At 37.3% G+C, this 70,401-nt stretch overlaps 7 protein-coding genes across 10 annotated transcripts; 5 read left to right on the forward strand and 2 right to left on the reverse strand.

The window, feature by feature from the left end:
* Positions 1 to 9,648: 9,648 nt before the first annotated feature.
* Positions 9,649 to 18,813, forward strand: LOC113346685 (kinesin-like protein KIN-4A). Of its 3 annotated transcripts, XR_003358603.1 has the most exons (25): positions 9,651 to 10,205; positions 11,212 to 11,358; positions 11,459 to 11,605; positions 12,061 to 12,314; positions 12,543 to 12,730; positions 12,817 to 12,941; positions 13,132 to 13,168; positions 13,360 to 13,451; positions 13,698 to 13,808; positions 13,947 to 14,060; positions 14,251 to 14,344; positions 14,573 to 14,688; positions 14,884 to 14,982; positions 15,077 to 15,190; positions 15,280 to 15,396; positions 15,468 to 15,548; positions 15,743 to 15,814; positions 16,040 to 16,133; positions 16,202 to 16,322; positions 16,405 to 16,503; positions 16,651 to 16,872; positions 17,018 to 17,180; positions 17,534 to 17,689; positions 17,821 to 18,140; positions 18,259 to 18,813. XR_003358603.1 is itself a non-coding variant. In XM_026590168.1 (24 exons), the coding sequence occupies exons 1-24, from the start codon at positions 10,083 to 10,085 to the stop codon at positions 18,028 to 18,030; spliced, it is 3,096 nt and encodes a 1,031-aa protein (XP_026445953.1). In that variant the 5' UTR covers positions 9,649 to 10,082; the 3' UTR covers positions 18,031 to 18,126. The 3 variants fall into 3 exon arrangements, 2 of the variants coding, with proteins under 2 accessions (XP_026445953.1, XP_026445954.1); XM_026590168.1 differs by lacking the exon at positions 18,259 to 18,813 and having other exon boundaries at positions 9,649 to 10,205; positions 17,821 to 18,126; XM_026590169.1 differs by lacking the exons at positions 9,651 to 10,205; positions 11,212 to 11,358; positions 18,259 to 18,813 and having other exon boundaries at positions 12,045 to 12,314; positions 17,821 to 18,126.
* A 4,182-nt stretch (positions 18,814 to 22,995) lies between these two features.
* On the reverse strand, positions 22,996 to 24,392 carry LOC113346686. 2 transcript variants are annotated; one of them, XM_026590170.1, is made up of 3 exons: positions 24,256 to 24,392; positions 23,487 to 23,604; positions 22,996 to 23,318 (listed from the first exon to the last, which is right to left on the reverse strand). In XM_026590170.1, the coding sequence occupies exons 2-3, from the start codon at positions 23,559 to 23,561 to the stop codon at positions 23,091 to 23,093; spliced, it is 303 nt and encodes a 100-aa protein (XP_026445955.1). In that variant the 5' UTR covers positions 23,562 to 23,604; positions 24,256 to 24,392; the 3' UTR covers positions 22,996 to 23,090. The 2 variants fall into 2 exon arrangements, with proteins under 2 accessions (XP_026445955.1, XP_026445956.1); XM_026590171.1 differs by having other exon boundaries at positions 23,487 to 23,585; positions 24,256 to 24,381.
* Positions 24,393 to 24,522: 130 nt separating this feature from the next.
* LOC113350602 lies at positions 24,523 to 26,123 on the reverse strand. Its single transcript, XM_026594741.1, has 3 exons — positions 25,992 to 26,123; positions 25,484 to 25,748; positions 24,523 to 25,399 (listed from the first exon to the last, which is right to left on the reverse strand). The coding sequence occupies exons 1-3, from the start codon at positions 26,121 to 26,123 to the stop codon at positions 24,696 to 24,698; spliced, it is 1,101 nt and encodes a 366-aa protein (XP_026450526.1). The 3' UTR covers positions 24,523 to 24,695.
* A 5,589-nt stretch (positions 26,124 to 31,712) lies between these two features.
* Positions 31,713 to 33,672, forward strand: LOC113350603 (high-affinity nitrate transporter 2.1-like). The gene is made up of 4 exons (XM_026594742.1): positions 31,713 to 32,352; positions 32,473 to 32,567; positions 32,659 to 32,821; positions 33,341 to 33,672. Exons 1-4 carry the CDS (start codon positions 31,713 to 31,715, stop codon positions 33,670 to 33,672), a joined length of 1,230 nt encoding a protein of 409 aa, XP_026450527.1.
* Positions 33,673 to 41,324: 7,652 nt separating this feature from the next.
* LOC113346687 (pectinesterase-like) lies at positions 41,325 to 43,656 on the forward strand. Its single transcript, XM_026590172.1, has 2 exons — positions 41,325 to 42,443; positions 42,715 to 43,656. Exons 1-2 carry the CDS (start codon positions 41,384 to 41,386, stop codon positions 43,407 to 43,409), a joined length of 1,755 nt encoding a protein of 584 aa, XP_026445957.1. The 5' UTR covers positions 41,325 to 41,383; the 3' UTR covers positions 43,410 to 43,656.
* A 257-nt stretch (positions 43,657 to 43,913) lies between these two features.
* Positions 43,914 to 45,274, forward strand: LOC113346688. Its single transcript, XM_026590173.1, has 4 exons — positions 43,914 to 44,076; positions 44,160 to 44,241; positions 44,403 to 44,700; positions 44,810 to 45,274. Exons 3-4 carry the CDS (start codon positions 44,438 to 44,440, stop codon positions 45,177 to 45,179), a joined length of 633 nt encoding a protein of 210 aa, XP_026445958.1. The 5' UTR covers positions 43,914 to 44,076; positions 44,160 to 44,241; positions 44,403 to 44,437; the 3' UTR covers positions 45,180 to 45,274.
* An 18,968-nt stretch (positions 45,275 to 64,242) lies between these two features.
* On the forward strand, positions 64,243 to 64,973 carry LOC113350604. The gene is made up of 2 exons (XM_026594743.1): positions 64,243 to 64,412; positions 64,601 to 64,973. The coding sequence occupies exons 1-2, from the start codon at positions 64,243 to 64,245 to the stop codon at positions 64,971 to 64,973; spliced, it is 543 nt and encodes a 180-aa protein (XP_026450528.1).
* The last annotated feature ends 5,428 nt before the right edge of the window (positions 64,974 to 70,401 follow it).

Raw genomic sequence — 70,401 nt, forward strand, 5'->3', positions numbered from 1 at the left:
AAACATAAAAAACCATTCAAACTTGGTTTAGGGCCGAAGCCTTTAATCCCAAACAGTAGAACCCAAAGATCAATCCCTGATGTACATATCGTGGGACACCGCTTTAGCCTTCAACCTTGTCATTATCTAGACTTTAGATAAATGTATTAGAATTAAGAGACCTAATTCACACATAAAACTTGACATTCTTGTTGGAGACTAAAACAGGAACACCACCGACTTCCAAAGAGTACGTAACTCGCACTTTATTTGGGCCACAGATCGTCCAGCCATGTGGTCTTGACCTCCCTTGATCAGGGTCAATCGCCCACGGTCAAGTCGTCCTCATTTTTTCAATGTTTTACGTTCTATATTTAATATTCACCTCCGAAAACGGACACCAGTCCTCGATGAGAAAGAGAGAAGGGGAAGACTCCTGGATACTACAACTGCTTTACATGCAATTAACGGCTCGGGACTAAAGAGATGGATCCAAGGAAGGAACAGTGAGTTGGTTAGAAAAAACCAAACTAAAAGGTTTAGAGATTAATTTTTTTTTTTCTTTTGTTTTTCTTTCTTTTCTGTAAAGTAGAGAGTTTCAAGACGATCAAAAAGAGACGCGAAGAAGCAAGAAAGATAAAGTACTTGTGCAGCATATGCATCCTACTTACTGTGGCCTGTGGGGGTTGCTTACCTTGCAATCTTGCATTCTTCGTCCCTGCCCACATCAGAGACTTAAAAACGTTGAAACATTGCAGCATGTAGGACCTCATTTAGAATTATTAATACCACTTTACCTTTTATAGCGGTTTTTGTGTGTTTACATTCTAGCTAGCTAGCGCTAGCCCCACCTCATTCTGTAAAAATCAAAATGGATCCATCAAAAACCATTTGGGATTTGACATATCTTGGGTAGAGTGAGAACTCGATGATCACCAAATGATGTACGTATATTGGTTTTCCCTCGTTCCCTATTCAAATATTATAATTTCTCACCAACATTCACTGTCTTTGATTGAGTTAATTATAAAGTTGACATATTACCTCACAACCTAGTTTTTCACCATATCCGGAAACCTTGTATCTTCCCTGTTCGTGGTCCGACTCCCTACCTTAATGGTGCATCAACAGGTAACATAAACAGTCTCTAGCAACAAGAAGCGGTGTGGCATCGCATTCTAGATCTTGAATCTCTTGGTCTTGAATGGATGAGCTAAACATACCAATCTATGTGCATCACTGAATCAGGTGACCACAGTTCTGTGTGATCACTGATGATGCGTAAAAGGTATAAATGATATCATACCTATGAAATAATTAAAAGCATTTCGTACAATTTGGTGTTGCGTCACATCTGCTCGGCCGCCGGAGCTATAGGAGCATATTTGCAACTGGCCTGCACATGAGAACTTCTCATCCCATAGAAAAAATTGGTGTAATACTTATCAAAAACAAAAACAAGTAGACGCATATGATTTCGTGGTTTATGGTGCAACGTCTTTGTTCATCACTAACAACAACAAAAAAAAAAAAGCATTTTTATTGTATATGTAAGTCTATGTCCGTTTCATACGGGAGATATCATTTTGCCATTACATGTGTCTTTTAGTGATATGACTTCGTTGGTATCTCTCAGCAATCAGATGCACCTATTAACGATATGACACTTTTTATACATACATGTTTTTTTCCTTATCTATTTTCCAATTGCCAGAAATATCTTTCAACCAAATTAAAATCTTTAATATTGGTTTAAGGCTTGTTTTCCAAGGAGAAAATAAAAATAAACAGTTCAGTTCAGGGTTCTTAAATTTGAGTTATTATTTCGTGGTATCTAAGAGGATTAAACTTCTTATTGTACTTGAATTTCTACTTTTTTAGTTTTTTAGCTTTTCTTTGTGCTCGTGTTTTTTCGAGGCTTTGTCGCTTTAGTTTTTCTTCGTGCTCTTATTTTTTCAGGGCCTTATCACTATTTTCAAGTTGTATTTGCCTGCGCACGATTTGTATGCATTTTAATCTATTTCTTATCGACTGATAAAAAAAACCTACAATGTGAGTATGATGACATGTGAATGACGTAATGATTGATAATATTTCATAAGTCAGAATGACTGTGGTGCAACTACATGAGCATCAAGGATTCCCCTTTGTATAAAGAGTATTGATATACACGAGAAATCTTTGTTGACATGGTTATGCTCACATTATCGAGCGATTTCAAAACCATTTGTTTTTTTTTATATAAAATCGAATGATAATTTGAAGTTTTTTTTGTTTGTTTGTTTATATGTTCCTTTTACAATGATATATACTGCCATAAAAAAAACTAGTGCAATCCGAGATACCAAACCTTAACCATTTTGTAATTTTAACAGTTAATTTTCAACGCTTGATTTTCAAAATGACATACTATTGTGTTATGTAGTGATCAACACTACAATAGAGTTTGGTTTATAAAGGAGAAGATATCGGAGATAAAAGAGGCCTTTTTAATTGATAATTCTTAACTAGCAAATTGCAACTCGAGAAGCTAATAAGGACATAAAATACATCGCATTTAACATGTGCGACTCATATAAATTACTATTCATTATTGCTACTAAAAAAATCTAACTTACTAACGGCTAATTTGGTCGCCCCTACCAGTTGAGTCCGCCCGTAATTAGGAAAAATACCTTCTACTCCACCGGATCCTTGTCATCAAGAATAATCTCTGGAAACTAACTTTTCATGAAATGCATGCCCTCTCATATTGTAGCTTAGCTTGAAACCTTATTATTGCACTAATAAATGTACAATATCTTGTTGAATCTTCCGAAGTTTCTTGGTTACTAGTACGTTTAAGAGGAGAAATCTTTATGTTTCCTTTTGAATCTATATTAGGCAAGGTTATTTGAGGAATCAAACCATCACCTAACTTAGGCTTTAATTGAGATACATGAGATATAAAGTGGATCATAGAACCTGCAGGTAAATAAATTTATATGCAATTGCTCCTACCTGAGTAATCTCCTCGTATGATCATTTGGCAACTAGCTTCAAATTTCATCTCAGTTGTACTGAAATATGTTTATATGGTTGAAGCCTTAAATACATTAAATTCCCTACTTTAAAATACCTTACAAATCTCTTCTTGTTCGGATGTTGCTTGTTCGTGTTCTAAGCTAACTCTAATGCTCCCCTTAAGCATTTGATTTATTACTTGTCTTTAATGCAAATTATTTTGACATGTAGGATTCATTTCAGCTTGGGAAGCCATAATTCCAAATTGTAGTGGTGGATATCCATACGAAGCCTCAAATGAAGTAAGCTTGAGACTGATTTATAAGATGTATTGAACCACTACTTAACTAGTGACAACCAAGTAACCTATTTAGTAGGTAGGCCTGTCAATGGATGCCAACGTAACGGAAATAGGCTCTGCCGCTGCCGCTGCCGTTTCCGTTAAAATTTAGCGGATATCCGTTACCGTTCATTTCCGACGGAAATAAGAAATTCAAAAACGTTACCGTTACGTTGGACTTACCGGATAACGGATATTTTTCCCCTGCCATCCGGTAAGTCACAGGATAGCCACAAAACAGGCTAAAAACACAGAACAAGTACACATAACAGCTTTAAAATCCAACAAAACAGGTTCTAAATCCATGCCACACCAAAAAAAGACATACAGATGTTCATGCCATTGCCACACAAGAAAACAAGTTCATAATCTTCATGTTTTTTTTGCAAAAAAAAGACATCTCCATCTCCATTTGAGTCAACAACTGCAAATGCATTCCTCCTCCATCTCCAGATTCTCCTCTGCCAAGTCCCAAGTGCCAACTGCATCTGCAAATGCATCTAGTTTCTAATCAGTAATCACACAGAGAAGATGATGATTTCTAAGGCAGAGAAGACGATGCTTGATTCAGCATCCGTAGTTTCTCTCTTTTTCTCTCTGAGAACTTCTCTGTTGTGTCGAAGTGAAGAACAGAAGAATGACTGAATGAGATGAGATAAACCAAACAATACATAACGTATAAAAAGGGGAACTTAGGCGCAGGCCCAAAAAAAATGTGCATAACTAGTTATGCAGTACAAAGAAAATGTGCATAACCAGTTATGCAGATGCATAACTTGTTATGTGGCACAAAAAAAAGTGCATAACCAGTTATGCAGATGCATAAGACATTATGCAGTACAGAACAATGTGCATAACTAGTTATGCAGATGCATCAAAGGTTATGCTTATCATAAATCACTGCAGATGCAAAGAAAATGTGCATAACTAGTTATGCAGTACAAAGAAAATGTGCATAACCAGTTATGCAGTACGCACGTTAGCGGATAACGGAACTAAACCTAACGGAAATACACGGTTCCACTATCGTTACGTTAAGAAGGGATTATCCGTTAGCTTATCGGTATCGGATATCCGTTTACCGCTATGTCGGATGGTAGAAGTAACGGTTAACGTATTATCGGTATCGGCTAACAGAAAATCGGTATCCATTGACAGGCCTATTAGTAGGTCTGAAGCTAGTCATACACCTCAAATAAGACTCTAAATATACACATTAACCCTCTATGTTTATCCATCAGTTTGTGTGTGACAGGTTGTACTCATATGTAAGTAGGTTCCTACTTTCGTGAAACACATTTTCCAAAAATTGTTTAGAAAAACATTATCTCTATCAAACACAATAGACTTGATAACCATGCAAATTGAAGGTTATCTGCTAATAAAACTGTGTAAGGATGAATGATAGCTAAGAAGTGAATATGCGTGCTTTTTAAATAAACCCACAACCACTAAAGTAACTTATTTTTTTCTCAGATTTATGTAACCCCATGATGATCTATATACTAAGCTTGCTATATAATAGGTAGTGGCTATAACAGACCAGTTGGTAATGAGTTGAATACCTTATACTGCTAGCATATCTCACATTCCTAAATTTCCTTAATATTTGTTGTTTCCTTCCGACCCAACGAAAGTACAATTTGTCTTTTTAATGTTAGCTTATGAACTAGAGTGATTGCAAGTGGCAGAAGAATAAATTGCAACCGAAAAGGAGAGGTTTTAGCAGCATGTATAGATAAAATCTAATACAATCACAAGAAGGTAAATAGTAAAATACCTTTGTGTAAGATTGTATATAAAGTTTTTCTCATTCTCTTCCACAATTAATATGTGTAGACCGAAGGTCCGTGAACCTGACTGTGTAGAAGTACTCCTGCATGATTTCAAAAATCAATATCCAAAATAAATCTTGTATATATCCGAATTCTGCAAGATCCGAATTCTAACAAGCACGATACTTGTAATCTATATTTCAAGATATGAATTCAACAAGAGCGAGTATTGTAGGATCTCAATCAATTAAGGATCGAAGACTATCTAGATTGATTACATAATACTTGTGGTATTCATATTATAAAGATAAACAAGTATAATGTGTAAAAGGAAATAATATAAGACACCGGAATTTTGTTAACGAGGAAAACCACAAATGCAGAAAAACCCCGAGACCTAGTCCATTTTGAACACCATATTGTGTTAAACCTCTACATTTACTAGCCTATAATCATACTTAGGACTGGAATGTAGAACCCAACTTCAGTCGTGCTCCTTACATCTTTGAGACCAACGTAGTTCTACGCACTTGAATTCCTTAATTGAGGTCTGTTACAACCAAGAGTTTCTTCATCCTAAGTGGAGACTTTTGATACTTATCTGTCCCTAACAGAACACCTATACGTTTCCATTTCGATATGTTTCAATCAAGGTTTTAAAATAAAGTTTGCAGTAGAAAAGTTCTAGCAAACCTCATGGATCTCGAACACTTACACTGTTATCAACGAGAATCCTATATCACTACCACCTCACAAGAATAATCCAAAAAATTCAATAAAGAGTTTAGATATCTATCTTTTGGAATCACAAAGTTTGTGATTTTTATCTATCTTGTTCCTGATTAGTAGTTCGTGAACTACAATAATTAGTAAAACAAGATCCAGATACAAAAACTATCAGGTAAAAGATAGTTTGACTGGGCTTCACGGATCCCAAAGTGAGGTCTTCAAAGTTATAACATAATACAGTCTCGTAAAGAAACCTAAGTTATAGATGATGACTCTAGCTTTGTAACTAGGACACAAGAGTGCCAGTGATTAAGAAATCCAGCTGCAAGAGTCTCTCTAGATTTTCAAGGTTGAAGTATCTTTGAATTCAAGCTAAGGTTGCTTAGAATCCAAGCTAAGACTTTCCCGGTTTAGATAAAATTCAAAGTTAGAAATTCATTTGAGTATGCAAAAATGTTGCCTTGAAATTATACAGAAGAATATTCACTATGGTGCGAATAGTAATGGAGATGTGCAAAATGATAGTTCACAAAGGCCAAGTAAGGCCGTGAACGCCCAAGCAATAATGGTGTTCAAGAACACTCAAGATTAAACAATAATCCGCATGCCTAATGCGAAATTGTGAATAAAGTTTTCTTAGAAGTGTTTATTAGAGATAGAACAAAGTGCAAGGATGTCTTAATAAATATTGTACAAAAGTAAAAGGGCTCCTTTGAAAGTAATATCCTTTTTGTTTCTCAAACAGTGTATAGGAACATGTCCAAATGACATGGTATGCAAACCGAGTATGCATATCCTTGGACAGTTGGTGAACTTTAACCTTTATTAAAAGACAGGGTATGCATACCAGTTATGCTTACTCTTTGACAGTTTGTGTATTTTTGCATTTAAACTAAAAAGTCCGAGAACGATGCCAAAATTGACATGGTATGCATACCCCAAGCAATTTGTGTACTTTAGTCTCTCATGTTTAAGTTTAGAAACCTTCACAATAGCCAAGGTATGCACACCCTAAATAGTTTGTGTACTGTTTGCTTGGGCAATTTTCAAAGACCAATTTAAACAAAAATAATTTGTAAACAGTAAATTGTTCTAGACTAAGATTACTACATATCTATAAACTTCCATTGCTCGAATCATACTTCGAGAGTTTACACAAGACAAGCTTGAACTCGAAATTTCTTCTTTGCAATATTAAATCTACTAAAACCATAAGACATGGTCTCGTAATATAGAATAGTAGATGCAATGAGTAATAAGATAAATCGGTTTTCACATACACTCTTGTTGATGAAGTTCTCGCGAATATCTCTGTTTTTTCTTCAGTCTTCAATCTTCGATGGTATTCGGTGATATCTGATACTCAATTACTATGCTCTAATCCTACTACGAGACCTGATTTTAGTAGACTAGAAATCAAGATATAGTTTTGCACATATAATATTGACGACATGCTTGAGATAGAAAAATTTGTGAGTTCGACCGAGCGGTGCTCTACCGTCAACAATCACCTTTCGCATAAAATCTTCAACTTCTGCATATAAACCCTTTGTTTGTATCTCAGAACACCTTGTTGATAAGTATGTCTAGGAAAGGTGTAGCATAACTTAGGAATCAAGTCTTGAGCTAGAGGATCCTCTTGTAGATTTCTTGCACCCGAGTTGGCCAAGCAGGTCGAATGCATTGGAAATTGAAGTTTGCGTTATCTCCAATCTAGAAAGAGAATCTCCAATATTATTATCAGAGTTCAGTGTTTCCTTGATAAAGTTAGTAGGGACCTAAGGTTGGGTTAAGCTAAGATGTTTACTCCTTCCATATTTAAGATTAATCGGGGGTTTAAGGCTAAGGTAAGCTTTGGTCAGGCCACTACATAAACATTGTCGTCTAATCTAGAAAAAATATCAATTGTCCTTTATCCTCGATACATACCACTCGTCCTTATAATATATATACATACAATAAACAACAATATACCATCCATGAGCTAATTACGTACGAGACTTGCGTCACTAACAAAATAATCTTTACCTCGTGAAGATGTTCAATTGAAAAGAAGTTGAGACTATATTTCATGTAATTCTGACTTCTCAGTAAGACAACATAATCAAAAGCAACTAAAGAGCGAATGTCGGGCTCACCTTCATCAACCGAGAAAGTAATTTTTCCACAGCGAATTTCTCCAGTCCAGATAAAGTTTTGAGCCAATAATTCTAAAATCTTGATCAACTTTTAACTTTTTTTTAAAAGAAACTTTTTCAGCCATTCGTATGTGTTAAAATTATACTCCCTCCATTTCTAAATAATAGGCTGGTTTGTGTGTAAATTTGCACACAAACCAGCCTATTTTATTGAAACGGAGGTAGTTTAACGTTATATGTTGAATGACACACCTCAGTGTTCAAGTTTTCCCATTATTAGTAGTGAGCTAATTTTCCACAAGGAAAACTTGAAGTTCACGCAGTCGACATGTGGTCAAAGAACCCATCTTATAGTCCTGCCATAGAAAATAGATACTTCTAAACAAGCGATCGGAGTAGAGCCAAATAAAATTCCCAAAAAATATGAGAATTCTCTTATGTCGTCTGAGACGACCATAACCAAGGACAAAGCTAGGCCAAGACAAGAGTGTAGTGACTCGATCCAGATGGTTTCCAACCTAATTTTATCCTTTATAGGCCCATTTTGCACTGGTATCCGGATGTGACATGGGTACACAAGATTTTGCTCATCCATCCCTACAAACCTATCTCCGCACCTCGCCGTAACATTGATCATTGTCAATGGATTAACTATCCCATAGAATTGGAATATTTACATTGCATTACAAGTGCAACGGGCGTGCACGGTAGCAGTGGATCGGATGCAACTTCCTAGATTTTTTTTGGTGATGGAAGGAGCTGATATTAGTAGTTGCTGCAGCACATGAGGCACTAGCGTTATAATGAAAGTTTGGAGAGACCACGTGAGGATGAACCCACTATATTTATCTTCGATTGTCATCGTGGGTTATATTGGTAGGGTCCATCAATTTTAGGTCCTCTCACTTTACTTCTTCTATTCTAAATCTCCCCGATCACCATCTCCATAGTTGGATTATGGTACCATTTCCTTCCCCACATTCTCCTGTAATCCCCCCAGCATTCCCAGCATATTTACCAAAACACACCACTGTTCTTCTCTCGGTATCTCCCGTTTCCTTCCATACGAACCACCATAATCCCATACCACGTGATCATCTGTATCCTCCTACTCCCAAAAGAAAGAAGAACGAACAGAAAACCTTTCAGGCTTTGAGCCAAAGCTGCATTTCTTCTGATTACCCAAATAAATTAACTTTTATTATAGGAAACACTTCGAGCGCAAAAAATCACAATTGACACACCAGTTAGGACCAGCACTCCTACTAAAGGAAAAGTTCTTTTCTTATAAACTTTGGTAAAAAAAATTTTGCTAAGTAATGCTGGAACACCATTAATCTGGGAGCATCACAATCAATCAAAATCCCATTTAATCAATCTAGCTCATTTGGAAGAATTTTTCATTTAACTAACATTCTTTCTGCATATACCGACCTATTTAGATTACACTTAAATCGTATAAACACATGAAAAGGTGGGCCCCATCCGATGAAAATCTCGTTTCCGGGTTTGGTGAAGTCCAAGTTAAAAGATTCCCAAAGTATTGTATCTCATTTAATCAATCTAGATAAAAAGAAAAAAGATGCTTGAACAGAAGACACGAGCAGGCATAAATGATATAGTATAACGCAATGGAAAATGCATAATATGCGTATAGAGTTACAGGGGGAGACTGGGCAGTAGATAACTAGATATCCGAAAGAGTACATAGTTGTTCTGTTGAAAGGAATGTCACTTTTCAAGTGTAAGAGTAAGATTTAAGTTACATATAAGGGCTATAATTGGAAAGAGTGTTAGAAAAGTTTTTGTAAGTGTATTTTTCCACCATTTTTTTTTCTGTTACTTGCTACTACTTCTACTACTGACTATACTATCACTAGTTTTTGCAGTGAATTTTAAGGAAACATGATTTAGTAGAAGTGGTTGTTGTTTTCATTTCAGTTATCTTCTCTTCTCATACATTTTTATTAAGTTTCTTCCCCCCTCCCCCAACAAACTTCTTGAATTAAACTCCTTTCTGGAATTGAATCAGTTTAAGGAACCCTAAATTTCTTCATGAATATGATTAGATTGTCTCTCTACAAAAAGTAATTCATATTTTCTTGTTTGCATTAACTGATGACAATGGAGACTAGTGAAGACTGTTGTGTAAAAGTTGCAGTTCATGTTAGACCATTAATTGGTGATGAAAGATTACAAGGTTGTATAGATTGTGTTAATGTTGTTCCTGGCAAACCACAGGTAAATTCCTTTTCCGTTTCTCTTAGGAAATTCTGGATTTATGGAGTTCAATTATGCTAGAAAGATTAACAGAAGAATGCAATTACCATTGAATTCATCATTCTGGAGTTTCATACAAGTGTGAATTTTGATTTGGAGATCTGGATCTGAGTCTGTTGTTATGGAATTTAGTTCCCCTTTTTAATTAAAAAAAAGTGTCTCTTTAAAAAGAAAATGATAATTTTGCTTTTTTGGAAATCATAATAGGATCCGTAACGATTTTCATAGTCTATTGACTTATTTTTGTTCCCGGTTAAGATTTAAACATTGTTTGGAGCATAATTCAGCTGCTATTCTCATCAATTTGGCTTTTTTCTAGAGCTTTTCTGGTATTTTCGTAGTTGTTGTAATGCCAAGAAATATGATTGGATTACAGTGATTTCTTCTTTGAATTCATTTTTCTAATCAATACCAGTAATGTCAGTTAAGTAACTACATGGATAGCCTGATAGCCATATTTAGCCTCCTAAAGTTATTTGTCTTATCTTCTCTAGTTTTGGCTCTGAGTAATTGTGACGACAAATACCTTTTCCTGTCATCTCGTGCTTAGCAAACCACTTTTCCGATGCTGTAATTTGTCTATGTTGCAACAACAAAAATTCCTTAGATGTTGTGAAGTTGCTTTGGAAGAATATCTAGTTTGAGTTCTTCTTGGTGTGGTCATCTTCAATTATCTTAGTTGTGAAAATTTTGGATCAGCACAGCTTTGGGCATCATCACACAGTGAAAACAAAATTTTTACATGAGTTGTGTTGTGTGATATACCCGCTAAAGTCATCAATAAAAGTCAATAGTAATGATCCTGTTAACATATTTTGTAAGATTTACAAGATGTTTTGAAGACGGCGACACCTAAGCTCTAAATCGACTCCATAAACTCATGACCGCGTTGTTGAATGAAGTTTATTTTCTTGCGCCTTAAATCTATTGTTTTCAGTTCACAATAGTTTGGTATTGATTGTGACAGATACAAATCGGGACACATTCTTTCACTTTTGATCATGTCTATGGAAGCAGTGGCTCTCCATCATCTTCCATGTTTGAAGAGTGTGTTGCTCCACTTGTAGACGGTTTATTCCAAGGATACAATGCCACTGTTCTTGCTTATGGTCAGGTAATACTCATTCTCATTTAAGTGCTAGCCATCACTGAGATATTTGTATGATGTCTTTCCTTGCAGTAAATTTTGATATATGTCTTTGTAATTGCTCCAGACTGGTTCAGGGAAAACATACACCATGGGGACAGGTTCCAATGATTCTCAATCAGGTCTCATCCCTCAAGTAATGAATGCTCTGTTCAGGAAAATGGAAACTTTGAAGCATGAATCAGAATTCCAATTAAATGTTTCCTTCATTGAGGTGCACTGAACTCTTTATACCTTGATCTTATCATTTATGCAAACTTCCCTTCAGTTACACAGTGTATTCTTTAACAACGCATAAAAACTGTATAATGCATTTGTAAATTCGTAAGTCTGGAAGTTTATTTCAGCACAGAAGAGTCATCGACTCACTGTATTATGTAGAAACTGCCTGTATCATGATTACTGGACTTACCTATTTCCTGCTAACTCTGTTGTCATACTTGTTTAGTTTACCATCATTGTTAGAAACCTTATCTGAATACCTTTCATCATCCAGATATCCAGAATGACAACCCTCTTTGTCTAAATATTAGCATTTATTCTACATGTTAGGTGTCTCTCAGATTGGTGGGAAAATTTGTTGGTATCATTAGGTTATGTGTTTTATATTTTTTCTTAGCATGATATCGTGCTTACATCAATTATTTAATTAGACATCTGATTTTGAAGATTTTAAAAGAAGAGGTGCACGACTTGCTAGATTCCACATCTTTAAACAAATCAGAAACTACCAATGGACATGCTGTGAAAATTGCGAGCCCTGGTAAACCACCAATTCAAATTCGTGAGTCATCAAATGGTGTTATAACATTAGCTGGATCAACTGAAGTTGGTGTTAGTGCACTAAAAGAAATGGCCGCATGCCTTGAACAAGGATCATTAAGTAGGGCAACAGGAAGCACAAACATGAACAACCAGTCCAGGTAACACCACACCTCTGCTCTTATGTTCTTCCTTATTGCCTGGACTTGGTGGGATAGGTTTATGCTCCATTAGTGTAACCTGGCTGAGAGAAAGAAGAGCTTCTGCCAGCACACCATGCATATTCGATGCTGTGTAGCTCTTCTTAAAGTTGGAACCGATTGTATATCATTTGCTATTCTCTCCTTAACTTAGCAGCTAATACTCTTTCGATCTTGTTTTTTTGGTAGTCGTTCGCATGCTATATTCACAATTACTCTAGAGCAGATTCGTAAACCCAAACCAGCTTCTCCTGGGGATACCAACCAATATGAGGATATGAGTGAAGAATATCTATGTGCAAAGCTCCATTTGGTGGATCTTGCTGGATCAGAGAGAGCTAAACGAACGGGCTCTGATGGTCTTCGTTTTAAGGAAGGTGGGTGCATCTAGTTTCACAAAACGCTTCCAAAGAGCCATAAGACTATTGTAATCTAATATGAATATCTTTTTTGTGAAAAACAGGAGTTCATATCAACAAGGGACTTCTTGCACTTGGTAACGTGATAAGTGCACTTGGTGACGAGAAGAAGAGGAAAGAAGGCGCTCACGTGCCTTATAGGGACAGTAAACTTACTCGTCTCTTGCAGGTTAGATGTTCTTTTACGTAAAGTTAGTTGATATAATGCATTGCCGACCAACTCTTATTTTTCATGTAATGTTTAAAAGCTCAGTGAGTGAAAATCTTTGTTACCTAAAATTGCTAATTTGTTTTTGATGAGGTGTATTCCACCTGATTTTGTCTTTTTAAAACTATTTGCCCTTTTATCCTTTTTCCAGGATTCACTTGGTGGAAACAGCAGAACTGTTATGATAGGTAATTTGTCATATCTCTGTGTGAGTGGTGATTATTGTCTGTTATAGATAGCATGAAGGAACTGAATCGAACTACCGAATTAGGAATGTGTATAATGCTTGATAAGATATATATTTCTTCGAGTCATTTGAGTTAGAAGTTCCCACCTTTTTCTATTTATTTATGTTGTCCGAACTTTTGCACTGTTCCAGCTTGCATCAGCCCAGCTGATATTAATGTTGAGGAGACTCTTAATACTCTCAAGTATGCTAATCGAGCTCGAAATATTCAGAATAAGCCCATTGTAAGTTTCCCAGTTAGATACATGATTACGTAAATTTAATTTTCTTTCTAGTTGCTGGGCTTCATTTTGTTTCATAAAGTGTAATTATGGTATCTCACTTTTCCGTCAACAGCCCTTGTTTGTTTAACTGAGGTGGAGCTTGGGAGTCTAACATTTTATACCATAATTGCACTTTATGTTGAGAGTATTTTTTCTGGACTTCCATTTTTGCTGATGACTTATAGGTATCGTTATTCTGTTTTAAAGGTTAATAGGGATCCTAGATCCAATGAGATGCAAAAAATGCGTCAGCAACTTGAATGTTTGCAAGCAGAACTACTTACTCGTAGTGCAAGAGTTTCATCTGAAGAAGTTCAGGTACTGTAATTGACCTTTATACACCTATTCCCTGTGCCAAGATTATACGTTCGCTGTCACCAGATTTTTCCTTGAGAGAACTTTGGATTTTCCCAGCACCATCAGTATTATGAATCACCAATATTTCTGACTGCATAGGTTCTCAAAGAAAGGATTGCTTGGCTTGAGGCCTCTAATGCAGATCTCTGTAGGGAACTTCATGAGTACCGTCGCAGAAGCAATTCAGTAGAGCATTGTGCAACCAATTCTCCAGTAAGTTTGTTTTTATTGAGAACAATTGTGCTAACCTTTCAAAAAACTTACTAGTATTATGTTCCACTATGCTTGTTAGTTGTTACCAATATGTGATAATTTTGTTCCCTGCATTCCGTTCTGTCTTTTTTGTGCATGGGCTGATTATATTGTCACTGTAGCTGCTAACATTTTTCTCTTAATATCTCAGCAAGGTGCAGACAGTGTTCCAAAAAGCGATGGGCTAAAGAGGGGCTTGCAGAATCTTGGCTCATCAGATTTGATAATGGCTGAAACCATCACATGTAGGCTACTTTCTTAGTTCCCAACATTCAAAATAACCATCCTTTTCTTTTCAAACAGCTGACTTAACAGCATATGTGATGCTAAGGGAAATCGAAACATGGATTACTTATTTTGATCCTTAGCCATTTCCTACTTTCGAATCGAGATATTTTTACTATAAACCATTTATTTTAAAATTGCAAGCTTAGTCGTTTACATTAAGAGAATGTAGTTTCCGACTTCATCAGGTGACAATTCCAAAGAAATTGATGAAGAAGTAGCAAAAGAGTGGGAGCATACACTTCTGCAAAATACCATGGACAAAGAATTAAATGAGTTAAATAAGCGTCTGGAACAAAAAGAGGTATTTTATATGGTTCTTGAAATGTATTTGTAATTTGTTTCTCTATTTAGCGAAAAACTCTGGTCAATATCTAAGCTCTAGTGAGCTAGTAAATCTTTTCACGTCTAAGAATGTCACCCTAATTATATGAAACCTGTGCAAGGAGTTTCATGAAATGTTTAATATATTTCTAATTTCGCTTTTATGTATCTGCAGTCAGAGATGAAACTGTTTGGAGGTTTTGATACTATGGCACTGAAGCAGCACTTTGGGAAGAAAATCATGGAACTTGAGGACGAGAAAAGAACTGTGCAGGTTAAATAGAACATTATTGCTGCTTATATTCGTTTGGTGTTCGTTTCCCTCAATAATCTAATACCGTGTTGTGTACGTAATTATACAATTACAGCAAGACAGGGATCGTCTGTTGGCTGAAGTTGAAAGTCTCGCTGCTAATTCTGATGGTCAAACTCAGAAAATGCAAGATGTTCACACACATAAACTTAAGGCACTTGAAGCACAGGTGGAACTTCATATTCTTGTTTAGGATTTTCTTTATGTTACTGTGCCCTTTCTCAAAAGTTAATCTCTCCCATGATTTGCGTACTGTAGATTTTGGATCTCAAGAAGAAGCAGGATGGTCAAGTTCAGATTGTAAAGCAAAAACAAAGAACTGATGAAGCAACTAAGCGGCTACAGGATGAAATACAATATATCAAGTCACAGAAGGTTGGTCATCTTTACACTTCCCCTAAGCACTAAGAAATAATATGTAATGCTAATGGTTTAAAAATTTACAGGTCCAACTTCAACATAGGATTAAGCAAGAGGCAGAGCAGTTTCGCCAGTGGAAGGCCTCTCGAGAAAAGGAACTTTTACAGGTAAGTCTATACAGCTAGCTATTCTGCTGGGGCTTAATTAATGGCCCATATATCACACGTCACACTTTCAAACGCATAATCTTTCCTTGATATCGCTTTGGGGGTTAGTTTTTTGCATTTCAAAAGGATGAATGTTCGACTTGTATACCATCTTAGTGTTTAGTTGCATTGGTAATTGATCATTTTCTTAACAGCTGCGGAAAGAGGGTAGGAAAAATGAGTATGAACGGCATAAACTACAGGCTCTAAATCAGCGTCAGAAAATGGTAAGTAGTGTTGCATCTATATTAATTATATTATGTTATTTTGCACAAAGAGAAACAATGATGAATTTATAGAAACAAGCAAACACCAATTTACAGCTGAATGAGACAGTGATGGAGGGATTCCCTCTTTAAATGCTAATTTCCGTCCTCTAAATTTCTCTTTTATTGGTTTATCAAATAGTACTTTATTATTATGACTTAAGTGAGAATTTTTTTTGCATTCAGGTTCTTCAAAGAAAAACTGAAGAGGCTGCCATGGCAACCAAAAGGCTAAAAGAGTTGCTTGAAGGTCGCAAGTCTTCATCGCGTGATAGCTCAGGTACATACTTCTGTTAAGTATATTCTCCTTATTTAGTTTTCATGGCTAACATTCTAAATATTTTGTAGGGACTACTAACGGTAATCACCAAAATAATGAGAAATCCTTACAAAAAATGCTTGATCATGAGCTAGAAGTTCTGGTGAATGTGCATGAAGTTCGCCTCGAGTATGAAAAGCAAAGCCAAGTGTATGTTAACCTGTACTTTCTATCTTGAATAATTAACTTAATATGATCGTAGTTTCTTGATATTAAGCAATTCCTTGTGCAGACGAGCTGCTCTGGCAGAAGAGTTGGCCATATTGAAACAAGAGGATGGTTTTGCTTCCAAGGGGTTTAATTCCCCTAGCAAAAAGAATGGGCACTCAAGGTAAATAACCATATTTGCTGTCTAAAATTTAAAGCATTTGCTCTCTGAGACCAAGTATTGCTTCTGCAGTTGGGGATATATGGAGATGTTTATTTTGCATATTGTCATCAAGAAATCTTATGTCCATCAAAATATATTCTTCTGCAGAGTATCCTCCATGACGCCAAATACAAGAATGTCAAGAATTGCATCTCTTGAGAGCATGATGAGCATTTCTTCGAATGCACTTGTAGCAATGGCATCTCAACTTTCAGAAGCAGGAGAGAGGGAGCGTGCCTTCACTGGCCGTGGACATTGGAATCAGTTGCGTACAATGGTAGATGCAAAGAACTTGCTTCAACAAATGTTTAATGCTGCTGCAGATGCAAGGTATTTCTGTGTCTCTATGATGCTGACCTAGCAATAGAATAATGAGCATGTTCCATTATCTAAACATCTGAAGATAAGGTGTTTATTGGGTGAGATTTTTGTGCCTATTTTTGTTTGCTAAGTTTTAGTGTGTGTTGATAATAAGATGTCGGTTATGGGAAAAGGAAGTTGAAGTTAAGGAAATGAAAGAACAATTGAAGGAGCTCGTTGGTCTACTGCGACAAAGTGAGGCACGGCGAAAAGAGATTGAGAAGCAGCAAAAGTTGAGAGAGCAATCCGTGGCAGTTGCCTTGGCTACATCAACTAAGGTGAGATAAGTTCAGTACTATAAATGCTATTTGTGTCAGTTCAATACAGGGCAGGTAACATCGACACAATAATAGCAACTGAAAATGATGTTGGGAACATTAACTACTTAAAAAGTCCAAATATATGACATGCTTTTGGATGCTAGGCTTGCAAGTTTCGCCCCCAACATTCCTACAGAAAAAGGGAATATCTAATATATATACATATATAGCACCTGAGATCAGTTTCTTATTGTTAAACTAATTCCTCATTGTTATCTCCATAGGTTATACACTTTTATAACTAATTAACAACAGCATTGTATTCACTTTCAATAGTTACTTAATCTCAATTGCAAATTTTCAATCAACAGGGCAACGGAAACGTTTCACCAAAATATTTCGCTGATGACATGTGTGGATCTATGAATCCAATGGCAGTGCTGGCGCAAAAGCAACTTAAATTCACACCAGGCATAGCTAATGGTTCAATCAGAGAATCAGCAGCCTTTTTGGACCAAACGCGAAAGGTTGATCACATTCTTAAGCTTTCAATTTAGACTTGTATCTTTTTGATGAAATAGTAAAGATTTTTTTTTGCTTTGTTTTATGAACCCACAAGAATTTATGAATGAGAAACTGGGTATTGTTCTGACTGCAGATGGTACCGATTGGGCAGTTATCGATGGGAAAGAAACTGGCAGTTGCAGGTCAAGCTGGGAAGCTCTGGAAGTGGAAGAGAAGTCACCACCAATGGTTGGTACAATACAAATGGAAGTGGCAAAAGCCATGGAGACTCTCTGAATATATCAGACATAGTGATGAAACGATCGTCCGAACAAAGCCCAGGCAGCAGATTCGTGCAGCGTGATTTATTATATATGAGACAATTTCCAATTCTTACATGCTCTATTTTCAGCTTTGAATGATAGAGATGATCCCCAACAAAATGCACGGAGTAGAAACAAGGATATTGTGCATGTTAGACTCCTGACTTCGTCTCGCCTTTAACTTCTTCTCTTCAGCGCCTTTGTTACCAGAAAAATGTTCAGTTTTATGGACGGGTTTACTAACCTAAGCCTCCTCTTCCCCATTGCAGATGTTGTGCTGTAAATTAGTGGTGGGAGATCGCGGCTTTGTCTGAGATAAGCAGATGTATAATTGTGGTAAATTTGCTCAGATAGTAGTATCTCAGTTTGCCAATGTCAGATAAAGAAGTTATATCTCAGTTGGGATACACACAATGAGCGGCATCATGTAAAGTGTTTTCGATGTTGTTCTAGGTGGGTAACCTACAGTTGTTGTAGTAGCAGTGATACTAGTGGTGATTGAAGGCTAGAAAAGTTGAATGGTATAAGTAGGCGTTGGTTTTCATGGATATGTAAGGGTAGTAGTAAGTAACTAGTCTATTGTTTGTTCATTTTTCACTCTCATTTTTCTTCTAATTTTTTTCAATCACAGAGAAAAAAGAGAGTGAGATCTTCTAGTGTGCCATGGCCTTGGATGGGACACGCTCATTGTAATAATTAATTGTTATGATTATTGTTTTCATAGTGTGGAAAAAGTAAAAAAGAGATCAATTGAAGTTTTTTTTTGTTTTGTGTATAGACGAAAAAACTGAAGTGGTGTGTTGTTTAAATAAAGTGGTAATTATATAATTGTCCCTCCTTTTTCATGGCCTCCTTTTTTTATGGGCTTTATAAGTATCCTTATGACACAACAAATATACCCTTTCAGTCCAAAACCCATCAGGATCCATTAAGAATTCTGCAATATTAAAAATATGCCCTTCATATATATTTATTAATCTGAATCAAAATTCAGTTATTAACGGAAAGAAAAACAGAAAGAGAGAGAACCCGATCTTCATTAGCTAAAAATCCGAAGAAAAAAATTCTAAATTTTTTTTTGTGAAATCTAGAGTTTGAATCACCGGAAAATCTTCTTATTCTTTTTCTACTGAATCTGTATTCATCAATTCAATCATTCGAATCTTTAAATCTGAGATCTAAGAGCAGTTTCTTCATCAACAACATAATCTGAAAGCAGTTTCTTCGATCTGTTTTTCTGAAACAAATTGGTAATGGTGATTCGTGATTGAAGATGAGTAGAAATGTATATGATATTTGCATGTTCGATTTGTAGTTTCTAAATCTTCATCTTTTTTTTTCAGTTTATTCGAATTTTCTGTTGCAGAGATCGTGATTTTGGAAGCTTGATTTTGTGTGTTTGATTCTACTGGATTGATTGGTTCATTTACATACTATTTGAATTCGAGTTCCTTATTCATCTCTAAACAAGTATTATTCAATTTTTCAATCTCCGGTTTTTTATTTTGAATTTCTGTTGTTTTACTTATATCGTCTCATGATTCAATGTTAGGTTTATAATTCATGATTTTAGCTTCAATATACTTTTTATGAACCAGTTCTCGTTATGAATTATTCAGGAGAATACTGAGTGTTGATGAATTATTTGCAGAATGCTGAGTGTTTATGAAAAATTTCTTTGATGAATTATTTGGAGAATACTGAGTGTTGATGAATCAGTTTTTTTGGCATCAATTACAAGTTAGAAGTTTGTGTAATCAATTAGAAGTTAGAAGTTAGTGTTAATAAACTCAGTTTACATATCTGTTAGAAGTAGTGTAATCATGCTTTTGTTGATAAACTCAGTTTACATATCTAACATTCAGCGTTGAATATAACTTTCACGAGGGGGCGCATCCCCCGAGTGATGTGCGACATAATTGAATTTGTAGCTTAGGTTAGGTTTAGGTTGTTTTCTTATGGTTTGCAGTGAAATTTTTAACATGGAGCATGTATATTCATGCAGTATGTCATGTAGCAGGTTAACATTTGCACCGATTGTATGCTAATCTGATGCGAAGTAACATATATGATACTGTTTATGCTGTTTTTTTTGTAGCAAAATCTTGGTTGTTGACATAGTTTTGTCATTGTTGACATTGAAAATTTGTACAATATTTCAGATTATTGTATCAACATTGGTTGTTGATGCAGGTTTATTGGATCAACTTTCATTTTTGATACAAATAACCTGGATAGTTTTCTGATTATGGTGTCAACAATGGTTGTTGACATATGTTTTATTTGGATCAACATTGGTTGTTGACAGATTATGGTGTCAACATTGGTTTGTTGATCCCAAATTATGAGTTGTTAATCTGTTATGGTTGTTGCAGAGTTCAAGTTTTGCAATCAGATCGTGTCGCATCCTATTTCGGAATCAACTACTGTCATCGAGATGATAAGTGTGGTGAAACAAAATACTTTATCAGGAATCGAAAGAAAGAAATTACTTTAGGTGCACCTTTTTACTTGTCAACAATAGTCTTGTTTGTCAGTTTGTTGTATAATTGGATTTGCTACGAGCTAAGATATATATAGAATTTAACATTTCGCAATATTTTTATAGTTATTGTGCCACTACCAATTAAGAGGTGCGTGCAATATCAAATGTGTCGTGCGCTTCTAGCCTCCTCAAGGCTCAAGCTCGCTTTGAGATCGAGGCCGAAAAAGCACGTGGATACCATGATTCGGCTGCGCGCCAAACTTGAATAAGAAGTATTTGCTCTAGAGTGCAAAAGTGTGGCTCCAAAATAACACGATTGATACTAAGGGACCATTCTCAATATGTACGATGGTATCACATGTTTCTTCTATCCAGTAGTTGGTGATAATCCATAAGAGGTAGTCTCTTATATGATACTCCTTTGTTTTATAAAGTTGAGCTATTTCACATCTGTCTATGGTGAATAAGACGCAGCTGGCATCAGAACCATTATGCATGAACCATAATGCGCATTGGAGGTGACGCAATGCTATTCTAGCTCAGATGGAGAGAAATACAACTGGTGGATGCAAGAGAAATAGAAAAAAAAAATCAGGAATTTCCTAAATTCTCAAATTTGTTGGATTTGCCAATGGCCGGTGGAAAATTCACTTGGATAAATTCACAAAATCCAAAATTATTACAAAAAAGGTTGGATATATTTATTATCTCAATTGGGAAGAAAAATGCCCTGCTCTAGTTCAAACAAGAATGCACAAACCAATCTTTGATCATGTTGTTGTTCTTCTGTCCTTTAGACAAGAGAGTGGACTTACAGAAGCCATTTAATTACATTAATTGGGGTTGCTTGAATTATACAATGTTAAGATTTGGCTTTGGTCTTTTTAGAGGAAATGGATACATTGGTGCATTTTAAATGGACCAATGCGTTTTAAAAGAGTCAACCATCTTTTTTTGGAAGGAGATAACTTAAATATAGTTAATACTATATAACTTAAATATAGTTAATACAATAGGGTTTTCATTTGAAAACTGGGCTGGAGAATTTTGAAAAATCAGGGTAGTTTACTTACTAGATTACTCAAGGATAAAAACTTCCCTAACCAGAATCTTCTAGAGATTGATAAGGCTGTTGATTCCGCTTCGTGGATGTGGAAAGACATTATTAAGGGGTTGAGTTTTATCAAGGCTAACTCAGTGGTTAAAATGAATAATGGGGTGCTTACTCCCATTTGGAATGCTTCATGGATTCCAGGGATTGTTCTTCCTCCCTCTCCCATGAATACTGTGTCTAATGAATTTCTTTATGTGTCTGAGCTTATTGACTATAATCATAACTGTTGGAATGTACCTCTTCTGAACCTCTTATTCTCCCCAGATGAGGTTATTAGAATTAAGTCTATTATATTGAATTTGTCGCAGTCGGACTCGATTATGTGGCTCATACTAGGAATGGTAAGTTCACCATCAAATCTGCTTATAGAATTTATATGAATGATATTCCTTCTCCTGAAGACTCCACTTTCTGGAGGAAAATCTGGGATATTGATTGTCTGCCGAAAGTTAAGTTTTTTATGTGGAAAATGTTTGCTCATATGCTCCCAGTTAATGCCATTATGCAGCTTTACAATCCTCATGTGAATGTTCTCTGCTCTTTCTGTAATGTTCATGATGAAACTGTGATGCATGTTTTTGTTAACTTCCCTGTAGTGTTGCGTATTTGGTTCAGTCTTTCCCCTCAGCATTTGATATCTACTGATTTGGATTGGGTTGATGATATTTTCTTATATTGGCATGAATCAAGCCTGTGTGCTTCTCCTTTTAAAGTTGGTTGGCCTAGTGTAGGTGCTATTGTTATGTGGTCTATACGGAAGCTGCGGTGTGATGTAGTTTTCAAGAGAGCTTCTCTGGATATGAACAGGATCATTGTTGATATCAAGAGAATGTTAAATTCTTACATTGCTCCAAGGATTACTGTTATGAATCTTGTACACAATGTCAAAATTCCTCAGTCTGAAGTGGAGAACTTTATGTTTGTAGATGGCTCTTTCAAGGATTTTAATTTTGGAATTGGTGTTATTTGGTGTGATGTTGCAGGGAATGTAAGAAAGGTGCGCTCGGACTTTGGATTGATTCAAGATGCAGTGGGAGCTGAAGCTGCTGCTCTTAGTTTTGCCATCTCTTGGGCAGAAGAGATGAATCTTCCCAAAGTGGTGTTTGTTAGTGATTGTCTCCAACTGGTGCATTTTGTGAATGGCTGCAACATCTCTGTGGGCTGGAGAAGCCAAGACCTCTTGGAGCAATGTCAGAGTTCTATTTCTAGTTCTTTTTCCTTTAATGTTATGTATATAAAGCGGTTAAATAACCCCTTAGCGTAACGTCTTGCGCGACGGGTTAGGAAAAACAATCTTAAGGGTTTATGGTTTTCTCTTCCAAATTTTCTTGATGGTGTGTTCAGGAAGATAAACCTTAGTGTAATTTGTAATTCTCTTGTTTCTTAATGAAGGGTGGTGTTTCTTAACAAAAAAAAAAAGAAGATAAGGATCAATCTCTAGGCGACACATGTGAACATCCTAGTGATCCAAAGGAAAATACTAACTACCATAGACTTATTGATCAGGGCCACCAGGTGACTAGCAGACTAAGGGCACCCCTATGTAGTAAGGTACATGACACAACCAACATATGAGGTGCCTCAAGAACAACAAGGGACATCACTCTCTTACTGAAGATTTGATGCTGTACAATTCCATAAAACGAATTGTCAGTCTTCTGCAAGTACTTATCTCTTTCTCTGGTGCTTTTGTTCTGTGACGGAAACCCTGATGTATCCCCCAAACCATCCTGCAAACAAAACAGAGTTCATTAGTCTTCACTTCAGCGTAAAAGACTATCATTTTCTATCCTAGTAAGATCTTTTGTGTTTAACATATTAGAAGCCAAAAAGATGCTATCTTAAGAATATTGTACAATGGGAGAAAATAGTAATATAAAAGGAAAGCTTATGAATACCTGTAGAAGGGTTCCGGTACAAATTGCAGATTTCATCCGTGCATCTTCACCTTCACCAGCTTCAGGAACTCCCATTTATGTTTCTTCTACGCTTAATCCCTGATAACAGGATCACTTGCTGTCATAAAGAAGACAAGATTATGGAATTCAATTTTCCAGCAAAAACTGTAACGCAACCTGTTTGAAGATTTATTAAATATCATACAACCGAACACTAACATCACACCACCAGAAAGCGCAAAAACCTCAAACTGCATGAATAAGAACAGAATATAGATCACCATATCAATGTCCATTCACGGTGGCCACCCATATTCTATCACTTTCCAATTAGAGAAGCGAACACCTATGGTGACAAGAAATATCCCAGTGCGGTACAACTGATAAGGTTTAAGAGAAAATCGCAGCAAAAGCAAACTTTTCTCTGTATTATTTTGCTAGTTGCTATAAAACTCATCTTTGAAAAAGAGAGCTTCAGGATGTATACCACACTGAAATGCATAATGGAATGTGCATTATTTTGTTATTTAGAAAATAAAGGTAAAAGGGAAGTCCAGAATCTCCTCTACAAAAATAAACAATTATATCACTGTCTAATGATATGTAGACACCAATGCAGATCTTCAGACAAATCACAGCATCTTATGCATAGTTTAGGCCAAGACTTCCCATATCTTACCAAATAAATGAACTCATGTCTTTTTATAACTTTGTACCAAATAAAAAACTTAGCTACCCAGAAACCGAGTTGAAGTAGATTATGTTTCACCTGTGTTCTCCATTTCCAGATTGTGGAAGCATATGATGCTGACACCATGATGCAGATGAGTAAGTGCGGCTAGGAGCCTAGGACTACGATAACAACATTCTGGTTTATCCCTGCATAAGTACAATTCTTCCAGGCGATACAACATCACTGCGACACGGTTCTTTTCTGACAAGGAATCTCAAACTCTTTGGTACATTGATACACAGCATAATATAATCAAAAACATGATTAGGAGAACCATGAAAATGAAGAAGCAAAAATGAAATGTTTAAAGAAAAATAAATCTATGTTCAGTCTAAAAAATTGGAAAACACATCATGTCTGAATGAAGACGTCAATGCAGTAATATAAGAGAGAAAACGAAAACCTACCTATATCGAAAGTTGCAAAACTAAAAACATAGCAGTAAAATTCTCTTGATTAGTACCCAAAAAAGTGGATTAAAAGTATGCCAAGCTGTTCACATGCAAGAAAACCCTCATTTCACTTGCCTCAAACATAGTCTCTAACTGTTTTGATTGCACATCATAGCAGTGGAAATTCCAATACATGTCGGCATGGTCTTCATCACCCATCCAAGCCGGCGCGTATATCATTTTAAGTCTAGGATATGTAACAATTGCAATACCACGATCCCACCAGAAACGACCCAGGATTCCTGGTACATGAAAACTGCACTTCTCTGTCCATTCATATTGTTGCTGTTGAGTATCCTTCTTCAAAACCCATAAACACAATTCATTGTCTGAGATATGATCAATGTAGCAGAGTGATCCTTCCATCTCATGTATAGTATTACATTTTTCTGAAGCTCCCTTTGGGAATTGTATCGTGTGGAATCTTTCACTACTAACATCAAAACTAACTATTTCCCTTTGATCCCATGCATCCTCATCAACCTCACTCTCATCCAAATGTGGTTTACCCGGAACATTAGCCAACCAATGCAAAGAACCATATGCAAACACCGTTTTCCAACTAGCAACATCTGGCAAATGACACTCTTTCGGAAAAACGACAGCTCTCCATGAATCACCACCTTCAACGCCAAGAGTAATAACCCTACATGAGTACTCCTTTATCCTGTTTCCACCATCACAACAGCAGAGAACCACCTTATACTTTTCCATGACTGAATCATAAGCTAGATTAACGACAAAACCATTATTATTATAAGGACAATCGCTATAAACAATGTCTTCAGGTACTGGAAGATTAATTGACTCACCTGTAACTGGATTGTAAACATGGAGACTAGGTATTTCCTCTCCGTGCAATGATAGTAGTACCAAACCATTTAAAGAGTGTTGAATCTTAAGACATTTATCAACTAATCCAGTTTCTTTTCCGAAACGAAAAAACTTCTTTTCTTTCTTATCAAGATCAAAGAATACGATACCATTGTCATCGATTTTTTCGTCAGGACGATCCAAATAATCAATTGATTCCTCCTCCTGCTCCTGCTCCTGCTGCTCCTCCTCCTCCTCCTCCTCCTCCTCCTCATCATCATCAGCCTCATCCTCATCCTCATCCTCATCGTCTTCTTCTTCTTTTTTGTCAGCCTCAAGACGAGCAATTTCTTTTTCAATATCAACTACTTCGGGAGGTTCAGTCAAAAACACAATTTCTTTAAAATTCGAAGGAAAACAGATGAAACCAAGGTTCTTAGGGCTTCGTAAATGTAAATTGATAAAAACAGGATCATGAATAATTGAATTAGACCATGATTTGCATACACATCTAAATTTCATTAAACTATCAATTGGTATTCTAGTGAGTATATCATATAGAATAGTATCATGAGGGAGGGAAAGAGAAGAAGAATTACTCATCATTACTTGTTTGGAATCACCACCACTGTCGCCCATTTCGTTCTTCAACTTCTTCTCCACACTCACAATCAAATTTCTGGTGATGATGAAGAATTGAAAAGAGAGATAGGGGTTTTTGATGAAAATTCACTTACTCGAATACCTAAATGCTGAGTGATTGAGCAATTCATCCATTTCATTTACGATGAAAAAGTGTTACTGTTGTTTGAAAGATTTTAGAGAGGGAGGGAGGAGGGACTCAAGGGAAGGCTCATTGCTTCTTGCCTTTGGTATGGGTATGCCATAGGTTTGTAAGCGGGGGCAGGCTCCATATGACTCATGCCTGGCTTATGACTCATTTCTGCCTTATGTGGCTTAGAGCTAGCACTATGGTACCCTCCATCCCTTTTCTATCCCTCAAAAACTTAAAAAACTAAGTATTATGGTCTTCCATATCCCTCCCTTTCCCTATTAGGAGGATCACATCTGACCCGCCTTGTAAGGAAGTGAAATCACACGGCTACTGAGTAGTCGTTTCGGAAAAAAAAAATTGTTTGACCTTTTTTCGTTTACACCTCTCTCACACCCGATCCTAACCATCCATCATTAATAACGACTCTATCTTCTCCACCGTCGGATCCCGACGGTCATTTTTTCAAAATCTTTTATAAATACCATTCTAATTCTCTACTCAAATCACACCAAATCAATTTCTTCTTCTTACATCAATTGATTTCTTATTTCTCTTCTTCTTACTATACCTCTTTGATTTTTATATTTATCTTCTACTACTCAAGTTTTTATATTTTAGTTTCATTCAAAATAGTTAATAATTTTGTTTAACGGGAAGAGATTGATCTTACTGCTTCCTTTATTTATATGAGTATGGACGAAATTGTGGGTTCGGGACAAAAAACCGCCATGTTTTGGATACGTATTCGCCTAATTTTTGTCGAACGCAACGGCAATCCAAATGGAAGAGATTGGGGAGCCTTAAAAACCAAGATGAAAAATATAAAAAAAAAAATGTCAAAGAATTTGTGTCCATTCCTAACGCTATATATCGGCAAACCAAAAGTGGTGTGAACCACGAAGATTTGGTAAGTTTTATTAATTTGTTAAGTTTTTCCATATAGTGGTGATAATAGTAATAAACATAATTTTTCTTACATAATTTTTTAGACAAAAGAGGGTCGGGAGCAATTTCAGGAACAAACAGGACAACCATTCAAGTATGATACATGTTATGAAATGTTTAGAGAAAATGTCCCTGGATATAATTATGAACTCATTGTGAGCCAAAACACTGATTTGTTTAATAATCATTGTAACTTTGTATAACTCGAAGATGGTACTGAAGTTCTTCCTAATGGAGAGACTCATTGGAATTACAAGTATAATGCACGTCCTATAGGAACATAAAAAGCCAAAATGCTAGCCAGATAAAAGAAGGATCGTGAGCAAGGTATATTTAGAGAAGGTGATGAAGGAACATCTTCGGTTAAGATGGAAGAAGATGGGATCTATCAACAAAGTGCTAGTATTTTGGAGTATCTTAAGGAAACACGATCAAGGAAGGAAAAAATTAGAGTGTAACAAGAATCCCAATACCAAACAATTTGGGAGTATACTCAACAACCGAGTTAACAAATGGAAGAACAACTCAATTTGCAAAAGCTTCAACAACAGACTAATCAAATGCATCAACAACAAATGCATTTAGATCAAGACAATGCAATAATGTCTATGGACCTTAGTCGGTTAGCTCCCAACGAAAAAAAATATTATCGACGAAAGCAAAAGGAGATCTCAAAAGGGATGAATATAATCAACGTTGAAGATTCAGAAGATGATGATGTAATCCATCTCTAGTGATTTTATCTTTTATTGAGTTTAGTTTTTTAATTTCTAGTCTAGGTTTAAATTAAAATTGTTGTCCTAAATTTCTAGTTAGTATTGTTGTTAACATAATTTTAAAAATGTTGTCTAAATTAACTTAAATTGTTGTTTGAATTAATAAAAGGTTTGAATGTGTTGTAACGAAATGATTTTCATATTCAAATTAATAACTTCGTTATCACTTCATTAAACTAATGTTCATTAATAACTTTAAAAGAAATTACAACAGATCATTCGATTAAAAACGTGTATCGCTCTGCCCTCGTTTCTTAACATGGTGCACGATAGGTCTGAATACATACATGTTATTATTTTTCTTGGTGTGAGATTCAATGATCAATGCCGCTTCGATATGATAAAACTGTTCTCCTCTCCAGGCTTTATATGCATCTTGTGCAGCGGTCAAGTCAACGAGTTGACTGATACGGCTACTCAGTAGCTGTTTGACACTATTCATACGGCTACTTAGTCGTTTCGTGTAGGGAAGGGATAAGAGGGCACCATAGTGAGGTTTCCTTCCTAAGGATATCCCTTCCCTACATTTGAAGGATAGAGAAGGGATGGAGGGTACCATAGTGCTAGCTCTTATGACTCATTTCTTCCTTAGTCCAACCTCACTTGTATTTGATAGGAATTTTTTATTTTATTTTTGGTAGGAAAGAAAAGTTTTTCATTGACTAATGAGAAGTTACAGCATCATGGAGAAAATAAGGGAAGTTATTCTCATCCCATTCTCATGTTATATTCCCGATTCTATTGTGTTTAGCAGCTAGATCTTTTACATCATTTAGCTCTCTCTTAAGATGTTGGAATCTAAGAGGAGTAAAGTCTTTTAAAAGAAATAAACAATCATCTAAAACGGAGTAAGAGGTCCAACTAGTTTGTCCTTTGCAAATATTAAGGTAATCCATCACATTTTTGGCATCACTAAGTAAAAATTTTGAAAATTCTTCTCTTTGATTCATTTTGCGGCTTATAGAATTTCCACACTTTCAACTCCTTCAGAACAAACATCCCTCCCTGAGACTAGTTTGCAGCCTTTGAATTCACATGTAGGTTTCATTGCCACAATTCCCACACCAGATTTGTTAGTATCTTTATTAAAAACCGCATCACAAAATATAAGGAGACTGTCTTGAATAATATCAAGAAAATTAGACTCATTAGCAGTGTCTGCCAAGTTGTTGTTGGGAACAGGTGCAAAAGCTAAAGTATTGATAGTTTCCTCTGTAATTCTTAGTGCATTTCTGGCTGTAATCTGTGGGTTTAAGGATTTATTATCAAAGACTTTGGAGCATCTGTCTTTCCATATGCACCAGGCAGTAGTCAGGACAACAACACATTTTTGTTGAAGATGCTTTGAAGTGAGCCATTTGGAAATCCAGTCCTTAATGCTAATATTGGTGTTTAAATCTTGTGAAACAAGTTGACTGACATCAGGTATATTGGACCAAACATTGTTAGCAAAGGAGCACTGGAGCAACATATGTTCAGCAGTTTCACTAGCACCCGAATTACATGATTTACACCTATCGTCATGATTATTGTTGTATCTAGCTAATTTACTGCCAGTAGGGAGAATATTTTCAACACACTTCCATAGAAACATTTGAGTTCTAGGCAACAATGAAGACTTCCAAAGATCCTCATGAGTGTTCAAGTCAGGATTATGGATAGAATTATGAGGAAGTTCACATGCCAGAAATTTATAAACAGATTTAACAGTTAAAATGCCATTCATATTATAAGGCCATACCAAAGTGTCACACCCTGAAATTGGGATTCTCATGCTGCATATTTTTTGACTATTTTCTCTAGAAAAGAAATCGTCTACCAAAATAACATTCCAAGTCTTAGTATCTTGGTTTATGAACTCAGAAACCTTATAGCACACAATGGTTGAGTTGGTTTGGATTCAGTTATCAGAAAAGGCATTAACAACATTACCATCTCTAATATCCCAATAAGCATGCTGTTTTAAAATATCTAAACCATGACAAATACTAGACCAAACCCAAGACATGCACCCATGGCTTTTTGTAATGGAGAGGATGACAGTTCTTAAAGTACTTACACTTTAGAATTTTGACTCAACCCCCCCCCCCCCCCCCCCCCCCCCCCATGACTTATGAGTACAAACCTTTTCCCATTTTTTAAAAAATAGTAACTTTTATGGCCATTTCCCACACCAGAAGTCCCTTTGAGACTGTTCCATTTTGTCAATTATGGTGTCTCGAAGGAGGAAAGAATTCATATGGTAGTTAGAGGAAGATTTTAAAGTATGTTGAATAAGAATAGATCTTCCAGATTGAGCTAGTTGTTTACCTTTCCATTTAGACACTTTAGAGTCATGGTGAGTGTTTAAATGGGACATACACTCAGTTCTATTTCTAGTGATAAAGAGTTGTATGCCAAGGTATTTTTCATTTAGCTCAATTTTCCTAACATTCATTGATTTAATAAGGGACACACAATGTTCAGGGAAAACATTTTTGCTGAAAAAACATGCAGAAATGTTGCTAAAATCCTTGATCAGAGACATGAGGTTACTAGACTCAGCAGGCAATCATCTGCAAAAAGCAGATGAGAAATACTAGGGGCAAGGGATTTCCTTGAAAAAGACTCCATACACAGTATAAACATGTATGGAGACAAGGGATTTCCTTGTCTCAAACCTCTTGTGGGAGTAAAGGAAGAGCAAGGAGAACCATTCAAGAGTATAGAGATATTAGTGGTGCTAATAGACATATCAAGTTTAAGGCCCATGATACCACATCTATCCTTTTTTTTCTTCATAGTATGAACCATCTCATGGGAAATCACCACATTGTTTTAAATGTTTCTACCAGGTACATAAGCAACCTGATATGGTGATATAAGTTTACCTAGCAATGGTTTCATTCTATTGACTAGAATCTTAGAGATAATTTTATAATTAGAATTGCAAAGAGCGATAGGCCTAAAATCAGCATGGCAGCTGGGATTGTTCACCTTAGGAATTAAAGAAATGAATGTGTGGTTCATTTCTTTTAATAGATGTTCAGAGTCAAAGAAACTTTTAACAGTTTCTCAAACATTTTTCAAGCAAATTCAGGTTTTGTTTGTAGAAACCTGGTGGAAACCATCCGGACTTGGAGCAGTCCATGGGACCATTTGATGGAATTTGATTCCTAATAAAATGAGGCCTCTCATATGACAGATTCATTTTGCTCACGCCTGAGTTCGAAACTTGTCATCACCAAATTTTTTATAGATAAAAAAAAGCACTGTGTGTCAATCTTTTTATGCTTTTTTGTTTTGCTTGCGTGCTACTTGAGCATTTTTATCTGCTCGAACAGTATAGTATAGTGTTTTGAGCATTTTGAAATACAAGTGTCCAGTAAAAAAACAAAAGGGATACATTAAAGCTCTGATTAATTTTCCTTCGGTGGGTTGCACAATTTTCCTTTCAGTTGTTTTGTTATTCAAGGGAGAGTAGAGCCATGAACATGGCACATATTTTTGCGAGTTTATGTCACGTTAACTCGAAATATAAATTACTATTATCAAGGAATGTTGCCGAATCTTAAAGCACTCTTTCTGTCCTGCACAATCCCGAGCGAGTTCACAATCCCGAGCGTGTTAGAATTCCCATGATCTCTTCTTCTCAATGCCACTCAAAAAGCACTAAGCAGTACATATTAAAAAAAAAAAAAAAAAAAAAAAACCACCAAAATTAATCTCAACTCATCTTTGATTTTATTGTTAATGGCGGATGACCATAAAGCAGGGAGTTCCACATCAGAAATAACCATGGAGATTGGACTGATCAATAATGGCAATGCCATCAGTTGGCAGCAGTCCTTTGGCTTTACAGTCTCACCTCAACCTCACCGGGCGGCGTCATCTATGCATAGAAGGGTGAAATTCGATTTACCGGTGAACTCTGAACATATCGCCAAAGTCGTGAAACTATTCTCCTTTGCAAATCCACATATGAGAACCTTTCATCTTTCTTGGATATCTTTATTCACTTGTTTCGTGTCAACATTTGCTGCTGCTCCTCTTGTTCCGATTATACGCGATAATCTAGACTTGAACAAAACCGATATAAGTAATGCAAGTATCGCTTCTGTCTCTGGTAGTGTATTTTCTAAGCTTATCATGGGAGCTGTTTGTGACTTGTTAGGACCAAGATATGGTTGTGCATTTTTTATGATGCTTTCTGCACCGGCTGTGTTTTGCATGGCTTTGGTTTCGTCTCCTGGTGGATATGTTGCTTGCCGATTCATGATAGGGTTTTCGCTGGCTACATTCGTTTCAAGTCATTACTGGATGAGTACTATGTTCAATGTTAATGTCGTTGGCTTAGTGAATGGTATGTCAGCCGGATGGGGAAATGTGGAAGGTGGTGCAACTCAACTCTTAATGCCTTTGCTATACGTGTTGATTAAGAAATTTGGTTCAACTTCCTTCACGGCTTGGCGTCTTACATTTTTCATCCCTGGCTGGATGCATATCATTGCAGGGCTTTCAATTTTGATACTTGGCCAAGATCTGCCTGATGGGAACTTGAGTTGCTTACAAAACAAGGGTGATGTCGGGAAGGACAACCTCTCCAAGGTCAGTTTACTAGATTCAGTAGTTGATCTTTGTACAATCTATGATTAAATTTGTGTTAGTTGTCTTAATCAGTTTTTGATTGGTTCATTAGGTTCTGTGGTATGCTGTTAAGAACTATAGGACATGGATCTTTGTCCTTCTTTATGGATTTTCCCTGGGTGTAGAACTAACCACCGATAATATTATCGCCGAATACTTCTACGATAAGTTTGATCTTAATCTCCATGTAGCTGGTATGATAGCAGCATTAGGCATCTCACAATTCGAGATCATTTCATCCCATCGGTGCAGCTCATGGTTTTTGACGTCTCGCAAGTGCATCTGATTCATTTCCTCGATGATCGGCAATAACCCCGCTACCGTGGTTAAAAGGGTTGGAAGAAATCCACATTTCTGTGGTGGCAATGTGACCATACTTCTTCCAGATCTTGGTGTACAGAGATACATGACATTTGGGAACCACGAATCCGCCGACCATTTCATTGTCTGGGAAGGTATTAATAGAACAAAAGCATGTAAACTGGTACAACTTAAAACTTGTGTAAAACAATGTACACATGTAAACTCACCAACAGGTAAACCATACAACCATTAACTTTAAGTGGTTTCTCAACATTTTTCCTTATGCTATCCATTAAGTATTTATGTATATGCACTGGCCAGTTGGTTTTTTCATTATCTGTACCAGTGTACTGGTTTGTACACCAGCATTTTTGTATCAATATCATGTGCTATGCTTCACTTTTCTTATTCCCATTTGTCTATTTTCGTAGATACAAACAAACCTTATAGATCAGGTTTTAATGCAATCAACGAGTTTGTGAACAAGAACTTTGAAAAGGATGGAGAAGTGCGTAAAAAGAGACGTGATAAAGTATGGTTCACAGAATTTCAGTTAGAGAAACAAAAGGAGAGCCCTTTTTGGCCTGTAGTAGATGTCTTTGTTAACAAGAAAGCTGAAAAGAAGGAGGAGGAAAACTCAGAAAAGAAACAAGAGAAGAAGAGAGATCTGTGGTTCAAGAGTCCTCAATCAATCTTGAAGATTGTGAACCAGTTCCGCCATGATCATTCAGGAAAAAATGTCTTTGTTTTCAATACTGCTTAGGAGAAAAAGTTTGTGGAAGTAGAGAGTATGCCAGAAGATTTGTTCTTCATTTTTGAATTACAAATGGTGGGATCAGAACCTTTTGAAGGAGAATGTACCAAAACTAGAGCTGAGCAGAGATTCGGTTCACTAATGAACCGATTGAAACTGAAGGAAAAATCTAAGTTGGGGAAACTAGATGTCGAGAATGAAATCTTGCGTATAATGAAGTTAAAACCAAAGTTGGATTTCGAGATTGAGAGGAATGATGAGGACTTGGTAGTGTTGTTTGCGATGTATCTGTGCATCACTGTTTTTTTTACGTGTGCTATATTAAAAGCGTGCGAAGGGTAGCAGCGTCTTTATACAATTCTTGTATTAAATTGTACCTAGTCAACTAGGTCTGGACTAAAATGTACTATTATGGGCGGTTTTGGACTGAAGGTTTTTTTCCCAACAACTTTCCTATGCAAACCATGTGCCAAAGGTCACTAATTTATACCATTTTCACAAACAAAAGTGAAAAGGGAATTCCGCACTAAAGTAAAAATTGGAATAAGCCCTCACTTTGGGATATCATGGTACATTGAGATGTGATGTTTTGCTACCACTTGCATTGTATCACGGAACAATGTGATAAAAAGGTAAGCATGCACTGACTTTGGATGTGGTAACTGCCATTCTTCTTGAATTAAATCAGGTCTGGATAAAATGTTATCATGAATGTACTTGAGAAAAATGTGGATGCAAACTTCTGAATGACAACACTAGTAGAGATGCATGAAGTGTACCGGCACCTAGAAAATTAATATTGTGTACTCTGTGGGATAGACAAGAATCTTGAAAGTAGTTTTACGTGTTAAAACTATTTCATGAATTAAGAGCAGTTCCTATGGAATAAACAAACTTGGAGTTTGTTCATTTTGCTCGCTTTATGAACTCAACAAACATGAAAAACGAATGTACAAACCAGCAAATTTGTTGGTTTGTTCATTGAATTGGATGATCAAGCGCGCGCGTGATGATAGGCCGGGCGAGCGTGGGAAGACCGGGCGTTGGAAGGAAAATCGCGGGCTTGGAAGAAAAAACGCTGGCGTGTACTCCTCCCTCGCCCAAAATTTCAGATTTCCAACAGTTATTTTACTACTTTTTGATTCCCTTTATCCTTTTTTATCTCACTTTATCCTATTTTATCTCACCAAATATATTATTTTATATTTTATCTTTATCCTACAAAATATTTTATATTAAAAAGAAATATTAGTGGGACCCTGGAAAACCAAATCTGTTCATTTTGCTCTAGTTTTCCATAGTGGAAAACACAGTTTGTTCATCCACGTGGCTCAACAAAAAAAGATTTTTGTTCATTGCAATAGGAATTGTCCTAACCTTTTGTTTCTTTTAAGAGCAGTTCCTATGGTAATGTTCAAACTCAAAATTTTGTTGAGCCACGTGGATGGTCAAACGTGTTTCTCTACTATGGTAAAGCAGGGAAAAATGGACAGATTTGGTTTTCTAGGGCCCCACTAGTATTTCTTTTTAATATAAAATGTTTTGTAGGATAAAGATGAAAATAAAAGAGAAATTTATTCTTATGACCCTGGAAAATTATGGGTCTTACTCTTTTGGCCCGGGGTTATTTAATAAAATTTGCAAATTATTCCGGTGGCCCTGGAATATTATAACCGGTGTGCATATTGTCTGCACATAAAATCAGTGTGCATATTACCTGCACAAATATGAAGAAAATTTAAAAAATTATGTACAAAAGTCAGTGTGTATATTTCCTGCACATAAAATTAGTGTACATATTGTCTGCACACTACAAAATATGAAGAAAATTTAAAAAATTATTTAGAGAATAAAATTTTTTATGAAATGAAAATTTGATAGTTATATTTACGCTCGTTGTGTAGCTCTTTCAAAAAGCTTTCCAAATATATAAAATTTGTCGAATTCTTACGTATGATTTGTGAGACATGTTATGTTTAAGTTGGTATGACGGTTATACCCTTAAAGGATATAATTTATCATTTGATAACATCATCAAACATCTTTATCCAAATGGCCCTCCTTCTTTTTTAAGGGTCATTTCAATAAAATGGGTTAGTTTTTTTAAAATTGAGTATTAAGCCAAAGGCCATTTGAGTAAGAGAGAGTGAGGGGAGGGTCAAACACTTAATTCCCACAAAATAAAATATAATATTTAAGTGAGATAAAATAGGATGAAGTGAGATACAATAAGGTTAAAAAGTAGTAAAATAATCAGGGATTATACTTGGCGTCAATCCAAGAGTCGCGGGCGTCAATCCAAGAGTCGCGAGCGTTTTTGCATGAACGCACGTCATTTCTTCTGACGCCAGCGTTAGTAGGGATGGCGCGCGTCCTTACAATAGACGCGCACCTAATGTTCCGACTCGATGTTCAAATGAACAAATCTGTTCATTTGAACATCCATTTTCTGTGTTTGTTCATTCCATAGTGGGAGCAAAATGAACAAACTCCAAGTTTGTTCATTCCATAGGAATTGCCCTAACTAGCTAGAGGGAAACAATGGGACTTGTGATGAACAACTCAGTTTCACACCATGTCTAGTGATTTTTGTCTCTGGTTCACATGGGCTGCTATGAGCTTGGTCCAAATATAACGGAATTGAGAGTGACCTCATTTCAAGTCGTTGGTTTTGAAACCTGTTTTGAGGCATACTCATTTTTTTTTGAGGCATACTCATTTTTTTTGAGGCATACTCATTCATTATACCATCTAGGGTGGGTTTATAAGGGGTGTCTAAAGATAGTGCAATTACCTATATATCCCTAAACATCTAGGACTCCAATTCAATCAAGAAATTAATCAAACAAAGGAAACACAAATCGAAGTGAGCGATGTTGGAGTGCGAAATCCAAATCTCAATTGCTCTTAGATGTATTTTAGAATGTATGTGTAACAAGCCCATCTTGTTTTTGATTGATTTTATTTTGTTTGATCGGTAGAATATGATTTCAAAGATGAAATTAGGGTTTTCAGAAGATCAGTTCGGCTGATCTTGGAGTATCAATTTTGAGCCGAACTTAGTTTATGATTTAGAGAAACATTATGTTCGGCTAATGTGACTTTGCTAGATTTTGTTCGAATCAGCTGAACCTAAATTCGTCAGTTACAGAGTGAAGTTCGGCTGAAAAGTTATCAGCCGAACTGTTCATCTGGTCAGTAGATCTAGGTTTTAAAAATTCAATTTTTGATAAATTCAACTTATAAAAAGGAAATTAAACCTCGTATAGAAGTTTACCTCTGATTCGAGTCACACATTTTGGTCACTTCTTATCACTAAAATCTCAAAAGTCAAAACCCAAGTTTTTTTTCACTTCTTCTTCTTCTTCTTCTTCTTCTTCTTCTTCCTCTCAAAAATCCCAACTCCCTCACATAAATTTGTTTTTTCTACTAATTCACCACTAATAATTTAATTTTTAATCAATCCTTAAAATTCCTAACTAATCAAATGTAATCATAATCATTACTAATTATGTAAGGGTAGTTATGCCATTATCAAAAAAGGTGGATAAGGGGTAGTGTTATTTTTTATTTAGTGACCCTATTTTGGCATTATTTAGTATGCCTCAAAAAAATTCGGTAAGCCTCAAAACAGGTTTCTTGGTTTTACAGTTTTTCTGCTTTCTTCCAAAATGATCAAACTAAATGAAATGCATAACTCTACTGATTTCCCATCAACTCTAATCAGGAGAAAGTTAAGGATTCGATCTCCATCTTAAAGGTTTGTATCATTGTAGCCGTATATTTGGGTTTGGAGGGTTGTGTCTTCTTTGGCATATTAAAATAAGAAAAAAAAAGAAGATTGACAATAATCCCCAAATTAGTAGGCAGTCTAAATCACGTTATATACTTTCTTTTTTTCTAATTTTTTTTAATAATATTATAATACTAATATATTTTGATAAAGAGTATTATCACAAGAAACTAGTTCAACAGGTTGCCGTGCTAGCTTATCAGCGAGCCTCGTTAGGAACCAATCCAGGGGAGTCGAAGCGGATATGGGGGCAAGCTAAATCTACCAAAGACCCAAGACCAAAGACCAAAAACCTTTTCCAGTAGCAAGTACCGGGTCGGGTAGGAGATTTAACTCCCGAAAGTTAGATATAGTTTTTACGCCGGCCTGCCCACACCTTGTAAGCTAACTCTACCTTCCATGTCAAATTATGTAATATTGTGCCATCCGGGACTCAAATTTCGGACCTCCTGGAACGCATGAAACCTCTGTGGAATTGGGATGACTAGACGAGCTAGATGGCCTGTTTACGAGGAACTCTTCATAAATGTATCATGTATCCCTATCTCTTTGAGTCTTTAATTTTGAGTATAACTGACGGTCAATGAGATCTTAACCTATAACTTTACTACATAACTATATGCAGAAGAAATAGACTTCAGTAACTCAAAGGTATTTATTGGCATCTAGACATTGATAATTATCTAGACTTTGACATGTTTTAAGGGTTTAACCGAGACATGCTCTAACAGGGTGTTTTATGCTGGACGCACTCTTCTTACAAGTCCATTTCTGAGTTTCTGGTGGCTTAAAGCGGTGTGAGAAAATGTGAGACTTTTTCCCCCTTTGCTTTTGAGGTCAAAGCTCGCTTAAATATTTTTACAGTAAATAATATAAATAAACAAAAAATTTCCTCTATTTTTAAACATATACCACTCTATTTACTTTTACAGTAAAACCTTCATATATTAATATACTTGGGGATTCATAAATTTATTAATATATGAAGGTTATTAATATAGGGAGGTATGCCTGGAAATGTTAAAAATTTCTAGTTTAATGTATCTAAATGCTATTAGATAATGTAGTACATCTTTATAGTTCCGATACACAACTACATGTATGTATCTAAGAACTTGTAAGGTTATCATGAATTTGCGATGTTTTTTACAATTATAGATAGTACTAGTATCTTAGAAGATAATTCATCAATCTATAACAATCCAAAAATTAAGGTGAAAACCCAAAATCACCTCTCAACAACTATAGATAAGTATTTTATTTCATAATAAATTTCAACGTAACAAGATCTATATTTCTCTAATATAGTGTTAATTATTAATATATGGAGGTAAATTTCTTAAGGCGGGACTGGAGAAAAATTAAAATGTGGAGGTTATTACTATTTATAACTGGCCCAAGTTGGGACCATGATTTTTTATTAATATATGGAGGTTATTAATATACGAAGTATTGATATACAAGTATCGATATACAAATGTTTTAATGTAGTTTTTTCGATAATCTGATTTTTTTTTCTTTTTTTGATGATAGTACAATGGTCCCTAGACTACATCCAAACTCCTTCAAATTGGAGCTGGTTTGGTAATTACGGAGTTCGTACCCCTACCTTCGTAGTGGAAGGGAGCATAAGAACCATCATACCACTTGATGGTTCTCGTTTATTTCTTTCCTTAAGATAGTAAATAGTAGACCTACAATCTCCTTTAATGACCAGATTCTCCATTTTTCTTTCTTCATCCTATTTAACAACTTCTAATAGATCACTTTTGTTATCTTCAGCAGAGGTAGCTTGGATTGTATCTAATTTTGCTCCGTTAAAAGTACCTGCAACTTTTCGTCAGATTATCAACAACCTGAAAGAGAGTTTACTGAGAACCAAGAAGCATCACAAATCAATTTATTGGTATTGATTGTAGGTGCCAGCCAAGTGTTGTAGAACGATATAGGCTTAACAAAACTATATATCTAATGGCATGAGTTACTTCAGAGTTCTAATAGCTGAATTGTCTTATTATTTCCAACGTGACTTGCAACCTGTTTGGATTTTATTTTGGAAAATACTAGCACATCTCTTTCTATATAAACCAGCACTTAGTAGAAAAAGAGCCATCAAAATTGCGTAATATTTCCCCTGCAACCATTCATGGATTCATCTAGAAAAGTAAATGAATGGTTTGAAATACTTACCGAATTAACCATAGGTTATAGGCTCATGATTCTTTCGCATACTCATGGTCAAAGACACAAGTGTTCGATGGATTCTTCTTTTTACAGAAAATGCAAGTCATATTAATATTATAGAGAACTCATTTTGTTTCTGGTAGGACGAGGTTTTTATAGGTATTTCCATATAAAAAGCTTAATTCCTTAAAAGAGATCTTCAACTCGGTAATCCTCTCAACTGTTTGTTGTTGAGAGATTTATTGGATTTATAGGTATTGAGTAGAAAACTTTAAAATCATGGGAAATTTAAAATTATGAAAATAACTTAAAAAATTGTATTGGTTAAACTTTTTAAAAAGTATTCATACAAGTGTACAACTACTAACAAACATATCTGTATTACTACATGCATCCTTTATAAGAGCATCTCCTATGGTAATTCACTGTGAAACCATTTTAAAAGTTCTTTTTTACCGATGTGAGATCAAAATTTCCTTAATATAAGAAGGTGAATACAAAACATCTCCAACCACTCAAATCCAGTGGTTTAAAAAGTTTCCCACCAAAATAAAAATAATCATCCTTTATTTCTCTAATCGCTTATTAGATCATGTAATTATAGTCATAGATAACAATTGCGAGGTTTTCTACATCTTTTAAGGGAACCTCTGAAACAAGAGGAAAGATTAAAGGATACGAATCTAATCGCTTGCCACATAATCCTCACATCCTTTTTCAAAATTCCTGTTGGAGATATAATTTTTAGGAAAAGAAATATAAATCCTATATGGAAGTTCATAATGGCTCATAGGAGACGCTCTAACAACCCAGTCCACGCTAAAACTAGCAGTAATAAAAAAAAAAATTGTAGGAAACATATAGGTGATTTTTTCTTTGAAACATGTAGGAAACCCAATTAAGTGAACTAAGATTATTTCTACTACTAATAAAGTTCTGATTGTATCATGTTTGAGAGTTTTACCCAAAGAAAACGAAAGAATTTCAAATCCGTGTGCGAATCAGTAGCCCTTTTCATTTTCTTTATTTTAGTGGATTTATTCAATGTTAATCATCCTTTATTTCTCATTTTGTAATAGGCAATAAGGAAATGGTTTGATGAGCATTTACCACGAGGGCACCCACTCTGCAGTAATTCTCCCTCTTCTTCGGGAAAAAAATAAAAAACGCGCCCAAGAAATACTAGTTTCTTTATTTGAAAAGAACTTTGACCAAGGACCACGTCTAAAATTTTTACCGACTGTTTGGCACGATGGTTGCCATGGCAAATAATATATGTACAGTGAGTGTTTGATCAATCGGCTAGAAGCCATCATTTTTGAAGTGACACCGATACCGATTTCCATTAATTTCCTGCTCATATGTATACTACATTTGAAATTCCCTGGCAGTTGGGGTTCATTTTCTTGAATTTACACATTTTTCCACTACGAGGCTAATCTACCACTGTACCAAATACAAGTTGATATATGATAAAATTAATGCTAAGTGCAGGACAATCTATCGCACCCAATAAAATGAATGTTAAGTGCCGCACATAGACATGGTCTTTGTGTAGTATTCGTAAGGCTATAGCATTTACCAGTTACACGTATAATTGTTGACGAAGTTACGGATAAATTGTACGTCTTTTTTCACTCGTGGTGTATGTCTATGTTTACCCTCTGTCTATATATACAGTGAGATGCATCTCAAGAAAAAATAAGAAGTAAGATCAAACTGCAACTTATACAAGGTACAAAAATGGCAACACAAACCCCTTACTCAAAAATCGATCACCAACCCTTACTAGATCAAAACGACGATCTGGCAACTTCTTCTTCTACTTCTATAAAAATACTATACGTTTTTCTCTCCTTTGCTGCAATAATCTCAGCAACTCTTGTTGCTTTCAACTTCTTTAGAAACTCAAATGACATTTCATCGTCTTCATTTGTTGTTCCTCTTCACGTATGTGATAGCGGGTTCCATAGCAAAGCTTCATGTCTTGCCATGCTTAATGAGTCAATTAATGGAGATGAATTAATTGGAAAATCAAGTGTACCAAGCAACTCTGATTTTCTTCAAATTTTCTTGAACAAATCTGTTCCACGCATCTCCAATACTATGGAAGTTGTTAACGGTTTTAACCGTTTTTCTAACGATCTAAAAGAACAAGAAGCTCTAAGGAATTGTATCGAGTTAATGGATTCGTCTATTGATCGAATCAATGACTCAGTTGAGTCTCTTAGAGAAAACACCCAGTCAAATCACGAATCACTAGATGATGCCCATACCTGGCTAAGTGCTGTTCTCACTAACCATGTAACCTGCTTAGATGGACTGAATGAGGTGAGTGAACTCGGTTTGTCGGTCCGACTCCCCGTGGAAATGGAAATGAAAGACTTGATAGCTAGAGCAAGAGTTTCCTTGGCCATGATTGCTGAGATTTCAGCTTCTTCAAGTTCATATGAAGATACTACCAGTTGGCTTGCGTCAAAAACCTTGCAGCTTCCATCATGGGTCACCATGAGAGACCGAAAGCTTCTAGAAACTCCGTCAAACGCTGTGACGGCAAATGTGGTGGTGGCGAAAGATGGAAGTGGGAGATTTAAGTCGGTGCAAGAAGCGGTCACAGCTGCACCGAATAATACTAAAACTCGGTACGTGATTCACGTTAAAAAAGGTGTTTATAAGGAGAAAGTTGAGATAGGGAAAAAGAAGATAAACTTGATGATTGTTGGTGATGGCATGGATGCAACGGTCATAACAGGAAGTCTCAACTTCATTGATGGAACGTCCACTTACAACTCCGCCACCGTTGGTAAATTAATTTACTTTAACTTTTGAGATAGCATTCGAACATGATATAAGCTTTATATTCCACTGTTGTGCGCGTCCCAGCTTCTTAAGTCCACTCTCCAGTTTCAACTCTAAAGCACTGAGCTTGTCGGGACATTCTAGGAGAGAGTAAATGGACGTTAATAATTACCTCAAGCCTTTAAGTATGCAACTACTGTTTGTCTGTTAAATCAGACTTGATGATGCTACTTTATTTAACATATTGCTAATTTTGTTTTGGAAAAAAAATGCAGTTGTTCAGGGTGATGGATTCATAGCGCAAGACATTTGTTTCCAAAACACAGCCGGCCCAGAAAAGCATCAAGCAGTGGCAATTCGAGTAGGAGCAGATCAAACGGTTTTTAGTCGTTGCAAATTTGACGCTTACCAAGATACACTCTATGCGCATTCCCTTCGTCAATTCTATAGAGATTGTTCAATCATGGGAACTGTTGATTTCATTTTTGGTAATGCAGCCATGGTCGTTCAAAACTCTAAGGTCATAGCTAGAAAGCCCATGAAAAATCAAAATAATATGTGTACCGCACAAGGGCGAACAGACCCGAACCAAAATACCGGTACTTCGATCCAGAACTGCAACGTTATTGCGAGTTCGGATTTAGAACCTGTAAAAGGTTCATTCAAGACATTTCTAGGGCGGCCATGGAAGGCCTATTCAAGAACTGTTTACATGGAGTCATTTCTTGGAGATCTTATCAATCCAGCAGGATGGGCTGAATGGAACGCGTCAAACCCATTTACAAAGACGTTGTTTTATGGTGAGTATGCAAACAGGGGACCTGGTGCCGGTACTGCTAATAGGGTTAAATGGCCTGGTTACCATGTCATAAAAAACCCGGCCGAAGCAGAGAAATTTACAGTGGCTGAGTTGATACAAGGAGGTGTTTGGTTGAAGAGTACCGGAGTTGCTTTTACTGAAGGGCTTTAAAATACTCTCCTTGGTGGAAATGTGCACTACGCCTACTTATTTGTCAAGTCTGTGTAGGTCTTTTATCTTATAATAATGGGAGTGATGATTGAGCGGAGCTTGATCATTGGGTCTCTCCTAGCTAGCTATCTCGTATATGAGAAGCCAATGTGATTCAGCTCTCACTTTTTGATTGTTGGATTTTAGTCATTACACGCATTCAGTCGAATACCCATCTTCTTAAAAAGTACATTGAAATTTCTTTTTATGTGGGTGCGCTAATGTAACTACAGACTCACCCAAAGAGGAGACTTCCTTATAACACATTAATCAATACATCTAGATGATAGATATATCATATGTTCAATAAATAGATTAGATGATGCATTCAGCAATTAAGCTAGCATGTTAACTCAGAATGTGCGCGCACTTCTACATTCACTTAGCTCCTGAATACTTTTATTCTCTGGCTTCAGGGAAAAGAAGAGGCGGTTCCAATATCGGGTATTGGAATAAATTCGTAAGATGGCCAAAAATTAACATCGATCAACAAACAAAAACATTCAAAGGTTGAACCGGGGCAGTAGGCCCCGGTAATACCTAGTATCCCTATATAAATTCTTAAACCCGCCGCCTCCCTCAGTGTTCTTGGACGAGATAGATAGATAGATAGATACCGCCGTTTTGGGTATCGTTTTTTTTTTCCAGTTTTTTTTTGTTCGATTTCATTCATGTTTTGATATCCTAACGAATTTAGTATATTGCGTTCAGTTTCAAAGGGTGGGATAAGAATTTTTGGGGCTTGGACCTGATCAACTGTAGCCATGGCAACACCGTAAAATTCATCATCAAGGTAGTCTTGTTTGATGCCATTATACATTGCCAGCTAGCTGGTGCTGACTCAGTAATTTATTAACATCATCCCACGAAACTCACATTAGAGTTAGATTGAAGATTTTGGTTCAGACACTAGTTTAATGTGGTTGTAGTTGATACTATTTTTATTCATTGCAGTTATGTAACCAGAACAAACAAGGATTTGAAAATTCATGATATCCATGTCCCTGCTGCAACTGCCAATTTCTCTATGTGTCAGCCCAAATCTAAACAACAAATTGAAGAAGAAGATGATGATGACTTCTCTGATAGCTCTTTATCTGATGCTCACCCAGAGGAGTATCCTATTGCTGTCACTGCTGCCACTGATAGTGACTCTGAATCTGAAAACATTGAAGAAGGCGTTGACAGAACAACAACCCAGTCAGTCTTTTATCCAAACAAGAGGAAGAGGGGTGAAACAAATACCCGTTCAGTGAGTAGTACTAACCCATGAAACCGTTTGTTATTATTTATTCATTCTAACTGTGTCTGTATCACCAAATACGAAATGGCGATGATGTAATGACAACAAAGTTTTGCAGGAGGAGCGTAAGAAGGACTGAAGCTGACGAGCCTTCTACATTCCAAACCAAGTCTAATTTGTTATATAAGTATGTACCATGGTGTAGCAAGTCATCTGTCGACACCCAAGGAAAGGAGAGTTGGATAGATTCTTGGTCTTCGGAACATGGGAAGGAACCTGAGGAGGATCGAAAAGGGTATCACTATCTAAACATATACGGTTTTTACAAGAAGGACACAGGAGTTGGGGGTTACGGTGTTATTTTGCGTGATCCATGTGGAAAGCCAGTAGTTGCCTCTGCTTCTGTGCAACAAAATGGAGAATCTTATTTCTATCATGTGTTGGATGGGGTGAAGGACGGCCTTGCACTTGCTTTGCAACATCCCTAGGAATGACCTAATATCTTTTACGGTTTTTGGGACCTGTAAAGTCTTAATAAGGTCTATTCTGGCTTTGTCTACCTCTATACCCTTTGAAGAGACGATGTGCCCTAACACAATTCCTGATTTAACCATGAAATGGCATTTTTCCCAATTAAGCACTAATTTTTTTTTCTTACACCTAGTCATCACTAATGTCAAATAATGCAAGCACTCATCGAAAGATGAACCAAATACTGAAAAATCATCCATAATGACCTCTAAGAACCGTTCTACCATATCAGAAAATATGCTCATCATACAACGCTGAAAAGTTGCAGGGGCATTACACAGCCCGAAAGGCATGCGTCTATACGCGAAGGTACCAAAGGGACAGGTAAAAGTGGTTTTCTCTTGGTCTTCTGGGGCAATAACGATCTGATTATATCTGGAGTAGCCATCTAAGAAGCAATAATGACTATGTCCAGCTAACCTCTCTAGCATTTGGTCGATAAAAGTAATGGGAAAGTGATCCTTCCTTGTGACCTTGTTCAATTTCCTATATTCAATACAGACACGCCATCCCGTGGTCACTCGGGTTGGGATTAACTCATTATTATCATTCTGGACTACAGTGATACCTGGTTTCTTGGGGACAACCTGAACGGGGCTGACCCACTTACTGTCTGAAATTGGGTAAATAATACCCGCATCTAACAACTTAAGCACCTCTTTTCGAACTACCTCTTTCATGTTAGGGTTCAGTCGACGTTGCATCTCCCGTCGATTCATTAAGGATTTTAGCTTGATTTCTAGACCTCTTTGCAATTTTCTTGCTAAAGATGTTAAGTTTGTCTTTGATGATGCTTGTTTAGAGGCTTTTGAGAAGCTTAAGACTTTACTCACTACCGCTCCCATAGTCCAGGCACCTAACTGGAACCTACCCTTTGAGATTATGTGTGATGCTTCAGATTATGCTATAGGTGTCGTTTTAGGACAACGAGAAAACAAATTACTTCATGTGATTTATTATGCTAGCAAAACTCTGAATGATGCCCAAATGAACTACACAACTACCGAGAAGGAAATTTTAGTAAATGGACAACAAGTAGCTTAATTTCAGATATTGTGTTCTTTCTAAACTCGCTTGATTTTGTTCCTAGATTAGGAAACAATGTAGAATAAGAAGTGGTTGTTTATGCTAAAACTTTATTAGTTGAAGAGGAGTGTAATTGCAACTGGTCTTTGTAATTAGCAGAGCCAATTGAGGCAGATGTAATCAATCATCATCATTAAAATGAATGAGATTTCATTTTCTATTAAAAAAGTGAGTTAGATTCTTAAATGGCTCCTGCTCTAGTTTGTTTAGAAATAACAAATAAATAAGACAAGGTGATCCATTTTCATCTTTCCTATTTATTATGGTGGTACATGTGTTGTTTTTTATGATTCAGATGACTGTTGATCTGAAGCTTATGTAAGGGTTTAAGCCTTCTGTTATTGGAGATCAAATCATTCACTTACAATTTTTTGATGACTTGATAGTCTTCTTAGATGATGATGAGGAGAAAATTATAGACCTTAAAATTTGTTGATTGCTTTTCAAATGTCTTCGGGAGTGAAGGTTAATTTCAAGAAGTCAACAACAGTTGGAGTAGGCAACAATTTTTTGTTGCTCAACGACTCAATTTCGTTGGAATTATTTGGGAGTTCCATTAGGGAGTAAATCTAAATCTAGTACCGTTTGGGAAGTAATTTTGTAAGAAATTAGCAGAGATTTGGCACTTGGAAGATAACATTTCTGACTACAGATGGAAGATTGATGCTCATTAAGAGAGTCTTATGCATCCTTCCAATTTACTATCTTTCATTGTTCCAGATTCCTGCAAGTGTTGGGAGGCAAATAGATAACATTATGAGAAAATTCCTTTGGGCTTCTACTAACAATGTCAAGAAGAGAGGTTAGGTTGCTCGGAAAAAGTTTACTTACCTAAATAAGGTGGAGGTGGAGGTGTAGGCATAAATAATTTAAGATTGATCAATAAAGCGTTACATGCCAAATGGTGTTGGGGATATGGAAAATAAAGAAATGCTTTATTGAGGTCTGTCATTCTGCAAAAATTTGGTGGTGATGAGAATGCTTTACTACCTAATGAGAATTTAAAGACTGTTCTCTGACATTCCAAATTCAAAAGCAATCATCAAATACAACTCTTCAGTTCAGTTACAAAGTGGAAATAAAGTTCTTCTTTGGAAAGATAATTGGATAGGGAATCAGTCTTTGGAATCTTCATTTCCTTCTTTGTACAAACTCTCAAAAAACAAACATAGTTCTATTAAGGATATAATATTTTTCTCTAATGGTGTCCTTGCATGGGATTTTAACTTCTCCAGAACCCTTAGAGAAGTAGAAGTGGATATGATTTTCCAGTTGTTGCAGCTAGTCATTTTTCCTACACTGACTGAAACTAGTGATGATTATCTCCCTTGGACACCAGGTAATACTTTCTTAGTAAAATCTTGATATTATGTTACTGAAACTAATTACTTGATCAGGTTCTGATACAAGAGTTTACGGAATCCAAGAATCCCTTAAGGTGATTTTTTTCAACTGGCCTTTATGTTGCAAAGTAGTATCCAATGTGGATACTATAAGGAATGTAATTGTTGTAAACGGGTGCAGCTTATGCACGAAAGCTGCAGAATCCACTCTCGCTTATTTTTTCATTGTGTTGAAACTATGAAGTTGCAGAACTTCTTTTCCAACACTTTCAAGCTAGTTTGGGTCCTTAGAGAAGATATCAGAGCTACTTTATGGGAGTGGAGCAAGAAAAAGGGTTATTCAACAAAATTCAAGCAATACAATCAACTTCTTGATAAAATAAAATGCTTACTTTTCAATTGGTTGTTGGAAACTAATATATTTGAAAACTATCCTCTAAATATGTTGCTCTATAACTGAGATGGAATCATGGGAACTCCTTAGATGAGTTTGTTTCATTCTTTGATGTAGTTTTTTTTGTTTCCACAGTTCAGCTAGCAACCATACTTTTGATTATTTATTTTTTGATCATTTCTTTGAACATTAAATATCGGGGATATCACCTCTTTGTGGGATCTATGTTTTTAATTCAATATAGTGTCTTTTTTTAGTAAAAAAATAAATCAAGTTGGCACAATTTTTAAAGAAAACATGAGTAAAAAAATTATTGAATTGTGATTGGCCACCGTGTAAGTCAGACAAACCACTCTTTTAGTTTAGTTTTTGATTACTGAATGATTAGTTTCACTGACTGAATGAATGCATCAATGTATGCAGCAACAAATGACAATCTTGCTTCCAGCTTAAATCTTCGTAGAAGCCCTCGACTCACGGGGCAGGCTCAATCTCAACAGTCTCAGCATGCACAAATGCAATATGTAATTTTTTTAACTTTTCTGAAACAGGTATATATAAAAAAAAAATGGGTATATGGGCATATATGTTCGGAATGGCTAAGATAATATTGGTGAATCTACATTGATCAATAATGTCTCTGTGTTCTTTGTAATAAATGCTAGATAAAGATAAGAAAGTTGGTTCCCGAAAGATAGAAGTACATGTTAATAATTGTTAACATGAACACTATAGTTAGTCATCGTATGCCGAAATATACGTAGATTCTGAGTTGTTTGGGTTATGTGCAGCAAATCCACGGGGAACTCAAGTCGGAAAAGGGAGAGGTCGCCCACATCAAAGTGTTGCAGGAAAATACTCATTCCTGAATTCTGCGAGAGGCATTACCTATAAAGTTGGATTCAAGAAGTTCCATTTGCCTCCTTCAGGGACATGTTCAAAGTGCCAAGCGATGATTTTTTATGTGAACCAAAAGGCTTTTGTTGTTCAGATGGGAAAGTTGTTTTACCATTTGTTCCCCCTCCTATTGAGCTTCTGGAGCTGCATGAAGATCAAACGGAAGTAGGGGAACACTTTCGGAGGTACATACGACGCTATAATCAATGTTTCTCATTAACGTCAATTGGGGTGAATTATGATAGAGAATTGGATGATAATAGAGAAGGTGTATACATATTTCGTGTTCAAGGTGATATCTACCTGTTTGAGGGTGAAAACAGTTTCTGCTGATTTTGGTGATTTTGATATCTACTGCAAGGGAGTACTTTGATTCGAGAGATCAATCTGTACAAATCCGGCCTAAACCAAGAAATAGTCGTTCCAGACTTGCTTCGGTCACAAAGTGAATGAGAAGGGTTGGTATAGGGAGGGAAGCGAAGAGAGTGTTGAGACCAGAATGGTTGATTCGGGAAGAGTAGTTTTTTGGCGACTTGTATTAGAAAGTGGAAAGCTAACAAATGGGAAAGCTAACAAGTGATTTCTGAGTGTTGTATTCTCCTGACCAAACCAGTCTTTGGTGGAAATAGGTGAGACCTATTTATACAAGTCGCAAAGAAACGTACCCTGGTCTCGTAAGAAGTGGAAACGGTTGAGTAAATGAAAGAAAATGGTAACGGGTAACGCCTGGAATTGATGTTTCCATAATGAAGGAAAAGTTTCACCATTACTTCTTGTATTTACTAACCGCCTCACCCTTATGACACTTTCCTGTAACGAGCGTAGTGTACGCCGCACGCTGTAAACCGCCAGACCAATACCCTGATGAGCATCCCCCAGTTTGTGACATATTTTGATGTCTCGAGTGTTTTCGTGGAAAACGTGTAGCATGTTGCTAGTATGGCGTGGCCAAAGGATTTGGCGTTTGTAGCCAAGTTGGTGTCGTGACCAAAGAATAGGAATCGTAGCCAGGTTGGTGCCGTGACCAGAGAGTTAGCATCGCATCCAAGTTGGTGTCGTGACCAAGAGTTAGCATTGCAGCCAAGACATTGACACGAGTCGTTTGGTGGAAGGTTTGTACGGATGAGATCTACATCTCAGGAGGAAGGGTAGCCGTAGATTGTTGCAACTCTTCGTTTGGCAACCAACGGCATGGTTGCAGCGCTTGCATGCTCTTGGCACGACCAAATTAGGGTTTTGGCGTCGTGGCCAAGAGATTGTCACAAATCGTTTGGTGGAAAGTTTGTATGGCTGAGATTCGTATCTCAGGAGGAAGGGTGGCCGTTGATTGTTTCAACCCTTCGTATGCATCCAGTGGCATGGTTTAGGCGCGGCCGAGCTAGGATTTTGTCATAATTTAGGCGTGGCCAAAACTAGGGTTTTGGAAAAACCGTGATGTTTGGCCTTGGGCCGGAAGTTTCCATGCGTTAGGTGGCGAACTTGGACGGCTGAGATCTGCATCTCAAGTGGAAGGGTAGCCGTTGATTGTTGCAACCCTTCGTTTGGCAGCCAGCGGCATGTGGTAGGGACGGCATGGATTTGGGACGTTTTAGGCGTGGCCAAAATTAGGGTTTTGGAAAAACCGTGATGTTTGGCCTTGGGCCGGAAGTTGCCATGCGTTAGGTGGCGAACTTGGACGGCTGAGATATGCATCTCAGGTGGAAGGGTAGCCGTTGATTGTTGCAACCCTTCGTTTGCCAGCCAGCGGCATGTGGTAGAGCCGGCATGGCTTTGGCATGTTTTAGGCGCGACCAAAATTAGGGTTTTGCCAAAACCGTGATGTTTGGCCTTGGGGAAGTTGCCATGCGTTTGGTGGCGAACTTGGACGGCTGAGATCTACATCTCAGATGGAAGGGTAGTCGTTGATTGTTGCAACCCTTCGTTTGGTAGCCAGCGACATGTGGTAGGGCCGGCATGGCTTTGGCATATTTTAGGCGCGACCAAAATTAGGGTTTTGGCAAAACCGTGATGTTTGGACTTGGGCCGGAAGTTTCCATGCGTTATGTGGAGAACTTGGACGGCTTAGATCTGCATCTCAGATGGAAGGGTAGTCGTTGATTATTGCAACCCTTCGTTTGGCAGCCAGCGGCATGTGGTAGGGGCGGCATGGTTGGCATGCCTTGGCACGGAGATGTGGCTGGCATGGCAGGCCATTGGCACGGTGGTGTGGCTGGCATGGTCGGCATGCCTTTGGCGCGGAGATATGGCTGGCATAGCATGCCATTGGCACGTTTAGCTAGCATGCGTGGCTGGCATGTGTAGAGATGATGCCAGTCAGTACTGAGGGCTCTGCCGTGGAACATGGCATATACGTAAAAAAAGGTACCCTTGTAATTTTACGCAGACATGTTGGACGGTTCAATAAATGTGCTAGTGGTGACATTATTACTCAAGTGTGACGTCATTATTGGACTAAGGTTTTTACGATTTTAACCCTAAGATAAAAACCACCATCAACATTAAGTCCCCTGCTTAGCTCGGAACAGGGGCTTTGTTGCGAGGTAAGCATCAGATGGTGACAGACAAGGACAAAATCGAAACGGCAAGTCATGAAGAGATGGCCAGGAAGATCCGTCTAACCTTTTTCGGGAGGTAAGGAGAATTCGTGATTCTTGCGCTGGTGGCTTTGCGTAGATTCTTCTTGTGGTGCTGCTAGCTAGGCCGCGGAGTGGTAGTGGTGGTTGCTGTCCGGGATGCAAAAAGTTGGCGTCATCTTGGCTAGGATGGGGAACGCGGAGTTTTTGGCGTTGCTGGCTTGGAGCCGCTGGCATGGTGCGACTTGGAATGGATCCTCTGGCAGTGTGCGGCTTAGAATGGAGCCGCTGGCATGGTGCGGCTTGGAATGGAGCCGCTGGCATGGTGCGGCTTGGAATGGAGCCGCTGGCGCTGGATACTATCTTCGGTCCGTGGAATGGTGGAAACAGGTTTCGGAAATTCTGCTACCAAACGGTGGTGATGGCGCTGGAACTTCAGCTACTAAACGGTGGTGATGGCGCTGGAACTTCGGCTACCAAACGGTGGTGACGACGCCTGACAAGTTTGTCTAAATTAGGGTTTGGCATGCCGAAACCCTAATTAGCGCCTCTTACTAAAATCGTGTAGAATTCTCGTACGAACTCGGATTTTGACGGTCAGCTCCTCCATTTCGATTGGAAAATAATTTCTTACCTCCCAACGCGGGAATATTTAGGTTTCGAGCCCATTTAGGAGGTGAAAACAGTCCGACAGTAAAACTCAGGGAGAATTCAGGAGGGATGTTGCGGGCCCGTGGCACGATGACGACTGGCTTCAGTTCCGTGGAAGGGTGACGACTGGCTCCAGTTCCATGGGAGGGTGACGACTGGCTTCAGTTCCGTGGAAGGGTGACGACTGGCTTCAGTTCCGTGGAAGGGTGACGACTGGCTTCAGTTCCGTGGAAGGGCGACGACCGGCTTCAGTTCCGTGGAATGGTGGAGACTTGCTTCACTTCCGTGGAAGGATGACGACTGGCTTCAGTTCCGTGGAAGCGTGACGACTGGCTTCAGTTCTGTGGAATGATGTCAACTTTGTCTAAATTAGGGTTTGTCATGTCGAAACCCTAATTAGCGCCCTTTACTAGAATCGTTGTAGAATTCTCGTACGAACTCGGATTTTGACGGTCCTCCCCTCCATGATCGAAAAATAATTTCCTATCTCCCAACGATGGAATATTTAGGTTTTGAGCTCGTTCAGGAGGTGAAAACAACCCGACAATAAAACTCAGGAGGGATGTTGCGGGCCCCGAGGTGGCATAGTCGCGCCCAGTCATCTCTTCCCGTTCATGAAGCAAGAAGGAATCTTTATTCTGTTCAAACTCTAGAAACTCCATCCGCATGAAAAGAGGTGTCGACCCTCTTCTGTTTTCTGTTGCTCGTCTGGATCCGTGCTTTCATCTTCAGTATCTCTCCAGTGGATTCCAAAATTTACCAAACTCCATTGCATTCTTGGGATGGATGGATCAAATATATGCTCGGCAACGATCATGTCAGGGCTAACCTTGGAGATTGTGGTTGCGTTGTCAGTCCATCCTTGACTTTAGGTTGTTCAGTGTCTGGACCTTCTGATCGCGATGATGATATGATGTGGATGATTGTATGGTAGAAATCTTCTGAAGACACATGATGAAATAGATGAGTTGGAAGATTGTTAGAGCACTGCTCGGTCGAACTCACATGCGTTGTTATCTCAAGCATGTTTGTCAATGTTAGTGATCAAAACTATAAGTCTTGATTTCTAATCTACTATAGCTAAGTATCGGACTAGGATAGAAAGTGTGCTTGAGCTCAAGAACTCCATGGCGATCATCATTTAAGATGAATATCTACTCAAGGAACTGGTGGAACATCAGCGACTAAAAGGTATGTGGAGACTTGAACTTATTTATCACTCAAAAGTCTATCTACTCTATCTCCTATCTTGAGACAAAAGTCTTTTAGCTATATATACTTTGATTATACACATTTGCTATTTCGAGCCGAGTTTATCTCGCTTATCTATTTTTCGAAATATGTGTTGGTAAGCTTTCGCTTTGGCCAAGTTCATCTTTACCTAGTGACGAAAGTCATGTTATGTTTCAATCACTTTGAAAATGGCTTTAACGAAAAATGGTTTATGAATAACAACTATATAATGTCCTCTAAGAATGTTTCAATGATTGAAATGAGAGTTTAGATTATATAACCAATGTTGGATATAAGCATTGTGTGGCAACACATATATGTATAAGTCTTTATTCCTTGAACCAAAGTATGCGTACTTTATTGATCAAGAAAACCGGAACAAAGAGCTGTGAACTCAGTCCACGAAATGGCGGAGGTTCTCATCCCGAGAATATCTGCTGGAGTTTGTGAACTCCTTTCGGGAACTTAAGTCCGCGAACTAAGTCCGCGTACTTGAGTTGGTTATATCTAAAGACGATTATTTGTGAAATATATTTATATTAACTAAGGAATGCAATTTGCAAATCGTGGCTATAAAGTTCATGAATCGATTCGAGTGAATCAAATCGTTTTTGCTTCGATTGTGTCTTGTATAGTTATATAAGATTTATACAATTGAACAACTCTCTAACTAGTTCATTTGAGTCATTTGAACTAGTTATGGTGAAGAAGAATATGGTTGATATGAAAGTGCTCATATGGCTAACCATTTGGTTAACTACTGTTGAACCAACAAATGTACATGTTTGGGTACGTTTACACAAACCTAAAATCGTGCATTTCATTTGTGTGTAACAAGCTAAGTTTTCGATCCAACGGTTGAAAGATATTAGCTTGAATCTAATCAGGTTTTCTTCTAATGGTGAATATTGAATGCTTTGTTACTAAGCTAACATTGATTGCAAACCTTGATTTGAAGGACTATATAAGGGAGAACTCTAGCAACTGGAAAACCTAATCCCCACACTTCCTATGTGATACTAGTTGCATAAGCTAGAGTCGATTCTCCTTTAACCTTAGGTTTCTTCTCGAGACCTTATAGGTTAACGACTTGAAGACTTCATTGGGATTGTGAAGCCAGACCGATACTACTTTCTTGTAGTTGTGTGATCTGATCTTGATGATTCTATTGTGTTGAGTACAATCGTAACGATTGGCTTGACATTGTTATCTCCGATAAGCAAGATATAAAAGTAGTCACAAACATCTTCGTCTCATCGTTTGTGATTCCGCAATATCTTCTTTCGCCGCGTCGATTAAGATTATTGTGAGGTGATTGATAATACTATGATGTTCTTCGGAAATATAAGTCTGGGTTATCAATTGGTTCCTGTTCACCTTGATTTATCCAAAGACGGACAAAAACTTGTAGGTATTTTTGTGGGAGACAGCTTTATCTATTATCGTAGACTTTTATGTGTGATACAAATTTTTTTATTAAAGTCTTCGACTTTGGGTCGTAGCAACTCTTAGTTGTGGGTGAGATTAGCTAAAGAAATCAAGTGAATAGTATCCTGCTGGGATCAGAGACGTAAGGAGCGCAACTGTACCTTGGATCAGTGTGAGATTGATTGGGGTTCAACTACAGTCCAGAACGAAGTTAGTTTGTAGTATGATAGTGTCTGTAGCGGCTTAATACATTGTGTGTTCAATCTGGACTAAGTCCCGGGATTTTTCTGCATTTGCGGTTTCCTCGTTAACAAAATTCTGGTGTCTGTATTATTTCTTTTATGTATTATATTTTGTTATATAATTGAAATATCACAGGTTGTGCGTTAATATCAATCAATTAGAATATCCAACCTTTGGTTGTTGATTTACATTGATTGACACTTGGACATTGGTCTTTGGTACCGTTCAAGTTATTTCACATAATAATCAGGTTCACGGATTTCCATCTGTTTGATTTGCTGATTACATTGTGAAATAGAGATATTAGAACTCATTGATATACTTTATTAAGATTGAGTCTAGTTGATTCTCTTGAAAAGTATATTGGAGCTAGTCCATACAGATTGCTAATCGAAATATTGGGTGTGGTTGTTGTACCCCCGCTTTTTCATATATGATATAAATGTTTAACAACTACACTTTATGTAACACCCCGTGTTTTTAGCATGGTGCATGCTAAAAGATACGCCATGGCCTGAGATGAAGCTTCATCTAAAGCTTCTGTTGCGTGGTACGCGGTAGATTGGCTTAAGGCCAATGTCGCGCCAAAATGGCGCATTATGTTTGTCATTTGGCCAAGGGTCAATGTTGCATCATCATGATGCATTAGGCCAGTTTGGTAGGTGGCCTTGAGCTTGCAGCATAATTATTCCACATTACGAAAGTTATTGTCCTAGAGCCAATATCGCACAATCATTATGCATCAGGCCAGAGAGGGCTGGCCGAACGAGTGTTGCGCAATCATTGCGAATGAACACAATCATTGCAAAGTAACGCAATCATTGCGATGAACAGTGAAGCAAGCATGTCAATTTTCTCCCCTAATTATACTTGTAGAAATTTCATTAATACATATGTAGGGAGGGGTACTTGGTTGAAGGTGCATATGCGGACTATGTACCAAGTAAGCTTCATAGCTTAGCCGGAAGAGTATAAATGATGCCTAAGGCTCATTTATAGCTGCGTAGCCTTGCGAAGAGGGCATTTGATGCTTAGGCATCACTATGCCATGTCACGGACCCGATGATGTATAATCATTGTGCATATTGACGGAATGGCCTACGGACCAGGCTATTACCATTTTTGCTAGACTACGGCCTTGCAAACGAGTTGGTTAAGCTTTTGTACCTTTATGGATGAACTACGGTCTTTGCTTGATCCCTTTAGAGTAGGGAAGTGTACGTAGGAAGCCGCAATGAGTTGCAGCATTGCCAGTCCAGCACTTTGTCGCTCATATCATCTAATTGTGAGATGATTGCGACATTATGGCCTCTCATATCATCTGGGTCGGTAGCTCGACGCAATAGATGATTGCGGTCATACTTGATGAGGCTTAGTTGCATGCCAACAAGTGGATGCTCATACTTCCTATCAAGTTATGTAGAGTTGGTAAACGAGATAAGATAGGGAATGGCAAGGGCTTGGTGCGGCCTATGCCAAATTCCAAGGCTCACGCCTGGACAAGACTCGGCGGTATGACGGTTGCTCAGCTAGATAGGAAATTCAATGATGAATTCCCTACGTAGAGGCAATCCAGTGATGCATGCAATGTGCATTGGCCTTGGCCTTATGTCCTTACACCCTTTTGCGGACAAGGGTAAGTTTGGAACGGTATGAAAGCTAAGTTAGTTGCATCATGCTCCACAAGCATGCTTGCAAAGGCATATGGACGTGCATTTTCCTAGCGTTGAGGCCCGGATCGTAGCTTCATCATGGCGTACTGGGGAAGTTACGTCCTGCGGGGCAACGCGCCAATGCGTAACTTTCCGGTCCGGCACAGTTGGTATCAGAGCAAGTTCCGAGAAAACTCTAGGGACTTGTGCGGAGTGGACTCATTGGAGAGCATTTTCCTTAATGGAAACTTAAAGTTGGAGAGTAGGCCAACTTTTGCACCGAAAGAGTTTGTAACTGCTTAGCGAGTTACTATGGGAATCGAGTTGAGCTTGTTCAAGTACTGTGAGTTTTCCTGGCCTAAGTGGAACCCCACTTACGAGTGTATATCCGGAAGACCGTCTGGGACGGTGGGTAGACAATGGGACTGATCATCCCCACAAGTTGGCAACTGGCCAAGGGTGTGCGTTGTCAGGCCCGGCTAGCATCCCACTTACAAGTGGCAACCTGGATGACCGTCAGGGATGGTTGGAACTGGAAACTGTTCCACACAGTACTGTGCTAAAATATTGTCATTTCGATGACATCTTTAAACTTGTGAACCTTAGGGATTCTTGGGTGGTAGTATGGGATGCCATCTAGGATACCTGGTCGAGATATCCTCTTAGCATTGGCCAATTGCGATTCTTGGTATTGTTGTGGGCACTTTTGGATTCCTGTGCAGGCGGTATGGGATGGTTGCTCAGAAGGTCTAAATTGTTGTTCACGATAACTTGAAGAAACCCGTGATTTCTGAGCATCCGGTATGGGACTTTTGCTCAGGAAATCCAAACCGAAGAGATTGTCCACAATAGTTTTTGGTTTTTAATTTTGGGAACGAACTTATTTAAAGGGGTGAAGAGTGTAACACATTGTGTTTTTAGCATGGCGCATGCTAAAAGATGCGCCATGGCCTGAGATGAAGCTTCATCTAAAGCTTCTGTTGCATGGTACGCGGTAGATTGGCTTAAGGCCAATGTCGCGCCAAAATGGAGCTTTATGTTTGGCATTTTTCCAAGGGTCAATGTTGCATCAACATGATACATTAGGCCAGTTGTGTATGTGGCATTGAGCTTGCAGCGTAATCATTGCGCATTACGAAAGTTATTGGCCTAGAGCCAATATCGCACAATCATTGTGCATCAGGCCAGAGAGGGATGGCCGAACGAGTGTTGCGCAATCATTGTACACAATCATTGCGAAGTAACGCAATGATTGCAAAGTAACACAATCATTGCAAAGTAACGCAATCATTGCGATGAACAATGAAGCAAGCATGTCAATTTGCTCCCCTAAACATACTTGTAGAAATTCCATTAAGACATATGTAGGTAGGGGTACTTGGTTGAAGGTGCATATGCGGACTATGTACCAAGTAAGCTTCATAGCTTAGCCAGAAGAGTATAAATGATGCCTAAGGCTCATTAATAGCTGCGTAGCTTTGCGAAGAGGGCATTTGATGCTTAGGCATCACTATGCCATGTCGCGGACCCGATGATGTATAATCATTGTGCATATTGACGGAATGGCCTACGAACCAGGCTATTACCATGTTTGATAGGCTACGGCCTTGCAAACGAGTTGTTTAAGCTTTTATCCCTTCGTGGATGAACTATGGTTTGTGCTTGATCCCTTTAGAGTAAGGAAGGGTACGTAGGCAGCCGCAATGAGTTGCACCATTACCGGTCCAGCACTATGTCGCTCATATCATCTAATTGTGAGATGATTGCGACATTCTGGCCTCTCATATCATCTGGCTCGGTAGCTCGACGCAAGAGATGATTGCGGCCATACTTGATGAGGCTTAGTTGCATGCCAGCAAGTGGATGCTCATACTTCCTATCAAGCTACGTAGAGTTAGTAAACGAGATAAGGTAGGGAATGGCAAGGTCTTGGTGCGGCCTATGCCAAAGTCCAAGGCTCACGCCTGGACAAGACTCGGGGGTATGACGGTTGCTCAGCTAGATAGGAAATTCATTGATGAATTCCCTACGTAGAGGCAAGCCAGTGATGCATGCAATGTGCATTGGCCTTGTCCTTATAGCCTTACACCCTTTTGCGGACAAGGGTAAGTTTGGAACGGTGTGGAAGCTAAGTTAGCTGCATCATGCTCCTCAAGTATGCTTGCAAGGGCAGATGGACGTGCATTTTCCTAGCTTGGAGTCCCGTATCGTAGCTTCATCATGGCGCACCGGGGGAGTTACGGCCTGCGGGACAACGCCCCAAAGGCGTAATTTTCCGGTACGTCACACTTTACAATTGAACTTACACATATTATGTTGACACAAATAATTTATATATTTTCTACCGTTATTGTTTGACAGATTCGAAGTAATGACACGTCGTTTCTTCTTCGAGGTGAAAGACTACAACAAAATATGTTGTGGATAACTGGGTGAAGATTGATTCTTATAGACTTAGATGGTTATGGGATCATCAAGAGGAGATAAGAGATGATTTCCATCAAGGTCTACAAGATGCATGAATGTCCGGCGAAACCAGTGCAAGTAAGTAATAGATAATCACTTTATTTTTTGACCCAATGCCAATTAAGCCTAGCTACGTTAATTTTATTCTTTATCTTTAGATACTTACTGTGAAATGTTATAGGATAACGAAAAACAGTTAAAGGAAAGTACTTCCTTGAAATATGAAATTTGTTTTTTTATGATAGAGAATCTTGGTCAAAGGAAAGTGCTTCCTTCCTCATACATAGGCATCCCCCATGACATGTACCAGCGTATTAGGATGCAATGGCACTGGTGCAAAAGTATGGAAATCCTGATTTGTTCATTACAATGACTTTCAACCCACTTTGGGAGAAAATCGTGTCCAACCTGGGGCCGGGTCAATGTGCAGCGGATAGACCTGATCTGATTACAAGGGTGTTCCCTGCAAAGCTTGAAGATCGCTAAAGGTAGATCTTTTTACCAAGTCAATATTTGACAGAGCAGCTGCCCATGTGCATGTTGTTGAGTTTCAAAAAAGAGGTCTGCCTCATGTTCATATGTTAATTATTTTGAGTGAGGAAGACAAATTACAAGGTGAAAAGACGAGGGTACCCAAATATACCTCAATCTAAAACTTTTCCTACCTATAAGCCCTTTCTCCGAAAGTGATTGTCTATGGACTGAGTCGAGACAATACAACTAATCGGTTCACACTTCGTGTGATTTTCTAGGGATACGAGATCGAGACAATACAACAACGAAGTATGTTTACTTGATAAAGTTCAGACTTAACCAAACACAATAGGATTCACTTATCAAGTAAATAGGAATTAACGTTTGTGTGATTTAATTTAATTATAATAAAACAATTATAATACAGAAAATAAAAGTAAATGACACAGCAAGATTTTGTTAACGAGGAAACCGCAAATGCAGAAAAACCCCGGGACCTAGTACAGAATTAAATACTCTCAGGATTAAGCCGCTACACAAAATTACACCAACTTCGTATAGTTGAGACCAAGCAACTAAACTGATAGTTCACCTAGTTCCGTCTGTATTCCCACGCCTCCAACTTATAAATAAGTCACTACTTGGATCAATTCCTTTGGTTCGTATTCCAAACAGTAAATGAACAACAAATTTGTTTGGTATCAACTCTCTTCAACCAAGTGATATGAGTCGGACAAAGGCTCTTTTGTTTATCTTAACATAAACTTCTTCGTCAGATCCTTAGATCTATCTTATGTTCAATTACCAAAGTAATCGTTAATATTTTGCGATCAATACTCTTAATCCAAAGAATTGTGTTGATGCCGATCTACTCAATTAATCAATCCAATTCTATCACAAGGATAAAACCGATTATTAATTGGATGCTCTTTTTACCGAAACAAGTATTGTGCACACCAAAGATTATGAACTCACAAATCAGAAATCTTCAGTATCTTCTTCGTCTTCAAATCTTCTTATATCTTCAATAAACACCTGCACACAATCACTTGAATCTCTTGTGATCAATCACGTACAGAATAGAGTCTGTTAACAATGGATTATCACAAGATCGTCTTTAAAACTAACAACAGTCTAAAGATCCTTGTCGAAACTCTGAACTAGTTTGAGTGAATCTTATATCAGAAGAGAATATTATCAAGCATAAACAAATTATGTGCAATCAAATTTCAATCACCGTTAGTCAATCAAATCAATGAAAACAAAAGATAAACCGCAATTATCTAGTTTCCCACCAACGGTAGTGACTAGAGCTTCACAATCCCAAAGAAGACTTTAAACCGAGCGGTCGTAAGAAATTTCTCCTAATTAGGTTACTCTCCTCTCTGAATAGGCGGCTTCACCAGTAGCAGCACAACAAGAGGTAGTTTGCTGTTACGAAGGATTAGTTTGCTATAAATGCAAACTTCAAGTATTTATAGACTAGGAAGTTTGGACACCAAGGAATTTCCAAAACCGAAAATATTCTCAAGATACTCATTAAAGCACAAATTCGATTTCCATAATTCCTGGAAATGCTCTGTCCAAAAATAATAATCGAAATCTCTTGGAAAAATCTAATTAGTAAATGCACATTACTAATTCTTATTTCCCTACAAAATGAAATTAATAACCTTAATTAAAAGACTCTTAACTTATTTATGTTTCGATCCTGGGATTATCTTCCCTTAGCTATTAAGGAATAACTTTGAACAATTAAATAATAAACATTCACAGCACGAGTTCAAAGTATGTCGACATCCTAACTTTGTAAGTTCTCTTTCATACTTACAACCTTGAAACCGATTTTCCACACTTCCAAACAAGTTTAGAATTGGTTCATCTGACTTTCAAGAACTATGTGATTGATCAAATAATCATTCAATCACAAATCATGGGTTTAACGGTTCGACCAAAACAAGTTCCGATTATACCTTCCATGTGAGTATTGTGCATAGTCACACTAGCTTTCCAAAATTCGGTTGACTAGGTACTAGGATCGGTTCCCCACATATATATGGTATCTAACTTGAATGTGTTGCACATGTCCATAGGATCGGTTCCCCTTTGCCTAAAAACGTGTTGCACATGTCCATAGGATCGGTTCCCCTTTCTGCTATAAACCTGTTGCACCTCATACAAGGATCGGTTCTCCTTTGTGATGTACTGTACCTATTACTAGGATCGGTTCCCCTTTTCCCAGTTTTGGTCAGACATAAAATCACAAACCCGATCATACCATCTCAGGTGATTACTTAAGATCGGATTCACTAATAAAAGTCATACCAATACATAAGTCAGGCCTTTTTGAATAGTTCTACCAAGAACACAAACAAGTTTTGAGCGGTTATACTCAATCACACATATTGGTTGTTCATAAGATAATCAATGAATAACAAAACCAATAACACCTGGAAATTTCCTTTTCGGTTCACAAACAAGTTTATGAACTTACTTCCTTAGAACACATGTAAATCATTGTTCCCTAGGATGAAATCCTCACCTTATACCCATACATAATCATAATAGCATTAAAATGATAATGGCGATGTCTTATCTGCAAAGTTTAATGGTTAAGCAATAAACCTCGTATTGTATTCCTTAATACTATGTCTATCTAGAGTTCAAATATGCTTCGCAGTTTTGTTTTCTATATGCACGACTTGAAAGATACGTTAGCAAACGAAACAGTTCAAGTCAAATATCACTAACCTCAAGTGGAAGGATGATTGTTGTCGTTGTAGCTCCTTGGTTCTTCACATCTTCAAGTCTTCGCAATACTTGTAATGTCTCATATCCTAATACTTTCAAGCTAACCTATACGAAGTTGACTCTAGTACGTAATAAAGCGACTCTTAACATGAGTTTTGATTCACTAAAATATGACAACTAAACTTGACATACCAACGCTTGGTGGGATCAACCGAGCTATGCTCTAACACAAGGTCCCGGTGATTATGACAAGATAGTGAGAGCAGAAATACCTAACCCTAAGGAAGAGCCAGAACTACACGAGGGTGTGAAAAAGCGGATGATTCACGGTCCATGTGGTAGTAAGTGCATGAGGGATGGTAAATGTAAGAGAAACTTTACTAAAGAATTTTCTGAGTGTACTGTGCAAGGAAAAGATGCATACCTTGTTCACAGGAGACGTAATGATAGACGATGCATATGCAAGAGTGAGAGTTTTGAAGTAGATAATGGTTGTACCTTATAACCCTTGGCTATTACAGAAGTATGATTGTCATATAAACGTGGAAATTTATAGCAGTGTGGAGAGTGTTAAATATCTTTACAAGTATGTGTATAAGGATCCGGATTATGTATCTTTTGGAGTGCAGCCAGAAGACCATGACGATATAAAAAGGTATAAAAATGCAAGATGGGTTTGTGCACAAGAGGCAATGAGGAAAATCTTTAGCTTTCCTCTTTACAAGGTCTATCCTTCGGTAGTGAGATTACAGATACATCTTCCCAATCAACAGAATGTCAGGTACTATGATTATCAAACGTTAGATGAAATTTTGTCTGATGAGAGGAATTTGAGAACAACTTTGACAGATTTCTTTGTTACAAATGCTCGTGATCCTAGAGCGAGAGAGTTGTTATACCATGAATTTTCAGAACACTACTGTTGGGATACAAAAACCAAATAGTGGAGAAGAAGACGAAGTACGCAGAAGCCGATAGAGAGGGTTTATACAGTACCTTCATGTGCAGGAGAGGTGTGGTCCTTAAGGCACATTCTAAACCACGTTAGAGGTCCGACTTCTTTTGATGATCTATTGTTTTTTGATGGAGAAACATGTCGGACATTCAAGAGAGCTGCCGAAAAACTGGGACTCTTAGAGAATGATTAGAGTGCGAGAGCGTCTTTGGCTGAAGCAGAAACAATCAAGATGTCGTCTGTTCTGAGAATAAATTCGCCTCTATCTTGAAATTTTGTAATCCATCAGGCATGAGAGAATTTTGGGATGAATTTTTCAACATCATGATCGAGGATTACTCGAGTTCAAGCAATACAAGCTCGACATTCTTATCAGATCGTCTTCTTCGCGAGTTGAATTTGATCCTTAAGCAGCACGATAAAGATATATACTTGTATGATCTACCGCGAATTGTAGGAACATTGGGTGAGGACTTTGAGATTTCCAGTCTGATTCAAGAGGAGTTGTCGATTCATATATCCGACGAAGACCTGTCTTCTGTCCAAAAATTGAATGAAGACCAGTCTAGGGCCTACGATACAATCATGGGAGAAATTGAGAAAAAGAAAAGTAAAGTCTTCTTCATAGATGGCCCGGGAGGTACTGGGAAGACATGCCTCTATCGTGTTATTCTGGCGACTGTCAGGAAAAATGGTGGTATTGCGTTAGCAACATCCACGTTGGGAATTGATGCTACCTGGTGGGAGGACAGCATACTCAAGGTTTCATCTTCCGATGACACCGACATCAACTTCAATGTGTCGTACTAAGAAGCAAACTAAGGAAGCTAAACTTTTGAGGCATGCTACCGTCCTTATGTGGGATGAAGCTACAATGGCGCATCGCTACTCTTTGGACGCATTTGATCGGATGATGAGGGATATCACTGAGATAGTTGAACCATTTGGTGGAAAAATTATAATCATGGGAGATGATTTCCTCCAGGTACTACCAGTGAATCCAAGGAGTACAAGGGGACAAACAGTTGATGCATGTCTTAGCAGGTACATTACATTTTTTTTTCCTTTTAAGATAAAAAAATTATTTTATATTAATATGATGCGATACTTAATGTTTCTTAAACTCTGGTACTTAATTAACTTTTACGAGGATAATTCGAAATGATATTGAGTTACATTGCATTCTTAACAGGTCACGTTTGTGGGAAAGTGTAAATGTTTTGCATCTGAAGAAGAATATGCCATGCAGCCGAGGATGCATATTATTCTGAGTTTTTGATGCGTGTTGGTGACGGGGATGAATCGTGCGTTGCTAATGACATGATAAAGGTTCCGGAAGATATGGTCATACCATGGGTTAGTGATTCTTCTTTGTCTCGGCTTATAGATGTAACATTTCCAAACTTGGTGGAAAATTCCAGAGATAAAGACTACATGGTCAATAGGGCATTGATCATACTATTGAACGAGTACGTCGAGAAGCTTAATGACCGAGTACTTAGCATCTTTCCTGAAAAAGAGGTTCTATTGTACTCATTTGATTCTGTAGACGACGATACTCACGGTCTTTTACCAACAAGAATACCTGAACAACATTGCTCCTGAGGTTTGCCATCTTATATTTTGAAATTGAAGATCGACGCGCTATTATGTTATTGTGTAATGTTGATGCAAAAAATGGTCTATATAATGGTATCGGGTTAATAATCAAAGAGTTCTTCCCAAACTGTATAGATGTTGTAATATTTAGTGGAAATTACATAGGTACACGAGTCTTCATTCACAGGATGACACTGGAGCCACCTGAGAATCTGAAGCTCCCATACAATTTTAAACGTAAATAGTTTCCGATCAGTTTGTGATTCGCCTTTACAGTCAACAAGGCGCAAGCGCAGACGATCGAAACACATGCATTTTTTCCCCTGAACATGTGTTCAGCCATGGTCAACTGTACGTTGCTCTCTCGAGACGAGTGTCAAGTAGCAACACGAAAGTATTAGTGACTAAAGGCACCATTGCAAAGAAGAAGGGAACATACATGAAAAATGTTGTGTATAAAGAAGTCTTTTTGACTTAGAAAACTACGAGTTACAAATACACATTCTTGATGTAAAAAGACATTTATGACTGAAAAATTATTAAATGAAAAATTCAAGTTTAGTCATATTTACTTTTTACAGATTAGCTTGAAATTAATTTTCAGCACTTGGCGTTGATAGTTGACTTTGATCATTGAACAATTGTTGACTTTAACCGTTAACTAATATACGAAAAAATAAAATTACGGAATGAACGGAACGGCAGGTGCATCGCGCATGCGTGCTATACTAGTTGTAATAATTAATTTTTACGATTATTGTTTTCATAGTGTGTAAATGTAAAAAAGAGATCAATTGAAGTTTTTGTTTTGTTTTGTTTTGTTTTGTTTTGTTTTGTGTACAGACAAAAAAACTTAAGTGTTGTGTTGTTTAAATAAAGTGGTAATTATATAATTGTCCCTCCTTTTTCATGGGTTTCATAAATATCCTAATAACACAAAAAATATACCCTTCTCGTTCCAAAACCCACCAGGGGTCCATTAAAGATTCTGCAACGTTACAAATATGCCCCTCATATATATTTATTAATTTGAATCAAGAATCAGTTATTAACGGAAAGAAAAACAGAAAGAGGGAGAGAACCCGATCTTCATTAGCTGAAAATCCGAAGAAAAAAATTCGATATTTTTTCCTGTGAAATCTAGAGTTTGAATCACCGGAAAATCTTCTTATTCTTTTTATACTGAATCTGTATTCATCAATTCAATCATTCGAATCTTTAAATCTGAGATCTGAGAGCAGTTTCCTCATCAACAACAGAATCAACAGAATCTGAAAGCAGTTTCTTCGATCTGTTTTTCTGAAACAAATTGGTAATGGTGATTCGTGATCGAAGATGAGTAGAAATGTATATGATATTGGCATATTCGATTTGTAGTTTCTAAATCTTCATCCCTGATTTCAGTTTATTCGTATTTTCTGTTGCAGAGATCGTGATTTTGGAAGCTTGATTTTGTGTGTTTGATTCTACTGGATTGATTGGTTCATTTACATATTATTTGAATTCGCGATCCTTATTCATCTCTTAAACAAGTATTATTCAATTTTTAAATTTCCGGTTTTTGATTTTGAATTTCTGTTGTTTTACTTATATCGTCTCATGATTCAATGTTAGGTTTATCATTCATGATTTTAGCTTCAATATACTTTTTATGAACCAGTTCTCGTTATGAATTATTCTGGAGAATACTGAGTATTGATGAATTATTTGGAGAATGCTGAGTGTTTATGAATTATTTGGAGAATACTAAGTGTTGATGAATCAGTTTTGGCATCAATTACAAGTTAGAAGTTTGTGTAATCAATTAGAAGTTAGAAGTTAGTGTTAATAAACTCCATTTAAATATCTGTTAGAAGTAGTGTAATCATGCTTTTGTTGATAAACTCAGTTTACATATCTGAGTTACATATCTAACGTTCGACATTGAATATAACTTTCACGAGGGGGCGCGGCCCCCGAGTGATGTGCGACGTAATTGAATTTGTAGCTTAGGTTAGGTTTAGGTTGTTTTCTTATGGTTTGCAGTGAAATTTTTAACAAGGAGCATGTATATTCATGCAATATGTCATGTCGCGGGTTAACATTTGCACCGATTGCATACTAATCCGATGCGAAGTAACATATATGATACTGTTTATGTTGTTTTTTTTGTAGCAAAATCTTGGTTGTTGACATCGTTTTTTCATTGTTGACACTGAAAATTTATACAATATTTCAGATTATTGTATCAACATTGGTTGATGATGAAAGTTTATTGGATCAACTTTCATTGTTGATACAAATATCCTGGATAGTTTTCTGATTATGGTGTCAATAATGGTTGTTGACATATGTTTTATTTGGATCAACATTGGTTGTTGACAGATTATGGTGTCAACATTGGTTTGTTGATCCCAAATTGTGAGTTGTTAATCTGTTATGGTTGTTGCAGGATAAAGACGGCTGTTGTAGAGTTCAAGTTTTGCAATTTGATCGTGTCGCATCCTATTTCGGAATCAACTACTGTCAGTGAGATGATAAGCGTGGTGAAACAAAAGACTTTTATCATGAATCGAAAGAAAGAAATTACTTTAGGTGCACCTTTTTACTTGTCAATAATAGTCTTGTTTGTCAGTTTGTCGTATAATTGGATTTGCTACACTGGCTAAGATATATATATAATTTAACAATTCGTAATGTCTTTAAACTGATTGGCCACTCCCAATTAGGAGGTGTGTGCAATATCAAAGTGTGTCGTGCGCTTCTAGCCTCCTCAAGGCTCAAGCTCGCTTTGAGATCGAGGACGAAAAAGGCACGTGGATACCGTGTTTCGGCTGCGTGGCAAACTTGAAGTATTTGCTCTACAGTGTGAAAGTGTGGCTCTAGAGTGCAAATATTGAGGGACCATTCTCAAAATGTATGAGTGTATCACATATTTCTTCTATCCAGTAGTCGGTGATAAGCCATAATAGGTAGTCTCTTATATGATACTCCTCTTTTTTATAAAGTTGAGTTATTTCACATCTGTCTATGATGCATAAGACACAGCTGACATCAGAACCATTATGCATGAACCATGGTACATTGGAGGTGATTAAATTTTATTCTAGCTCAGATGGGGATAAATACAGCTGGTGGATGCAAGAGAAATAGTAAAAAATTCAGGAATTTCTTGAAATTTCAAATTTGTTGGATTTGCGAATGGCTGGTGGCAAATTCACTTGGATAAATTCACAAAATCCAAAATTATTACAAAAAAGGTTGGATAGATTTATTATCTCAATGGATTGGGAAGAAAATGCCATGCTTTAGTTCAAACAAGAATGCACAAACCAGTTTTGATCATGTCGTTGTTCTTTTCAGCTGGAATGGAGGTTTGATTTGAGAACTACTTGTTGTCCCATCCTGATTCCTTAGATAACAAAAAAAAACTGGTGGAATATTTTGGTATTTTCTGGCAACCCAAGTTATATTTTAATAAAAAACCACTTAGGTGTAAAATTCTTCATTAAGAAGTGGGGTAAGGAAACTCTTTGCAAGCTGAATCAGACAAGTTAGATAATCTATTTTTCTAGAAGAAATCAATACTTTCTCCCAAGAAGATTTTGCTGAAACCGCCTTTTGAACTTAAGATTTTGCTAAAAAATAAAGGAACTAAAGATTAAGCATAAACTGCCTTTTTGAACTTAGATAGGAGGTGTCATGATAAATCAAAAGGACATTAGCTTATGGATGGAGAAAGAAATTTAAGTTTTCTTATAAGAATGCTTCTTGCTAACTCTCTTGTCATTAATGACAGTATATGTGTCATGACAAAAATCTTATTAATACCTGAACTCTTGAGTGTGTTTAATGAATTTTATACTTCTGGTACTTCATATTGGATACTGATGCGTGTCGTAACCACAACAAATTAATTAATATTTTACTACCTAATTAACAAGTAGTATAGCATAGTCAAGTTCGTTCCCACGAGGAGCAAGAGTTTTTTGTTGTTTTTTGATCTACTTCAATAAGAGAAGTTAGATCAAATAATTCTTCTTCGTTGAAAAACAATGAATCAAGTTATGTTCTTTTCCACTTTTTATTAGTCACAGATTATCACCAACCGTAGGTAAAGCATCTAGCTCAGTGCTAAACCCCTAAATCCCTAGTATCACCGGATACGGAAGTTCTCGACTACCGGATTCTATTCACCTAACCACCTAGTAGTAGCTCACTCAAGATGTAATTTAGTTAAATGAATTAAGATTTATGAATTTATTAGGTTGATATTAGAAGTTAGACTCTTAGCTCAAGGTCTACTTGCTAACATTGTTTCCACACAAAATTCCTCCACGGAATCCCTCCGCAAGGTCTCGTGTTTGCTACTTGTGTAAAGAGTCAAGAAACGATTACTTATCCCCTAACTCTCACTAGCTTTAGATCAATTGACAAATCAATTTAGTTGGCCACCTAAACAATCTATCAATCAACCATGAATGTATAAACATTCCTATTAGTAAAAACAAACGATAATCATGTGAAAAACTTCAAAGTAGATTTAAAAACAAAATTCAAAACATGTTAAGAACTAGGAATTCATCCCCAATCAATAAATAAAATTAGCTACTCATTATAAGGAGTTCACACAAAGAATAAAGAAAAGAGAAGTGTTGTGTTGTAGAGGTGTAGAAGTGTGTAGAGAAAAGTAGAGAACTTCTCTATTTATAAGCTTCAATTTGCTTGCAATCCTCTTAGGAATAGAATCCCTTTCCCTTTGTAGCTCAACTTACAAATCCTTATCTTTGTAAAATTCTTCCACCTTATTCATCCATCGAAACCCATGAACTCGTCTACCAGATCCCCTTTTCTCAATTCAATTGAATCACAGCAAACCCCTTGATCTAATTTCAATCTCTTCTTCTATGCGTATCAATGAATACCACCATCGTTCCATCTTAAACCCATGTCTTGTTCTCAGCATCAACAGAAACCAACATCTTCCTTCGATTCCCATCTTTCTTTTCTCAAACCCTAATATATCTAGCCACTGATTTATCCGTCTGCTCCATCATCAATTCATAGTAACAACGCCACCATCTTCACCATCTCAGATACAGCTTCTTCGATTCAATTGATATAACCTTCTCTTCTTCGATATGTTCCTCGATATGGCCTCTCGGCATTAATAGCAGCAGCGGCTTCTTCTTCTCAATTTCAGGTGTTGTAATGATATTAGGGTTGTGTAATGATTTGGGTTAGGATTTAGACGCCCAACTGTAGAAGAACCACCCAGCTGGCAGCCCCCTTAACCTCAGCTGGTTTGTGTTTAATACTCCTCCAAATAGAGGTGCCCCTTAACCCTGACTCGGCTCCCAATAGTGTTCGCCTATGAAATGACAATTTTGCCCTTTTTGCTCAAGCTGGCCGCCCCCTTAACCTCAGGTGGTTTATGTTTAATACTCCTCCAAAT

This window comes from Papaver somniferum, chromosome 2 (genome assembly GCF_003573695.1).
Source record: "Papaver somniferum cultivar HN1 chromosome 2, ASM357369v1, whole genome shotgun sequence".
Classification (NCBI taxonomy): Eukaryota; Viridiplantae; Streptophyta; class Magnoliopsida; order Ranunculales; family Papaveraceae; genus Papaver; species Papaver somniferum.

Excerpts from the sequence above, each read along its gene's own strand:
- LOC113346685 (XM_026590168.1), top strand. The coding sequence starts at position 10,083 with ATGACAATGGAGACTAGTGAAGACTGTTGTGTAAAAGTTGCAGTTCAT. Across the intron at positions 11,359-11,458 it reads CTGTTCTTGCTTATGGTCAG|ACTGGTTCAGGGAAAACATA; the intron begins GTAATACTCATT and ends TAATTGCTCCAG. Across the intron at positions 14,345-14,572 it reads AATGGCTGAAACCATCACAT|GTGACAATTCCAAAGAAATT; the intron begins GTAGGCTACTTT and ends CGACTTCATCAG.
- LOC113346688 (XM_026590173.1), top strand. The coding sequence starts at position 44,438 with ATGATATCCATGTCCCTGCTGCAACTGCCAATTTCTCTATGTGTCAGC. Across the intron at positions 44,701-44,809 it reads GTGAAACAAATACCCGTTCA|GAGGAGCGTAAGAAGGACTG; the intron begins GTGAGTAGTACT and ends AAAGTTTTGCAG.
- LOC113350604 (XM_026594743.1), top strand. The coding sequence starts at position 64,243 with ATGGCGCATCGCTACTCTTTGGACGCATTTGATCGGATGATGAGGGAT. Across the intron at positions 64,413-64,600 it reads GTTGATGCATGTCTTAGCAG|AAGAATATGCCATGCAGCCG; the intron begins GTACATTACATT and ends TTGCATCTGAAG.
- LOC113346686 (XM_026590170.1), bottom strand. The coding sequence starts at position 23,561 with ATGGGAGTTCCTGAAGCTGGTGAAGGTGAAGATGCACGGATGAAATCT. Across the intron at positions 23,319-23,486 it reads GTACCGGAACCCTTCTACAG|GATGGTTTGGGGGATACATC; the intron begins GTATTCATAAGC and ends TTTTGTTTGCAG.
- LOC113346687 (XM_026590172.1), top strand. The coding sequence starts at position 41,384 with ATGGCAACACAAACCCCTTACTCAAAAATCGATCACCAACCCTTACTA. Across the intron at positions 42,444-42,714 it reads TTACAACTCCGCCACCGTTG|TTGTTCAGGGTGATGGATTC; the intron begins GTAAATTAATTT and ends AAAAAAATGCAG.
- LOC113350602 (XM_026594741.1), bottom strand. The coding sequence starts at position 26,123 with ATGGGCGACAGTGGTGGTGATTCCAAACAAGTAATGATGAGTAATTCT. Across the intron at positions 25,749-25,991 it reads GTTTAATGAAATTTAGATGT|GAGGAGGAGGAGGAGGAGGA; the intron begins GTATGCAAATCA and ends GATGAGGAGGAG. Across the intron at positions 25,400-25,483 it reads TGTTTACAATCCAGTTACAG|CTTATGATTCAGTCATGGAA; the intron begins GTGAGTCAATTA and ends TCGTTAATCTAG.
- LOC113350603 (XM_026594742.1), top strand. The coding sequence starts at position 31,713 with ATGGCGGATGACCATAAAGCAGGGAGTTCCACATCAGAAATAACCATG. Across the intron at positions 32,353-32,472 it reads CGGATGGGGAAATGTGGAAG|GGCTTTCAATTTTGATACTT; the intron begins GTGGTGCAACTC and ends ATATCATTGCAG. Across the intron at positions 32,822-33,340 it reads TATGATAGCAGCATTAGGCA|ATACAAACAAACCTTATAGA; the intron begins TCTCACAATTCG and ends CTATTTTCGTAG.